General features: G+C 39.9%; 1 protein-coding gene across 1 annotated transcript; it reads left to right on the plus strand.

Moving 5' to 3' along the window:
* Nucleotides 1–1,141: 1,141 nt before the first annotated feature.
* Nucleotides 1,142–53,333, plus strand: LOC115785954 (leucine-rich repeat transmembrane neuronal protein 4). The gene is made up of 3 exons (XM_030737906.1): nt 1,142–1,355; nt 1,871–3,460; nt 52,299–53,333. The coding sequence occupies exons 1-2, from the start codon at nt 1,304–1,306 to the stop codon at nt 3,415–3,417; spliced, it is 1,599 nt and encodes a 532-aa protein (XP_030593766.1). The 5' UTR covers nt 1,142–1,303; the 3' UTR covers nt 3,418–3,460; nt 52,299–53,333.
* The last annotated feature ends 18,756 nt before the right edge of the window (nt 53,334–72,089 follow it).

Consider the following 72,089-nt stretch of genomic DNA (forward strand, 5'->3'; position numbering starts at 1 on the left):
TAGATCCTTCGATAGAGGCTCAGACAGAGTAAAACTCACTGCATAATTCCACTTAATTACCAGCCAGGGAAACAATCTGTGCGCGTACTTCACCAAAATAATTAAGTTTACTTTTGAGGTTCTTGTATTTTCCTCGAATATTTATCCCGGAACCTCTCCTGCTCCTCTCTGAGGGAAAAGACTGGAGCTTTTAATCATCTTCTTGTAAAACCACATGTGGTGAACCTCAAAATATGTGCATTCTTACAGACAAAACTAAGTAGCATAAAGGCACAAATTAACTACCTCCAGAAGCAAAAATGGTTCTTAAATAGTAATAATATTCAAGCAATAGATAATGGAATATTAAACAGGACTGTGCTGTATAATGACTGCCTCCGCTTGTGACTCTTAAGAATTCATATGTGCCAAAAAAAAAAAAAAAAAATCAGGGCATTAAAGTTACATAACATTTCTCAGCTCATTATAATCTTAAATTTGGGGGGATTTAACTCTAATGAGCGCCTCGCTTGAGCTGCATCTAAAGATGTCACATTTGTTTTCAGAGGCAGCACGCCTTCACAAATATCTACACGCAAAGCTAACAGGGTTCCACTTCCTCGGCTTTAATTGATATGCAGGCTGCGTTCGTGATAACAATGAAGTCTACTTTGGTTTTGGCTGCGGAGTGCCACTCAGCGACCAGAAGAGGGCATCTCAAGTCCTGAAACCGAGCAGTGAGCTCCGTATAATCTAACACCAACATCATTCCTGTTGCTGTACAATTGATTTATTTTTAATGCCACGGTTAACAGGTCTAATCCACAGCAGCCTGCGCCTTTTCTCTCCGCTGTCCACGCCTGAAGCAGGATCTAACCAACTTATCGGCTTTGGACCACAGTTTATCCCTCTCAGATTTCTTCACTTGGTCGCTTTCCAGTGTTTTTTTTTTTTTTTTTTTTCTGCTACTTAACCTAGATTCAACAATTGGCGACTCGGTGTTTAGACGGTGCTTTATAGCCTCCCACAACAGGAGCTAAACTGTCATTCCCATGAGGCTCCGAGCTTGAGCGCGTCCATCCGAGGGCTTTTAGAAATATGCGTTATCGAGCTGATGTTGTGCGGTAATGTGGCAAACTACAGACAGAGGCTGATGCACACCTTTTGGAGCCGCTCTCATCTCCGACAGGTGTGCGATTGCGAGCAGAGCGGATCCGGCTACGACGCACAGTGCCTGTTTTATCCGCGCAGACAGGCGTCCTGGTTAAGTGTCCAACTATTTGGGCAAAACGCCGAGTGCGTCTAACATGTGGACCGGAGACGCATGCCACAGGAAGCCCTGAATATGAGGAAGAGCAGACACCGCGCAAATATGGGTATGTATAGCCTACACTGTTCCGCATGGTACTTAAAGCATTCATTCCTGCGCAGTCTTTTGTCGTTTGCCTAACTACGATTCACTTAGAGCTGATGTTGCTGGTGTCTGTGCCCCCTGCGGTTTATGACTGATGACTGCAGGCAGGGGAATCCGAAAGGCGGCTTTTCTCTCAACAACTATTTGTCACATTATGCATCATGCATGTGGTTATCAATCACCTTTCCAAGAGCATGACTTTGGCTGGATAATAAGTGTGTGTGTGTGTGTGTGTGTGTTTGTGTGTGTGTGTAGGTGTGCCACGAACGCTCCACTGCAAATTAAGTAGGCAGCAAATTACCCCCTCAGTTAGTAAATGTCTCAGAACATAGTAGTAATATTTAGTTACTTGATGCAAAAAAAAAAAAAAATTGTGCTTTCCATTTTAATCCATGTGTTCCTCTCTACTCGTCTGTGGGCACATTGGTGATACATGTTTTGTCCTCTTAAATCTCTCACTTTCCTGTGTGTCTGCAGGAGTTTTTGTGCTTTTCAGATGGCTTGTGTTCACAGTGGTGGTACCCTCCTGGCTGCTTGCTGTTCCGAGCGGCATCCGTGAGCGTCCCTGCCCCCAGAGCTGTAGATGTGATGGGAAAATAATATACTGCGAGTCCAATGCCTTCCGTGACGTGCCAAACAATGTGTCTGTCGGCACACAGGGCCTGTCTCTGCGTTACAACAGCCTGGTGAGCCTTAGAGCCCATCAGTTTGCAGGCCTGAGTCAACTAGTTTGGCTCTATCTCGACCACAACTACATCAATGCTGTGGATGGCCAGGCTTTCCACGGGATAAGGAGGCTCAAAGAACTGATTCTCAGCTCCAATAAGATCACACAGCTAAAAAACAACACTTTCCATGATGTCCCAAATTTACGTAATCTTGACCTTTCCTACAACAAACTGCAGGTTCTCAAGCCTAATCAGTTCTGGGGTTTACGGAAACTACTCAGTTTACACTTGAGGTCAAACTCCCTAAAAACAGTCCCAATGCGTGTTTTCCTTGACTGTCGCAACCTGGAGTTTCTTGATATTGGCTACAACAGGTTGAGGAGCCTCACACGTAATGCCTTTGCAGGACTACTGAAGCTGATCGAGCTCCATTTGGAGCACAACCAGTTTTCTAAGATAAATTTCGCTCATTTCCCTCGCCTGACTAACCTGAGGGCTCTCTACCTGCAGTGGAACCGCATCAAAATCCTAACGCAGGGCTTGCCGTGGATGTGGACTTCCTTGCAAAAGTTGGACCTCTCAGGAAATGAGCTCCAAGTGTTGGACCCGAGCACATTTCAATGCCTGCCCAACCTTCAGACTCTTAACCTAGACTCCAACAAGCTCACCAATATCTCTCAGCAGACAGTGGAGGCTTGGATCTCCCTCACGACCATCAGTTTGGCCGGTAATTTGTGGTACTGTAACCCCAACATTTGCCCTTTGGTATCCTGGCTCAAAACCTTTAAGGGTAACAAGGAGTTTACAATGATATGTACCAGCCCTAAGGAGGCACAAGGAGAGAAAGTAACAGATGTGGTGGAGACTTATAACATCTGCACTGCAACGCCGACCCCTATCCCCTCAACGACATTGCCCCTCACAACTGCTTTTCAGCCTGAGCTGCAGCCTCTCCCCACGCAGTCTGCGGTGGATAAAAAGCTAACCTGGAACAGGACAGCCTCTCCAGCTCCTTCGGAGGCCTCCCCCACCATCCCATTGCCAGACACTGAATATGTCTCCTTCCACAAGATCATAGCTGGTAGCGTGGCCCTCTTCTTATCTGTGGCTATAATTCTGCTGGTTATCTATGTCTCGTGGAAGCGCTATCCCAGCAGCATCAAACAGCTTCAGCAGCGCTCAGCGGTTAAGAAGCGCCAGAAAAAGGCACGGGAGACTGAGCGCTCCTTTAATTCACCACTCCAAGAGTACTATGTGGACTACAAGCCTTCACACTCAGAGACTATGGATGTGCTGGTTAATGGGACAGGACCTTACACATACACCATCTCAGGCTCCAGGGAATGTGAGGTATGACCGTTGCCCTCCAAAAATCCATTTCCACTGCGAGGCATAAGAGGTAAATTTTCTAATGATCTGCAGGGTGAAAAAAAAAACATTTTTTTTTTCTCCTCTGCTTCTGTCTGTTGTGGGATAAGGAAGCAAAGGGCAGTGCATGGTGACTTGTTTTGCAATATGCTGGGTTTGTTCAGTTCCATTCGATTACCCAGCTGTTGTTTTGAGTCATGCAATATTATTGCTAAAATATGATACCCATTAGCTGAAAATGCAGTAGCAGCTCCTCTTCATGGGTAACTTACAGTAAGATGCATTACATGCAAAGTGGGTCCATCTTTCATTCCTGACATGAAGCATTTCATTGATGAATCTGTGTATTATCAGTCAGTCCTTTTATTTATCCAAAATGGCTTGCAGTCCTGAATGAAATGGTATAAATGAATTGGATCAAGTCACTGTGCAGATGGTCCTCTCCTATCCTGTGTGCTTGCTGCCACAGCTGTAGCAGCAAATACACAAATCATGTGTCTTGATGTTTGTTTGCAACTGTACAGTATGAAATATGTAAATATTTACAATCACTCCAGCTGATTGCATATCTCATTCTCTTTTCCTGCCGGTAGCAATTGTGTGCTTAGGTTTTTCCTCATTAGTTTAACTTACAAAGTTCAAACAGTCACCGCAGGCTGGGGAACACTATAAAGGCCTGCAGCCAAATAAAAGATAAATTATGCATTTGGGCTTCAATTTTTCCCTGGCTTTTGTGTAACACTGCAGGAGGGAACTGCATTATGCTACTTTTGTTTAATCTCAGCAATATAAAGTAACTGTTTGTTTACTCTAGTGAAACTTTTACTGATGGAATTCGCTTTAAAATTCTCATGCTAAAACCAGACCCTTCCCTGCATGGCAGTAAGGGCTTGAGACAGAAAGGCTAATCAATTTGCTCATGTTTAATTAGGCACTTTTTTTTTTTTGTCTGCATATTCTTGTTGTTGTTTTTTCCTCCTAATGTGCTGTCTCCTTTTGTCCAGCAGCTTTTTTTTGTTTTGTTTTTTTTTCATTTGGCACTGTGGTTAAGTGTGATTAACAGAACATGTTGTGCTGGGAAAGATGTAGTGTTGCTGGAATCTTTGCAGGCACCTTTTTGTCAGACTAAGCAGACATGCTGTGGAGTACAGGAGACATCTTTCTTCTCCGTTGTCTCTGTCAGCGCAGCTCAGAGACGAAGTTTTATCTCGCCGCCGCATAGCTCGTTTTCTACATTCCACATGCATTGCATAAAGCAGTTCATATGTTTTACGTCGGTGGACTGCAGCACCAGTTAGGTTCTTGCTGTGCCCTTTACTGAAGTCACTGTAAAGGCCTGCACAAATATGTGTCATTGTTTTCAGAAATGTCACTTGGTACAAGGTGCGCGGGTAGCTAAATCAGCTCTTTGTCAGATTATCTGTGGCAGAGCATTTCTCAAACGCAAGGGAAGCTGGAGGTGAGATGGTCGGCTTATCAATCTTGTAGCTTTCATGTGCGAATGTGGCGTGGGAGCATTAAATGGCAGACCTAATGGGGCTTCTGCTAGCTGGAATAACTAATAGCCCATCAGAGGTAAGGAGCCGAGACTTCCCTCAGCTTTGTTATTCCTTGCCCTCTACAGCTCAAGGGAGCGGCTTGAGTTGTTAAAAATGTAATGGGATTTTTTTCCCCCCGCACTCTGTGTGTGTTACTATACATTTCATGCCAAACACTGCTATGCAATATAAGAACACATGCTAGAGCCGGACATGTGTGAAACCACCTGCAGGTTTCTTGTGCTTGTTTAAGTTAGAGTGGTGCATTTACACAAATGAGCCCGCTAGAGCATCATGCGTGTTAGCTTTTTTTTTTTTTTTTTTTTAATAGAAAAAGCCCATGATGTTCATCAACAGTGTCTTGTGCTATTTGCATCACATTACAGGCAAAGTGTCTTCTGACAGATGAGAAGTTTTTTCACTTTGCACAGAGCGCAAAGTGTCAAACAGATGAAGGCAGGAGAGATGCTGTAAACGGCTGCCCAAGGGCTCAAACCTTCGCTCAGGAGCGTATTGTAAACCCCAGAATCCACTGCACTCCCCTGCACATTATTTTAGCTATTCCAGATACCAAGCACTTAAGCTATTAGCTGCATTTTCAATTAGGAGAAAGAGCTTTGTAATTGAAGCCTGTTATCTTCTGCACATGCCCAGACCAACAGACGTGGAGTTAATTTGTTTCTATAGATTTACTCCAGCACAGCTCAGCAGGTTGGCTTTGACGCTGTGACCTGAACTCGCAGACTGTGAATTCTGATGAACGCTTTGAACTGTGTGATTCCATGGTCTTTCTGTGGCACATTATTTAAAATAATAATAATAAAATAAAAATCCTCTCTTCCTTGTATGCCATCCACTTCTGTGCTCATAGAGCAGCTGCAGCGGTAGCTGTCCACCCACAGATAATCCCCTGCAAAGTTATTTCAGAAAATATTACGGTGAAAATCCCACCGTCTCAGCCAAAAGGCGATTCTTGTACTAGGGTGGAATCTGCAAGCATTAATAAGGTGAGGAGATCCTGTTCACAGATAATTAAGGTGGCCTGTGAAAAAAGCAAATGAAGTGAGGAGAAAGAAAGACGTGTCACTGCCTGTGCAACTGACTGACACAATTGTTTTCTAAGAGACGAGGCTAAATAATTACTTTTAAAAATCAACTAATTTTCCAGCTGGCAGGGTGTTGTCAACATTCTGACGTGTTCTAGGCCAGCACAAGCCTCATTCATGCATGAAGTTGTTCTTTTATTTTTTTCACATTTAGCAGTCAGCGTGTCCCCCTCCTGGTTATATTAAAAGCTAATGGCTCCTATGGACCTAATCAGTGTTTTCCTGGGACGAGCCCTGTATCTGGGGGCGCGTTTTGTTCAGCAAACATTTGTTTAATTTGCAGGCGCTATAATATGAGCCCAGCCTTCAAAATGTCAGAAATAAGAATCAAGCATGATGGATGATCAACATACACTGGCTCCACTTGCCAAGATGGCAGCTTGCACTTCATCTCTGCGTAAATGCACAGAAGGCAGGCTGTCGTCAAGTGAAGAGAGTTTTGACAGTTTTCTGTATTTGTTTCCAAATAAAGGCTAGACACATCAGTAAAATGGACCTGTAAAAAGGGATGTCATTTTTTTAACACATCACTTAGCAAATTACAGGTGCAAGAAATCGTTTGGATTCCTGCATTGATTAGTCATGAAATATGGTCCCGTCTTCATCCAAGTCACAGTTACAGACAAGAAAAATGTAACTGCTAAGCTAATGTGACTGCAACACTTTTCTTGTCTTTATTGAACACGCTGAAAAATCATCTCCAGTGCTGGCTGAAAAAAGTGACCTCACAGAAGTTGTTTTAGCAGCAGCAACCTCCACCAGACATTTGTGGTTGCTGCTTATGAGAAGGACTCGGTGTGATTCCACCTTCAAACCTGTTTCAGTTCATCAGTATTACTGTGACATCTTAATTATACGGCCCTATTCAAGTCATGCCTCTCAGCAGTTTTAAAGTGAGCACTGATATTCTTCTGATTTCATTGTTCCCTCAGTGATTGAGGGACCCCAAACCATGATGCTCCCTTCACCTTCCCGAGGTGTTGTGTAACCAATTAGATGTGCTACAACTTTTTTTTTGTTGTTGTTGTTGTTGTTGTTGTTGCATCTTTCATTCTTATTCAGTGTTTTTCCTATAGTGGACACATAAATAAAGACCTCGCCACTTGTAAACAATTCTGCAGAATCAGAATCAGAATCAGAATCAGAATCAGAAGGTTTTTATTGCCATATGGGTGAACAGGTTCACAGCATTAGGAAATTGCTGCGGTACTTCGTGCTTACAGAAAAAAAAAAACAAATAAGTATAAAAACTATAAGACAATATACAAGTATACAAATTGCAAATATACAGAGATATTAGAGCTTACAAAATATACAGTGCAGAGACTAATTAAAAGATAAAAGAATGTAAACTATATTCCACTAATATGTACATCAGTGCAATCAGACAGGTGCATAGACATAGGGTCATCAGCGTTTGTGGAGGGTGGTGGTAGCAGTCTTAGGGTAATTGTTCATGAGTCCAACAGCAGAGGGGAAGAAACTGTTCTTATGGCGGGAGGTTCTGGTCCGTATGGACCGTAGCCTCCTGCCTGAGGGGAGAGGGTCAAAAAGTCTGTGCCCAGGGTGAGAGTGGTCGGCTGTGATCCGACCTGCACGCCCCAGTGTCCTGGAGGTGTACAGGTCCTGGAGAGATGGGAGGTTACAGCCAATCACCTTCTCAGCAGAGTGCACAACGCGCTGTAGTCTCTGTTTGTCCCTAGTGGTGGCTCCAGCGTACCACACAGTGATGGAGGAGGTGAGGATGGACTCAATGATGGCAGTATAGAACTGCACCATGGTCCTTGCTGGCAAGTTGAATTTCTTCAACTGCTGCAGGAAGTACATCCTCTGCTGGGCCTTTTTGACGACAGAGGTGATGGTGGGCTCCCACTTGAGGTCCTGGGTGATGGTAGTTCCCAGGAAGCGAAAAGAGTCCACTGTGGTGATGGGGGTGTCAGTCAGGATGATGGAGGGTAGAGGGGCTGTGTGCTTCCTAAAGTCCACTATAATCTCCACTGTCTTCTGGGCGTTCAGTACCAGGTTGTTGTGGCTGCACCAGGACACCAGACGTTTGACCTCCATCCTGTAGGCCGACTCGTCCCCGTCTGAGATGAGTCCGATGAGAGTCATGTCGTCTGCAAACTTAATAAGCTTGACAGACTGGTGGTCAGAGGTGCAGCATTTGGTATACAGGGAGAAGAGCAGAGGAGAGAGGACCCTTAAGTGAGAGCCAAAAAATCCTGACTTTCCTCCATTATCTGGACAATTTGTCTGTCTGTGGATTGATGACCACCCAGGTCTTTAGAATTGCTTTTGTAACCACATGCATCTTTAAAATACTTCTTCTAAGCTCATGTGAAAGTTGTTGTGATCAAGGAATGGATCACACCAACCTGTCTTTCTCGAGAAGAGCAGATTTTGTCAGTAAGCAATCTGAATATGGGCTTTTTTTTTTTTTTAGAGTAAGCGCCTCCACAAACCACACTTCCAATCTCCTTAAATGGAACTGGAGAAGTCATTGACACAGAGGTCACTTAATGCTTCCAACCTATTATTCCCGAATGTGTTCCTTAAAGACTTTGATTTTGTGTCTTATTACTTTAGTCAGATTGTGTTTGTTTATAATTGTGACTTAGATGAAGATCAGACCACATTTAATGAGTAATCAATGCATACATAATAGTAATGCCAAAGGATCAAGAAACTTAATGCTGGGCACTCACTGAAGTCAACTCCCCACACAATAATTGCAATACAACACAACATGCTGCTGTGAAAAAAATAACACACATACAGTGCAACAAATAAAATGTCTTTTGTTTTTCGCTTTTCCCTAAAAAAAAAAAAAAAAAAAAAAAGGATATTTATGCCATTAATTCTTATTTTGCTCAGTTGTCTTCTTGTTTGGTAGAATTGAAAATTACTGTACCCGCAACACTGGGTGGCAATGATCCGTGGACACACAGAAGTACACTACTTCGCTTTTATCATACCTGATGATTTTGTGAAAAATGGGCTCCAGTCAACTCCATTAAAACTCAACTGCAGCAAACTGTGGGAAGAAACAGACTATTAAGTGAATTGGCTGTAAATGCTATTATACAACATCATTTTTCAGAGGCCGACGGTGACGTTAAAAAAAAGAAAGAAAAAGATTTTTGTGTATGATCAAGAATATTACGCAGATTTGAGGCATTTTTCATATTGTATAAATATACAGATTTATATGTTTACCCCCAGTGGGAATATAATTCTGAAAATGTTTATTTGCATTCAAATTTATATTTTCGCTGTTAACAATAAGCCAAATAAATTGCACTAAAGCACAGCAGAATTTAAATGTTTTGGCGTTTAAAGGATGGTTGATATGAGGGGACTTAAGAATATTGATGTTCCAGATGCACACACATTCAATTTTCCATTTCAGAGTTCAGATCTGAGTCACCTGTAGTTATGCTGTGCTTAAAGCAAAGGGTTAGTAAGCAGATGCAGACTTTCTCTGTCCTGGTTCTACCCTTTCAGGCATGCAGGCAGCCCTACTTTATTGTTGCAGGCTGTTGTGACAGTATGCATGAGCTCAGGATGAAAAAGGGTGCAGTGGCTTTTAATCTTTGTTTTGATTTACATTTAATATTCTCCTAAAAACATGCTGGAACTGAACACCTCTGTTGGGGTTGTTACCTGAAAAAAGTACTCGCATTGCTCATTACTTGTTACTTTTTTTCCTTTTAACTCTTTTTTTCCATTAAAAAGTGATGCATTACAAGTAATTTTTTACACTACTCATTACATTACTGTCGCATTACTGCATAACACAGCCTGAAATACGCTGCCACATAATCACCAGTTAACAATATAACCCTTAGGCTATAGTCCCACACACTGACACAAATCCCTATCCTAATGAAGACATACACACCACCTTTCTTTTACAGTCTCAGTATAAAAGCAAAGCCGGCAACGACAAAGCAAAGTTGAAAACCAGCTCAGAGAGATCACAACTACCATTCTGCTGTAGAAACATGTACAGGTGGGAATGGAGGCTTCAATGCTACTGCATTACAGAAAAACGTAATGCAATTACAGTACTTACATTACACTGCAGGACACCAGTAAAATACAAAAGCATGCGGTTCTTGAAAATTCCTATACAAGAATGAACCTTTACTAACAAAAACCCGTCCTACGGGTGGTTTTTGTCAGGCTTTTGGTGCTTTTTTAAATTCTTCATTACGTATTTAGTGGTGAGTGGAACAAAATTCTGCTGCGGATGCAAATTTTGGTTATTGTACATTGAGCGTGATACATGAAACAATCACAAATGGAGAACATCGCATTTGCAGGGGGATGATAAAATGAACATGACATATACAAAATCCATCCATATGGATGGATGGATGGATGTTAATAATAACGATGTTCGTGCAAATTTTTGTTCAGATTGGCCCACCCGTTAAGGAGGAGATGGGGTACACACAGATGTGTAAATACTCTGTGATCATTATAGTAAGGGCGAGAAGGTGCCAAATATTTTTAAATGAAGCAAACAAACAAAAAAGATTTCTAATTTTTCTTTCACTAAAATATACCAGACTATTTTATCTGAACTTTGGTTGCTTGACAAACTGGCAGTCCCAACAAATACTTCTCAGTGTTGACGCAAAACTAAGCCATCAACAAAACAAATATCTGCCTAAGATGTTAAAAGCATTGCTTAAATGAACCAGTTCTTGTTTCACTGTCAGCTGTAAACTTCCCTCATTCAGCATGTACTTAGCGACTTCATATCTCAAATATGCCTGTATAAAATTAAATCTGAAACACACATAGCTGAATAGATGCAGTGTAGCCCACCTCGTTCCAGCCAAGGTTGTGATTTCAAGCCGAGTTAAAACGTTGCAGTGGGATTCATTAGTAAAAATGCACATAATCAGACCTCAGACTTATCTTTAGTAAAGCACCTCTAAGGCTGCTGTGTGTGTGTGGGGGGTGAGCTCTCCAAATAAACATACTCTGCGATATGTATGATTCAGACTTTAGACAGATGTTCCTCTTGGAGGTGTGATGTCTGCTGGGGTGAGGAGGTGGAATACATTAAAAAAAAAAAAATAGAATACTTAGCAGCAAGCAGAGGCAACATGAGATCTGTGCAATAATAGCTTGTAATCTAACATGGACTGTTAAAATGAATATGACAGTTGTGTTGTTTCGTAATTAATCTTAGCATCTCGTCTTTCATCCAATTGATGTTTTTGCGATTTTATTACTCTCATTATGATGTGCTAATAGCACATGTCTCAGCCAGCTAATAGCTTAATCTGGCACAGGCGGAAAATATGATGTTCCTCCTCCACGCTCCAACACAGACAATATTGAATTTCACTCTGGGTTAGATGTACTTATTTACAGAACACATGCGATGAACTGCTGTTTGTGTCTCTGGCTAATCATTAAAGAGTCTCGCAAAAGCTCAAAGCCAGAGAAGTGGGAGATCACCGAGCCTGCACGGTGCTGGTGAGGAAAACCAAATGAAAGTCATTTTGTTGACCTTCACACCTTCATTTTTAATTGAGGTCAGCGCTGATTGGCAACATCATTAATTCTGATGCGCACTTGATATTACACGATAACCTAGTCCTTCATTTAACCTCAAGATCAAATGTCTGTTGTAAGCAAATCTGTTGATTCAGTACCACTTCGGCATGGCTGTGCTGTACGCTGCAATGAAACAGAGAATGGGAAGTTTGGAAATGGAATTAGAAGCCGCCTTTTTTTTTTTTTTCCCCAAAAAATAATTTGGAAGCAAATGAAAAGACCACAGAGATAAGTCAGACTAATTCATCTCTTCCCATCACACAATCTCCAGTGGTCCTCCCCTCCTGGAGCCACACACAAACCATGATGAATATGTAATGTGATATTAAACTTCTCTACTGCGTTTTTTTTTTTTTTTTTTTTGTTCAAGGCCATTTTCTTCATTCAGTGGTGATTAATTAGAAGCGTGTTTTGATCAGAGGAGGCTCGCCCGTGGAGGCAGAGAATCTCGCTCCTCCTCTGCTTTCGAGAAGGCAAAAGGGAGCCCAAAATATATACAAGAGTAATTGGTTGAAAAAAATATTACTAAATCTCAACATCATTTCTAATATATTTTCTCTCTTCTCTGGAAAGAAAAAAAAAAAGCATTATTGCAATTCTGATTAAAATTCTTCAACAGCAAAACCTGCAGGGCGGGCGAGAGGTGAAAGATCAGTCTGTGTGAAGTGTTGGTGGGTGGCGGAGGAGGAAGCAGGCTCCTGCTTATGCTCCCTAAGACCGTACCTTTTACGTCAATTTAATGTACTTTTCTTTTTAAATGCTCATGCTGTTATTAATTTTTGTTTATCCTCTGATAAATCAGAGGGAGCTGTGCAAAATTCCTGCTTACATAGTAGGTACTGCTTCACCCTTCCTTGGAGTGACAGGTTTTTATACACAGCCCACTGCGTCTGTGTGTGTGTGTGTTTTCCCTAGATACAGTATCTCGTAAGCCCTTGTGCTGCTACTTTACCGACCCAAAAAACAAATCCCTTAAATAAAATAACAAAGTGCATTACATGTAACTGTCTTCTGAGCTAAGTGTTTTCTGAACTCCAGTCCTGCTAACACAACAGCACAATTTGTCAGTTCCTTTGTTTTTTTGTACTTCGCTGTACCCCACGGATAAAGCCAGAGCTGTGTCCTTGTGTCACTGATTGCGATGTGGTGTTTTATTTTTTTTATGCTTCCTTGCTGGCTACAGCTGAGGCATTGGATGTGTGTCTCATCCGTCTGTCTCATTCTCTTGAACACCTTGAGGGTTTCTTTGAATTTGGAGCAAATGTTCTCTTGGACTGGAGGGTGAACTGTTTAGAATTGGGCGGTAAAAGGTCAGTTTGACCCAACAAAACATGTTTATGTCTGCAAGATTGTAAAAGCAATATCTAACCAGATAAAAAAAAAAAAAAAAAGATTTTGTATCCACAAGATCAAAGGTCACCTTTACTGTGCTATCATGATGCTGAATAAAATGGCACAACTCAGGATTAGACGGTACCAGGAAGGCTCCGTTTATCCACACTGTGCAGTTATTCTTTTATTCTAAGGAGCGCTAACTGGCTGGTGCCTGTTGATTCTTATTCGGTACAAGCATAGCAAATGCATCTTGTAAAGAAGGCGAATGAGTGCATTTCTCAAAAACATTTCCTCAGCTGAAGAATTAATTAACCAGGCACTCCAGTCGAGTCTTTTTGTTCTGGCACGGGCAATTTCACCTGAATTTTCAACACAATTCAGCTAGCTGGTTTTATTATGGAGTGTAACATTAACTGCTTCAGTCAATATTGATTGCTTAGTCAATTTGAGTCTATGTGTTGGAGTGTTTACTATGTTTACCATCTTAGTTTAGCATGTTAGCTGCCAGTTTTTATAAGCAAAACTAAATTACAGATAAAGCATTTCAGTAATTTAGCTAGCATTTAGTTTTTCCATTGTTATCAGGATTTGTCAGGATTTTTCTAAAAGGGTATGTCTGGAAACGATCCCATCCACTAGCTGCTGACATGCTTCACGACCCAGCAAACCTCTTTACATTCCTCTCTGTCACACCGTTAGCACGTTTGCTCTCACTGTAAACCACTCGTGATACCTGCGCCTGGTAACAGTTGTCATCGTTGTGTGAAGTTGATTTGGGGCCTCTGCTGGAGTTGTGTTCCTGTGTTTCATCAGAGGACAGTCATTTTTCCTGCAAGGCCAGTCTTATCTGAGCAATTAATACAAACGCCTTAAAGGAATTACTTCTTAAAGTAGATGTAATGCTCTGCTATTGAGGAATGTACTTTTCTTTTCTGGACTCATTTTGTTTGAACTCTTTGATGTGTTTCAACGTTTCCACATTGCTATAACTCCAGGGGGGTACATCTAGTTTTGTTGTCAGACACTGTGAAAGATTGGCCCACAATTTTACACAGGCATTCAACAATCTATCATAAAAGAGAAATGCATTTTAGAAGAAGCAGAGAAACCAATTTCTCCAGTTGACAGCAGCCTCAATAGACCACAATGCAATGCAGCCTCATGACATGTCAGGTCTTTTTTTTTTTTTTTTTTTTTTTTTTTTGTTATTATTATTTTTTTCCCTCTCCACCTACCCTCTGCAGCTGAATCAAGCAACCTGACCCTCAACTCCCTGGCGCTTGTCGAAAGGTATTTAGGGAAATGCAGGAAATCACTCGCTGAAGTCAAAGCAGATGTGGCGATTTAAGGGAAGTTCAGTACCCGAAAGACAATTTACATCAGATCTATGCTTCTGGTATCTACCATGCATCACAGATTGATGATACATAACAGTGTAAGTGTATCCAAGGGTGGATTTTTCCATTAAGTCCTCAGTCTGAGTCGGAGTCGGAGTCAGAGTTGAGGAACAAAAAAAAAAAAACCTACTTGAATTCCCAAGGAGTCCAGATCAATGTCTCTCGCAAAAGAAAAAAAAAAAGTATTTGCACATATCAGTAAACTTCTAATAACTTCTCAAAAATCTGAATCCCATATCGAGTGTCCTATTATCATGGCATATCTATCAATCAGCAATCACACGCCCTGGATTCCCTCAGTTTAAGCTTCTGCTCACTCAGTCAGCGACACTTCTGCTTTAATAGGATTTGACAGCTTATCTAGCACTTTATGAAAAGTCGGGCACCGCAGACAGAATGAATAATATAACATGAAAATATTAGACATAACATTTTATGCCGTTTTATGGTCACAGCAGCCACGTTAATTTTTCAGCTCAGCTTGAAGCAGTTACTGCGTGTTTAGCCCTTCATTTTATTATGATTCATTTAATTAGAGCTATTAAGACAGTTTGACGGAGACGCTGTGGTTCTGCCTACTGTGTCACTTTGATTCACTTGAAAAGAATTTGAAAGTGATATTTAAAAGAGAATGAAATGATGAAATGTTGACTCGGCACATTAGTGCTCGCCCTAGTAAGTTGGTGGAGTCCACGCTTCTCTGTAGAGTGACACTACAGTTTCTTTTATCACTTTCTGCTCAGAAGAATTTTGATGGAACATTCAGGTCCACCTCAGAAATATTATTTTCCCAGAAAGTAAAACCTCTGCATCATGTAGCTGCAACATCCCAAGTATGTTCTCACTCTGTCTGATGGGACAAAATGGTGTATCAGTCTGCACAAACTGAAAATGATGCAACACCTCTGCCATCTTCTTCACTTACACTGTAATATAAATATCAGAACACTGACAGTGAAGGCGCTGATGTCCAGCAGGTAGGTTTGCCATGTTTACCACCTTTGCTACTGATGTGCTTAATGCATGTATGTAAGCGGTTTTTAGCCTAAACTAGTCTGTGGAAAAAAAAAAAAAAAAACTCAGCCCAAGTGTCGCTAAAATTAATTAGCACAAAGCGAGGTTAAGGTCCGAAAACATGCTACCTGACAAGCAAGTCAAACTTTATTTACACAGCACATTTCATTCCAGGTGGGAGCACAATGTGCTGCACAAAGCAAGAGCTACCACAGAGATTGCAGCACACTCTATAGTAGGTAATGTAAAACTAAAACAATAGCTAGAAATGGTTAAAACAAAAAGATAATAAAAGCCATAAGTCCATAAAAGATCAAATAAGTAAGACAGTTATCAAAGCGAACAACAGATTTCTAAAAATGATAATTAAAAAAGAATAGTCTAGTGAAATTCAAAACCTACAAATTTAATCCATAAAACATATTTTGCAGGGAACTGGTCAGAAACTAAATAACTGTGAAAAGTGACTTCTAAAAGGTTAGGGGATCTGGAGTTAATATAAGTCATTATGAGGGGCATACCTGCATATTAATTCAGTTTAAATGCAACCCATCATAAAAAACAGAAACAAAACAAGGGGATCCCAAAGTCAGCAGGAACGATCTTTTGGAGAGCATTAATATCATTCAGTAGCTGCTGAGACGTTTACAGTCTGGACCAAAAAAGTGGACTGATAAACACATTTACACTGAAGGCACCCTCATTCATCCTGTATAAGACACGGCCATTGTGATGTCACCAGCTGGTTTGTGAAATCCTGTTCTGAAGCCTCAGCTTGAGCATTTTTAACCGTTTTGTTTGTCAAACCTGACATCACAAGTGTGTGTGTGTGTATGTGGGGGGGGGGGGGGGGGGGGGGCAAGACGTGTCAATCATGAGTTTTCCATGCGCTAAAGAATCATCTCATTTAACATCTGTTTTAATCCAAATGGAAGTCTGATTTACAAAACGAACATGATGTTAGATTCAGTAAGACTTCAATCCAACAACTGAGATCATAAACCCATTGAAAAAGTGTTTACTGAGGTCATGAATGAAGTCGGGCCATTTCCTCATAGACGGCAACCTCCTGCTGGCCGTGGGAAAGAATGCCAGGTTAAAGCAACTCTGCTGTGCTTCACTTTTCAGACCCACACATATAAATATATAAACACACAAACATATATCTCTTACATAAAGTGTATGTGCACACTGCTGGAGTGGGTGTAGTGTCTGCAGAGAGTAGGGGAGGAAGAACCAGCCTTATTAAGCAAATCTATCAAATTTTTGATCGTACTTGGATGAAATTTTGCCCGCATCCACAGCTGTTGCAGCACAGTGAGCAAACTGACTCAAGGAATGAAACGTTGCTAGTGTCACACTTCATTTCTGTGTAATATTGATGTTAAATGCTATTGAGATGTTTAAATATTTGCTGGCGTATAATCTGCTGTGACATGTATTGTGAACAGGTGGAGGGAGAGGAGGGATTCATCGCTCCGTTTTCACTCCGACTGCCAATGCTTCTTTTCAAATCAAACAAATGGGTCAGCCCTTTGTTCCGGCAGAATATTTTTACTTGCCTTATCTAAAAGGGATATAATACACTCTGATCAGTGGGCTGTTTCAGCGCTCCAAATTTAAAACGCTTTTTGGATTTGTGTAGGCAGCCAGGAGTCAAACATTAACCAAAAAAAAAAAAAAAGAAAAAAAAATCAGCCCATGCTGGGCAAAATTATAGCTAATTTTGGTCATTCACAGAAAAGAAAAACAATACTGTGTACACAATACAGGATGTGGAGCAGATCATCCTGTTGGGATTATGTGTGCTCTGAGTGAACAGAATTTAAACAGACCTCAGCTGATTTCAGGATCTTTTTCCCTTCAGTTTGCCATTCCCCAGGTACCTTACTCCATGTTTTAGTACCGTGTTTTCTCACCAACATCCTCTTCCAGCGATGTTTCCTCATACAGTGAAAAAATAAACAGGCCAACAAACTTAAAGTAGGTAGAGAACCTGACAAGAGGAATTCATACTTGTATAAAAAAATGTAGGCTGAAACTGCAGGGTATTACGCTGAAAATCAAAATAAGGGAAATAAACACTGAATTAAAGCAGAATTATCCGGTTTCCTTGGAAATGAACCAATTTTTCCATGCCAATATATTCAGCAATCAAATTAACTTGAGAATGACACATTGACATAAAAATTCAATTCTGTTATAATGCTGGTAGATGGGAGAGATTATGAGAGGAATATTGAGAGCCAGTGGAACTTAGTTCTAAAGTGAAGTCATCATTTATGCCATTCATCAAACGAACTGGAATGCAATTAATAGACCTAATTCAGTTTCGTCAAATGAGCCAATTTAAAGAAGGAGAGCCGAACAATGTTATCTCCTCGCGTACTTTCTGAAAATGCTGCTTTTCCTATAATGAAAATGGAGAGCTGATTCTGTACAGCCACTTTGTATCCATGCACAGATAACCTGTTTGCTTGAAGTCTGGGGTGACTGCTTAGTAGCACAGTTTTGGTGGGGATCAAACAAGGGACTGAGACTGTTTCAGAGGAGACTTTAGGTCAGCTGCCCACATGCAGCTTAAAATGTACCATTTTAAGGAAAAAATATTAGCTAGTTAGTCATGTTTACCACTGTGAAGCATCTTTAACAGCAGTCCATAAATGTCTGGGAACTGAGGAGAGCAGCTGCTGGACCTTTGGGAGAGGAATGTCCTGTTCTCGTCTGATATAAGATTCTAGCTGCTCAACAGTCCAGGGTCTTCTTTGTCATGTTTTTCAATTCATGATGCTTCAAATGTTTTCAGAAAGGTCTGGACTGCAGGCAGGCGCTCTTCTACTACAAAGTAATGCTGTTGTAATAGAGGCAGTATGCGGTTTAGCATTGTCTTGCTAAAATATGCAAGGTCATTCCTGAAAAAAAAAGAAAAAAATCTGGATGGGGCATATGGCATATATTGCTCTAAAACCTGTGTCTACCTTTCAGCATTGATGGCCCTTTTCCAGGTGTGCAAGCTGCCAATTCCATAGGCACTGATGTGCTCCCGTACCATCAGAGATGCAGGCTTTTGAACTGAATGCTGATAACAAGCTGGATGATTCCTCTCCCTTTTAATTCAGAGGATGCAGTGTCCATGATTCCCAAAAAGAATTTAAATTTCGATTCGTCTGACTCCAGAACAGTTTTCCACTTTGCTTCTGTCCATTTTTGGACCAGGAGATGGCAGAGACTTTCTGGACCATGTTCATATGTGGCTACTTTGCATGATAGAGCTTCAACCTGCATTTGTGGATGACGTGGTGAACTGTGCTCACAGATAATTAACACATTCAGAGTGATTTCCATGACAGAAAATTGCCCTATACTGATTTTTAACCTTGTTCTTTGTGCACAGAGATTTCTTCAGATTCTCAGAATCTTTTGACGATATGTACTCTAGATGATGAGATATTCAGTCTTCACACTTTCATATTAAGGAACATTTTGTAGCAATTTCGAGAGTTTTTTTTTTTTGCAGATTGGTGAAAATCTTTCCATCTGAGAAGCGCTGCCTCACTAAGATGCTCTTTTTATACCCAATCACTTTACTGACCTGTTGCTTATTGACCTAATTTGTGCAAAAAGTTTCCTCCAACTGTTTCTTTGTAGTGCCACTTACTTTTCCAGCCTTTTGATGCCCTTTCCCAACTTTATGAGACATGTCACTTCCATCAAAGTCAATTAGTTTATATTTTTCCTAAAATGGTACATATTCTCAGTTTAAATATTTGATATGTTTTCAGTGTTGTGTTGTGGATAAAACATGGGTTTATAAGACTTCCAAGTCATTGCACTCTGTTGGAAACTCTGTTGGAATGGAGTTTGTAGTTCTGTTGCCTCAACTTTGCAAAAGAATGAATCATAACGCAACTAAAAAGCAGCAGAAAACAAAACTGAATGGTCTACAGTAAATGGGTGAAGGTCCTATCCTACTGAGGTTTGTTTCTGATCTGATATCAAAGAGGCCATCAACACGATTTTATGACAGCAGCAATGTGGCATTACCATAAATTCAATAGCTGCACCCCTCTGCTGATTATAAACTGCTCAGGAAGTGTTCTTAACCCCTTCATAAGTGATACATATATTAATACAAATCATTGGGTAACCATGGTAACACATATGGCTGTCAGAATGTGAGCTCATAGATTCTCCCAGATAAACCAGACAGTCAAAGGCTGTTAAAGTGGTCGTGAGCGTGCATCCTACTCTGTACCGTGTGGCAGCCACATTGAAATACCCCTTTCTGTGTATTCACCTCATTTTCTTTTATTCATTCATTTGATCAGTTCTATTGTTGCTCATAATGAGTTGCTCATGAGCTCTTAGTGTCACCATGGAACACAAATTAGAGCCTTACAGTGCTGCATGATCTACTGACAAAGCATTAAAGCAGGTTTTATAGTGTTGTGATGGTTGTAATATGATTTTAAAATGTTTCTGAACAGAGTGCCTGGAAATATTTTACTGGCCTCTCTCCTTTACTGGAGTCACCTTTCTTTGTTCCCTGGAAAATGCCAGCGCTGGAAACCACTCTGATTTTGAGGCTATTGTACACGAGTAAACCACTGAGTGTGTTTATGGTTACATTTTGTTTGGATTTCCCATCCGGAAACAGCAGCTGGTAGGCATGTCTCGTGTCCAGCATTGCACATGTTCTCCAGTTTAGACAGAGATGATCGTTAACCCTAAGATGACAGAAGCCTCACTCTCAAGGTTAAAATGAGACCCGCCTAATCAAGTTAGGAAAAGATTCAGTTATGCTAACAAAGAGTAAATGTAAAGATGTCAGAACAAAGTGCAGGGCCGCGTGTTCTGCAGAGCATCCTTAGCACAGATAAATCCATGGCTGAGGGTAACCCAGGAGGAGCAATGTTTCACCAATTGGAGATCAGGACTTTGTATTGATCCTGCATGCCCATACATGCTTGACATTACTGAAGACTCCCTGTTTTTGGTGACTCTTAGACTCTTAGTCAATCCCTATTTCCATAAAGCACAGAGGTGTGAGCTCACTGATATGGCAGAACAGAGAGGTCATGTGCTTCTCTTGCTCCAGAAGTTTTTTTTTTTCCTCCTTTTCTTCCACCCACCTGTCAAACAGTTTTCTCCTTTGTAATAGTCTGACTGTATTGCACAAACACTGCCCTCAGTTGCAGTGGATTTCAAGCATTTTTCTTTGTTTTCGTTACCTTTTTTATCCAAACCCAATTTGGTGGTTCACCGCCAAATCTAATGAAACAAACCTGACCAAATTACCACGTTTAAATGACTGTAGCCCTCTATATTCAAGCAGCTTAATTCAGTCTCAAATGCCTTCTTAAGCATATCATGGAGTGATATCCAGCGTAGCATTTTTCCTTGCCCACAGTACATTTTAGTGGTAATGTTTTTTTTTCTCCCAGCTGAGTATGTAATGCAGCACATTACATTTGGTAAAATATCTCTTTATGTTCTAACTTGACATTTCAGTGCCACAACACGCTTGAAATAGTTGAGAAATAGACTCCATGAATTTAGATGTCTCAAGTGAGCTGAAAACAAGACAGCTGATATGAATTGTTATGAGCGGCAGCATTTAGTCCAATCTGCTTCACGTCGACCCACATGTCAGAGATGCACAATTCACACTCATATTGCCTTCCCCTCTCTCCAGAGCGCAGTCATACACACACACACACACACACACACATGCACACACACACACACGCACACGTGCACACACACAGTGACAATGTAGGACTCATCAAGAGTTGCGGAGATGACGGCAGTCACATCTGACTGCAAAGTCAAGAAATCAAAGTTTTTTTCCATCATTGTGGAAATTCTGAATAAACCCTTTATTATGTACTGTCTGTCAGCAGTTTCCGAGTCAGTTCTGAGTTTTTTCCTTTTGTTTTTATAAGAACAAAAACATTTAGTGCAAGCCCAGGGTCCTTAGAGCGGCCCCTGAAGCTTGTTTGTTGGCAGAAGGGCAGGATGACAACCCGTCAGGTTTCTGTTTACTAAATGGAAAGATTTTTCCAGAGCCTTGAATTTCCCTCTTGTTTTAAAGAGTATTTTCATAACTGGCTACACTCATGGAAAGGAGCCCTTTCCTCAGCCAGTTATGAATTCTCTGTTAAGATTACAGTACAGTACAAAGTCATGAGCAACCCCTCATTTCTTTACAGTTTGCTGTACTGTACAGTAATGTACATCTGCAGAAACGGCCGCTTTAAAACCCATGCATATTTTTTCCATACCAATTATCTTTCAGCCCGTCTGCTGTCTCTGGATTTGGCTTTAGTGTACATTTTGTGGTGATGGTACTCATATTGCATTAAAATAGACAACTTCATAGCATCCTGACTTTTCAAGCAATTATACAGTCAAGAGAACTCTGACTATAGTGGTTTGACTGAGAAACTGCAGAAAAGAAAATCCTAAAGTTGAACTTCCTGACATTTCAAAATTACTTCCATTAATCATAAAGCCAACAACCATGGGCTCTATTTACAAAAATCAATGGTGCAGTTTATAAGGTCTCTAAAAAAACCTCAGCTGGTCCACGCAACATGGTGGAGCAGCAGCAGAACACTGAGCTCTGCTCACACCACTGAACTTCTCACCCTATTATGCAAAGTAGGCACAGCCACTCTGCAAAGGAATGCCATTCGGCTACTTATGTTGGTAATGGTGAGGTTTAAGTCCCTGATAGCTGAGATTGAAGCTTGAGCTGCTCTGCAATTTCTATAAGTCAGTGGTGACTCATCAGTTTTTGACCACAGTCATTAACCTAACCAGCTGCTCCTAATTATGATAATATCACCAGACATTTAGTGGACTCTTTTAAAAGTTGTTATTACAAGAAGAACAAAAGTGTGAATTCTTTTTCCAGCTTTTTATACTTTTAGTAAATGAGCTCCAGTTCTTTGTGGATCAATAAGTTATTAGCAATAAATAGAAAGAAAGATATAAAAAAAGACAAGACACATTTTTCACTCTCATGCCTCGACCCTCCTCCATTCCCTCTGAAACACACAGAAACAAGCTTCAGCTGGTTCTGAATGTATTATTTCTCTTGTTAAAAAAAACAAAACAAAAAAAAAACAGAGTCGTTCTGCATGGCAACATGGAGGTCTTGCAGAGGTCAGCTGGGCTCACCCAGCTGGTTATACAATTACACATGTATAATTTGCTTAGGGCAGGAACCTGTTTGAATTTAATTTGCTGTTTTATAATACAACTTAGTCGTTATATGTAAGCATTTGCCTACTCACACATTTAGCAGAAATGAGGCTGCATGAGAATCCAATTAGAGCCTTCTTTTCCATCCATTTGTGGCTTTGCTTCAGTGTATAACATTAGAATTACTGAGCCTTCCAGGCACATTGTTGGATAGATTGGCTCGGTGAATGTTGTGAAAATACTGTGCATCTTTATGGTTCTGTTAAAGCTAAAACAACTTCTTTCGCCTACTTAGTCCCATCTGTTTAGGATGTTGTCACAGGTGACTTCAGTGAACACGGCCTTTCAGTGCCACAGAAGATGGATGGATGGATGGAGTCTAGTGCATTTTGTCTGTATTGTGACAAATTCAGAACACACTTACTACAGCTTTACACAGATTTTAATACCTTTTGTTCAATTCAAGGCAGCGACATATGTAATTAATCTGGACAGGCATGGATGTAAACTGAAACTTGACTAGGTGGCTAAGGCAACTTCACAACTGTGAGGTGGTAACTCTCATTGCAAATAACTGAATACACATTTTGGAAGCACTTTCTATTACAGCTCGGTAATAATGTGGTAATAGCAGTTATCGAATCAAACAAGGTAATAATATGGAAATAAGAAGTTATTACTACCTAATTATCAAAGTAATATCTAATAATATAAAAGCCAAGTAATGATCTTCTATCAACACTTGTTATAACTGAGTAATATTACATTGAAAGTTATGCCAAATGGAATAATAATGTGGAAACAAACATATGCCTATGAGGCAAAACCAATTACTAATAATATAGCAATATATTGGTAATAATATATTAATCTCCTGGCAATAAAATGGTCATGTCTTTGAATTTTCATATATACTGACTTGAGGTAGTAACCTCATCTTATTGTAATGGTATATAAACTTAGCACAAAAAGTAAGGAAATTTGTGTTTGGTTGATTATTTTTTTTGTTGTAACAATGCTTCTTGGCAATAAATCTCATACAGCTGGAAAACCTGTTTATTTCACTTTAAATGGTGCCACATTTGTCAGGCCATTAGTGACAAGTTCCCAGAGACCACAGAGGTGCCTTAAAATTACTTGAACCCAAAAAAGGCCTATGAATCAATTTTGCTTACAACAGTTCAGTTAGCAATTCTACAATAAATATATTCATACCATTGTTATTTGGTTGGTTTGATTTTTAAATTTGACAATTAATAACATAATTTGAGCAAAATCAGAGAATTTACCGCTTTACTCATCAACTCAACGTTAACAGGGTTTGTGTGGATATTATTCATCTGCACCTACATTTGACTGAGTGTCTGATCTTTAAAATAAGAGCAATTCACTGAATAAACAAGACATATACAGTACATTCACATTGCTAGCACTATTCTTTTTGCCTTTAACCTCTGACATCGAGCTGTTTAACAGTGCTACATATGGCATATCTTATTATGTAAATTGTTTCCACGATGACTAATAGTGCCTCTTGTTCTCAACAATAAACTTAGCGCACGTACACAAACATGTAAATGCTTAGCTGAAATTATACGCTTCCTACACTACACACACGAATGTCATCGCATACACATCTTCATCACACATACACAGAAGCCAGGCTAGACACATTGATGACTCTCACACTGTAGGTGTGAGTGAGCATGACTAAGTGTGTGTCTGCAGTGGGCTGGTGTTTGTCCACACTTTTTTTCAGCCTTCCGCCCAAAGCACACTGGGACAGGCTCCAGCCACTGGACACGGATGAGAGTTACAATGCAGCACAATGAAAACAGATGTTTACTGTCGCTGTGAAATGGTTGTGATGTTCACGCTAGGTGTAATTACACGTTGAGAAGTAAAACATGGACAGGGGAGACAGTGTGGCACAGATGTAAATTAATGTTGACAAATCACTGAATATAACCTCGATTGATGCATTTTGAAATGCAGCTACATAGCTAAACAGGTAATCAGGCAGATTCACTAAGTGCACTGCTCAAAAAAAACAAAAAAATTAAATGAACACTTTGAAAACACATCAGATCTCAGTGGGGAAAAAATTATGCCGATATCTATACTGATATCTGGGTAATATGTTAATGACAAAAGGATGCCACACCATTTGATAGAAATGAAAATGATCAACCTACAGAGGGCTGAATTCAAAGACACCCCGGAAATCAAAGTGAAACAATTATGCAGCAGGCTAGTCAGGCTAGTTGCCGAAGTTTCACTGCAGCAACTCAAAATGGTACTCAGTAGTTTGTATGGCCCCACATGCTTGTATGCATGCCTGACAATGTTGGTTCATGCTCCTAATGAGATGATGAATGGCATCCTGGGGGAGTTTCTGGACAGTCAGAAGTGCAACGTGGCATCATCTGATGGACCAAAACATAATGTCCTAGAGGTGTTCTATTGGATTTAATTCAGGGGGCCAGTCAGTGGTATCAGTTCCTTCATCTTTCAGGAACTGCCTGCATATTCTCACCACATGAGGCTGGGCATTGCCGTGCACCAGGAGGCACCCAGGACCCACTGCGCCAGTGTAGGGTATGACAGTATGTCCAAGGATTTCATCTCAATACCTAATGTCAGTCAGGGTGCTGTTGTTTAGCCCTCCGTGGATATGCCTCCCCACACCATCACTGACCCTTCACCAAACTGGTCATGTTGAATGATGTTACAGGCAGCATAAAGTACTCTATGGCTTCTCTAGACCCCTTTCTGTCATGGTCCTGGGCCGGTGGCCCAGTGTTTTTTGTTATCTTTTGTAATTGTCCTGAGTTTGTTATTTCTAGTTCCTTGTGTTTCCATGTGTCAGGTCTGCGTCCTTGTTTCCCCGTCTGACTTCCTGTTTTATTTTGATAGCCCCTTGGTCCCTTGTCATTAGATTAGTATATCCTGTTTCCCAGCTGTTCCCACTCCCCTCGTTATCCTCGTGTATTTAAGTCCTGTGTTTCCAGTGCCTGTTGTCGCGTCGTCGTCTTCTCGCTGTGTGCTCCCTGTTTGTTTCCCTGAGATCTTGTGAAGTGAATTTCTGTCCTACGCTTGTTGCCAGTAGCCCTGTCTAGTCCGGTCCTTTGTCTGCTCCTGTGAATAAAGTGCATTTTTATTCTAATCCCTGTCTGGCGTATCCTGCGTTGGGGTCCTCCTTCCTGCCTGCCACACAGACGTTACATGACACTTTCACCTCTGTCACATGTGCTCAGGGTGAACCTGTTCTCATCTGTGAAAAGCACAGGGCGCCAGTGGTGGACCTGCCAGTTCTGGTATTCTATGGCAGGTATCACCTGGACGGAGCACTGAGCTAATTAGTCCCGGTATTGCTTCATGCTACCAGTAGTGACACTGACCCTAGCCAAATGCAAAACTAGTGAAAAAACAGCCAGAAAAGATGGCGCACCTGTTGTTAATTTCATGAACACCAAAGCAGCTGAAACTGATTAACAACCCCCTCTGCTACTTCACTGACCAGATCAATATCCCAGAAGTTTAATTGACTTGATGCGATACTCTGATTAAAAAGAGCTCCTTAATTTTTTTGGAGCAGTACAGATGAAAGATGTTGAAAGAGATTTCAGTGTGCACCACTGTGTGTTATTCAGTCCTTTGTACATGAAATTGACTTTATAAGGTTGGTAGTGATCGATCTGAAGATGAATAGAAACAGAAATGGAAGCCAAATGTCTGCTCTATCTAAGAGAGCTAAGATGAAAACATTTGTGTACTGTGTCCATCATCTCCTGCTGTGCCCACACTCCTTCACACAGCTCAGTCATGAAAGTGAAACACGTCCAAGAGAAAAAACAAAACTCTGTACCTCTGTGTTAATGGGCTTTTTTTTTTTTTTTTTTTTTGGCTGAGCTAGTGGAGTTTACTTGTTTCAAGCAAGTGTGAGATCACGTCCTTGTCGATACGGTCTCTTCTAATGGTCGTCTGTGCAGAATAGGCTATCTGAGGATGTAGCCTCAAGTTCCATTTGAATAATATATAAGCAATATAAAAGGCTGATGACAATGTCAGGTGTAAATGAGGTACGTCTGTCTGCACGGCCGAGGAAAAAGAAATCTGTTGCCAACACCAAAACATTAATCAGAGATGCAACTGTTGGGGCTAAAGCCTTAGACTTGGCTTTTATGCAGTGGCACTTGAGAAAAGATGAGTCAGTTCACATCTTTTGTACTTTTCACCTTTGCTTAACATACTCAAGCTCATCAAGAGCCAAGAGCACTGGGCTAATTAGTCTTCCTGAAATGATTGATATCAAGGTTGTGGACACATGCCAAATGAGTAAGGCCTAGGATGACTCATGAGCTTGGGTTTTGCCTTGAAGTTTTTAGCGTTGTTGTGCAGTACAAAGATGTGACACACTCAGACAAAAGTTTTTGACTTCATAGAGCCCTCGATGGCATGCAGGGTTTGATTATGATGGCTCGTGTAGAGAGCAACAGAGTGTGGAAATATTTTCATGTACAGTGATTCTCCCTCAAGGGAATCTGAGGGGGTTTGTTAAATACAAACGTTGTTACATTTATCATATCGAGGGAAGTTAGCCCAGTAATAAATCCAGTTGCTTTCTGTTATTTGTCATATATGAATGAATAAAATCCATTTGCAGACCTGTACGCCTTCAACGAGAGGGCACTAACTACAAAATCGACCTTTGGCTTGAGAAATGAAAATGTCAGACTCTGACTGACTTTATGTACAGTGCTGTGCAAATATGTTGCTAGGAAAATGGGAAACTTTTTTTTTTTTTTTCGCAGCAATTTCATGAAACATTCAAACATACATAGAAATACAGTATATAAGGCAAAAGCAGAGTTTGTACAATTCTAATGAGCCTGAAAGTCGATATTTAGCATGACCACCTTTATTCTTCAACACAGCCTGAACTCTCTGAGGCAGCTTCCTTGTCATTCCCTTCAGTAGACTTCAGGAATATTTCTCCAGGCTTCTTGAAGGACATTTAAAGCTCTTCTTTAGATGTTTCTGCCTTTTGTTCCATTCTTTGTCAGGATGATCCCATGCTGCTTCAATAATGTGGAGGTCCTTGACTGCATTCACAATTCCATCAACACTACTGGCTGAAAAGCCAAACCATGACAGAGCTTCCAGTGCGTTTTCAGATGCTTTAGACACTCGTACTTCTCTCATGACCTCCTCTGTGCATGAAACCAAATTTCTGATTTGGATTATTCACTCCATAAGACCCTTTGCCTGATTTTTGGTGCAGTGCTTGTGTAATTTGGCATACCCCAGCCTTTTCTCCCTCTGTCCCTTCCTTAAGAACGGCTTCTTGAAAGCCACCCTTCCAATGAGACCATGTCTGGTGAAGCTTTGGTGCACAGAAATGGATCAACAGGCGGGTCAGATCCTGTTTCAGGTCTTTTGGTGGATTTTTTTCCACCTCTGTTTCTTAAGGACATGACTTTAAGATACTGTTTAGTAGATACTGTAGATAGCTTTTTTAGGCCTGTCACTTCTTTGTTCTCCCCTTGTCCAGCTTCCTCAAAGTTTTTAGGGACAAACTTCACACCATGCTGAGATACGCCAAGTCTTTGGTTAATGGCTCTTTGAAAATCACCTAATTGATGCAAAAATACTATTTTATGTCTGTCAAACTGTATTATCTTTTAATTTTTATAGATTAAACTAAAGAAATGTTATGTGTTTTTGGTACAGGCTGCTAGTAACAAAGTGCCTAAAGATACAAAAAAAATGAAATTGGTTCTTTGCTAAGTTGTCTCTTATGTGACAAAACACTGCTTCTTCCCTTGATTTAGGTGCCTTTTTATGTTTGAATGATTCATAGATCAAGTGGCGTAACAATGTCTAAAGAAAAACTTTTAAAGACCTTTAGAAATCCTGGAGAACTATTGCTCAAAAATTGCAACAAAGTCTGGCTCCTTGGAAGAAAAATGTAAACAAATGAGGGTGGCTTAAGACTTGTGCAGTAATGTACAGTATATAACATTTTTCTCTGCAGTATTTTATAAAGACTGATAGTAAAATAAAAACCAAAACAAACAAACAAGCAAAACATGCTTGAAAGGCTTAGACACAGTACTTTAACCAATCCAACAACCACTGGGTGTTGTTGGCTTTATGAGCTGATCGCTGGTAAAGTGTCTGCTGTAGACAGACACTTTGTGTGTGAATGGAGATGACGAAATTATTTTGGTAGATCTGTACCAGGCATTGTTTTCTCTGGTCAAGAGAAACTTAGTATAATGTCATGCAGTAACTTTAATAGGTGTAGTAGAGTGTATGGGATCAAAAACATCAGGGAGTCCACTCCTTAAAAGTGAAAACCTTCCTGATTTAAATTTTTCTAACATCCTCTCCTGTTTCTTCTCCTTGGGCAGCTGCACTGCTATAGACACTCTTGCTATTTGGAATTTCTGCTGTACCCCCCCCCCCCCCCCCCCCCCCCCCCCCAACACACTCACACACACACACACACACACACACACACTTACACACACACACACACACATACCCATACCCCCGGGACATACACATTTGCACTGGATCACTGGAACTCTCTAGTGTGTCAAAATGACAACCCTCCATCTCAATTTGTATTTTAAAGAAACAGGAAAAAGCCGCTAGGAGCCAAAGTTGTCAAGCGGGGTGTGTAGTGAGTGGCAGTGGTGCTCCTGACCCGATTCTTCACCTTCAGGCGAAGGCACTTGACTAACGCCTGCTGTTTGGTCTACTGTGGTCTGGCTCGAAGACCCAGCGTTCATCAGCAGTCGTCGTGGGCAACAAGGAAGATGGGTTGGTCTGATATAGAGTTTCATGTTTACTGTCTGCACTAGTTTAATGTCCATTTATGAAATCTTAAATGCACTCCTGCCGGCTATCAGGCATGCAGCTTTGCAGAAGAAGATAACCTTGAGTGGAGATGAGCCAAATATACATCTAGTAGGATTTTTTTTTTTTTTTTTGTCTCTGAAGCCCCAGACCTTCTCACAGCTTACATGTAGCCTAAAGCAACATTACACCTAACAGCAGTTTAGGTTATGACCTGGAGAAGCAGACTGTATTTATTTTTAATAAGGAAGCTTGGCACCATAGTGAACTAAAACTGAGCAATCCAAATGCAAAAGCAAAAGTTTGGCCAAGGTAGTTGGTGTGCTGTGCTGGGAATTCTCTGGAAGCAGATGTGTCTCCTTCAGCTGTCATTGTTCCGTTGCTATATTTATTCCAGCACTGACTCTGAAAGGAGCCAGTTATAGGGTTTGCCACCTCTGTGTGATTACTTAAACACAACATTCAGCTTAGTTCACTCTCCATTCTGCAGTTTTCCCTCAGTGCTGTAGAGCATTTTATCGTCTTTACGCTCTGCTTTTCTTGGGGGGGTTTGGGGGGGAATTTGAAGTTTGCAGCTAGCTTTAATGTTATGGTCCATGCTCTGTCCCTTGTATGAACCTGGTTTCTAGTTGCAACACTGTATATATACAGTACTCCCACAATTGCAGCTGCAAATATTTTAAAAGGAAAGTAGTTCCCCACACAAAATGAAATGCTCTGTCTCTCTCTTTCTTTCTTTTTTAACCATACTGCACAATAATATTTTAGTCCTAAATTTAAATGTAGGTTTTTCAGCTTTGAATACTAGTAATATGCACATGAAGGAGTTTTGTTTATCTTACGTGGCTTAGGCTAAGCACTTGTGCTCCTACTCCTGTAACATCTGGGCAGCTTGTTTCTCAAACCATTAATCTGTTCTTAGTGCTTTTTGGAGGTTTTTACATACACTCTGTGTTAATCATTGTCCAGATATAATTTGTTTACACAAGCATACATAAATGCAGACTACACTGAACTGGCTCGATGGCCCTACAAGTGTACTGTATGGTCAATATAACTTTCACAGTCAACACTGTGCAGAGGAGATGACGGGATAATTACAGGTATGAACAGTTTGCTGATAGCACAGTGGGAAAGGTCAGGGGGTCAGTAAATCAATAGATTTCTTTGTGTCAGCTGTGTGAATATTCATAACAAGGACCGAAGTGATCATTTGTACGCACTGAAAACAGGAAATCAGCAGATCAAAGATTCATCTTTAATTCATTGTTTCGTTATCTGATTCACAGTTCCCTTCATTTCCCCGTGGATGATGTTTGAGATAGACATGCAAATGATCCAGTTTGCAGCCATGTCATTTTTCATTTTTGGTCAACTACAGGACTTCCTAAAATCTTTTATTTCAATAAAACATTTAACCTTATCCCATGAGGCTTTTTTTTTTTTTTTTTAGCTATTTACTGTATACTTTCTGATTCCTTTTTATCTGGAGTCTGGTTAGCCTTTCTGAGGTGCACAACAAAACATTTCAGAGAGCCTTTTGTGCCCAGGGTACATACTAACAATCTCACTGCCCTATAAAATGAGATCTGTGCCCTTATTTGCACCATGGCCCTGCAGCACAATCTCTACCCAAGGAGGGAAAATGCCACAAGGCTGGCAGATCGCATCCACGGGCAAGAGGTTCAATTACTTCAGTTGTCATGGAGCAATAAATGACAAATTAAGTGGCTGGCACTGAACACTGCTTGAAGGAGGCTGTGTCAGAATTCTAATGTCAGCTGTGTCTGACAGTGGGTAAAGAGATAGACAGTAAAAAAAAAAAAAATTAAATCCCAAAGTTTGGCAAAGGAGAAAAACAGACGACTGTTTTTCAGAGGGATATATTCTCCTTGACCTTGATTCACAATTTTAGGCTTCTTGGCTCCTTTGTTGCTTGAAAGATGGCGTATGGATGTTTTAATTGCTTTTTAAAAGACCTTCATGTTATTTATAGGTACAATAAACAGCAGGGTGTATTGTTTAGCTGTATTCATTTAGACTAACATCTTTGCCTGATTATATCCTTTTCAGCTGTCTGTGATCTTTGCAACGACAGACTGGAACAGGCATTGTAATCCTGTAATTAATAGAGTCTGTATACAGAATTTAGACACCGGCCTAATGCAAGTTCTCTGTAGTGCCAGTTTTCATCACGCTACAAATCTCAATAACTCTAAAGCCACACTAGCAGCATTGTGAAGCTTTAATGAACATACACATCTGTGGATGTTAAATGGAGACACTGTGCTACTCTTCATGTGTTACTCCTGTGAGGCAACATATATGTAAAGACTGACCTAATGCTGGTGCTTCATGAAATGGTATTTAGTACAGATTATTAGATTTTAATGTAAAACAGAAGACATTGTCTTTGTACTGTGTGTCAGTAGATGACAGAGAGTAGATATGGAGCTGTCGGTGACCCACACCAGCTCACCTGCTTTACTGGTTCAGGAGAAGGAAAAGGAGGAACTCATAACGCAGGCAGGTCTGAAACACAGTCTAAGGGTTTTGCAAACTATGACGCAAGCAAACACCCCCTATTGTGCTATTCTACTGCTAGCTATGAACTACAAGCCAAGTGCAATTTAATGAGTTACCTGTCCAGGGTGTCGCCTGCCTCTTGCCCTATGGCAGCTGGTATAGGAAGTGAAGATTGGATGGCAACCTCCTTGCCACTAGGAAAAAAATTGGTGGTTGCCCGGTAATTGCATTAAATTTTTTTTTTTACATTTGGCAACTGATTGCAAGTAATTGTGGCCACCAACTAATTGAACGTTTGCAAATAATCGTGGTCTAGTTTATAAATGCAGACAGACTGCCAACATTGGAGTCAGTTTGCTCCAATGAATGCAACTTGTCTGCAACTTGTCTCTTTGTAATAAAGGAACTGACTCAACTGGTTGCCATCTTGTTGTATTCTGGTTATAATCCTATGTGAAACCAAGGCTGCAAAGCACCTGTGTCATTTTGCACCAACAAATAAGTTACTGTTTGTGGAGGAATTTCTGAATGTCTGCTTCAATTTCTGCTTTGGCCGGACTCTGAATGCCAGTAGTTAATGTGAATTTCCATTTAATCTGAATTTCTGTGGATGTAGATGGCAATGGATTTGCAACAGATGGCCAACAGATTTGCAATGTAACCGTGCGGGATCACCAACAGACTGCATGCAAACCAACTTGACCCCGTTCTTGTTGCCGTTTTATCACACCAAAGTCGCAGCTGAATGCAAGTGGTCGCAGTCCTGGGCTCCCTCTTTAAAGCAACCTTTTCAGAAGCAACAAAACTGCAAGTTCATTGTACACGATCACAGTAATTTTGTTTGTACTGTGGCCTCCAATCACTGTTCTCCCCAGTGTGACTGTAGCATTAGCTGCTAAATGCCTAGGATTTATCCATTGATGCCTTCCAAAGACTAATATTGGGTTAAATTTGGTTAGGATCGGTGTTTCAATGTCATTTCAAGCAACTTTACATTTAAATTAAAAATCATGATTGAAGCAAAAAATATAAATATTACAACAGGATTGTACACATGACCCAAATCAGGACGCTAATCAGATATTAGGAAATACACACACCACTGACTTATATTGATTATATTGGAAGGGGGGGATGATCATAAACTGCTGTCCAGATGCTTGTACAGATCTTTTGTGCTAAAATGTAGTTCACATTTAAATAAACATAAATGGGTAAATAGTATTTTGTATATTTAAAATATTGGCTGAAGGACACAACTGAAGTGGCTGTCCGATCACATCATTTAATAATATAATGAAATTAATGAAATAATTTAATAGATTGGTCCAAATCTGGGCCGTAGTTAGCAGAATCTTTCCCAAATGTTGCCAATGTCCAGTTGCAATTCAGATTATTTTAGGACAATATGAAGCTCACATGTGAATGTTATTTGTGTGAGGTATGTAATTAAAGTGCTCAATAGAGTTCAGTATTTCAGGGCTATGTGAGAGCTGATGCTCTCTGTATGCCATTAATCTGGTATGCTTTTGGTATGTTTTTACCTGAACAGGACTGCAGAATTAGATATTTTTTTGTGAGCTCAACGCTACTAGCAATTTGTTTTTCAGTTGACAGACTTGCTTGATTCACCTTTAATATCGGACACTGATCAAAGCAGCTTTAATACTTGGCCAAACCAAAAGATCTGCCAGGCCACTAGCTTGCCTAAAAATAAGTATTTTTAAACTAAACTAGGATCAGAAGGGGGGGGGGGGGGGGGGGGTTGGCCTTTGCAGCTTTATTTGATAGCATGCAGTGGAGAGAGAGATGGGGGAAGACATGCAGTGAATGGCCACAGGCCAGGGCGTGAACCCGGGCTGCCTACACTGCCATGTGGCATACATGGCTGCCTGCTCATCCGCTGAACCACCCCAGCACCCTGTATTGAAAATTTTTAAATTAATGTGATTGCTAAGCAGAGTGGATTAATGGTCGACCCTTAATCTGCTGATTTTTCATTCCCCATTTTGAGTAGAGGTAAATAATCAAATGACTGAGACCAAACTGAACCACTAGATCTTGTAATCAATTACATTTCCTGTCTTCAATCCAGCTGCGCACAAAGAAAAAAAAACAAAACAAAGCAAAATAAAGCCCATAAAATCATTTTATGACTGCAGTATACAGATGGACCTCACTGACATTCTTTGCACCTACCTTTCCTTCATCTTATCACTGAATTTAAATGTATGTTGTTCAGAAAACACTGAGGTTGCTGACCTCTACTCCCTCGCTCCCTTCATTCTCTCCCCTCGCTTTTCTCATGTGATTTATTACTGGCTGTTCTGCTGGGTACATTGCATCCTGTTCAGGAGATAGGCAATGTAACTGAGTCATGCTGCAGCAGTTTTGTCAGGGTAACAAAACATTTGCACTGGGACCGTGAACTTACATCCCCAAGGTGACCTCCGGGGAGACCCTGTTGGGCTACTCAAGGTGACAGCTAAGCACCTGAAGTACACTGAACAGAAAGGGAATGCTCTGCAGTAAAATGAAGGAGGGCATCACACGGATGAGATTCATTCATCTTAATAAAGAGGACCATCAAAGTGATGTGGCTGCAGAGCTGCTAGTTAGACACAGGAAGAAAGGCAGGGAGACAGAGAGAGGAGGGAAGAGAAGCAGACAGGGCTGTGGGAAAGGCTTTCCAGCTGTAAACACAATGTTCTTTCCCCAGTATCATTCCCCTGAATAGAACAGTACCTACCTGTTGGCAGCATACTGGCAGAAAAGCTCGTTTTGCTGAAGTGCTGCAAAGCACATTTTAATTTGACACCCCAAATGCTTGGTAGCACAATTATTCTTTTAAGTAAAAATCTGTCACACTTTCATAAAAATAAACATGTTTTGCTACTTCACATCAGTGGCTGACATACAGTTGCACAGCAGCGATTCAAAGAATAGTCACATCACAAAGGCTGTTACATTCCTATTTTAAAACACCCACGTCTGTGGGGTCTTTCCCATAAGATATCTTCTGGCATACAGGGAATGATGCACTTTACACTGCGAGCAGTGTGTCTGTAATAAATACTGGGTATTTATCTCAAGCAGTGAACAAACATGGAAAATTGCATCGCCTACAGATGCTACAGCTACACTCAAGTTCATCACAAAATAGAAAGGCAAAGACGTCACTTATTGATTGACAAGTAATCTCCTGTAAAAACAAAACCAGAGTGACAGCTTGAGTGGTTTTCCTTACAAGAGTGATAGCACGCAGAGAAAAGTGTACCGCATCACCTCCTACCTCTTCATGCTACCAGCTGCTTCCCCCTCCTGTAATATTTAAGATGGATCTGCTGACAAAAAAGCTCCAAATATCTATATTTTGAAGTGGACAGGTTTTTTTTGTCGACTTGTTTGTGTTTTGACAGTAATCAGGTCGTTTAGCCCTGCAGAGGATTATGCCTAATATTCCAAAAGCCGTCTTGTGTGTCTCAGTGACAAATTTAAGATCAAATTAATTTTTTTTTTTTTTTTTTGGCCTTTATTTGATGGGACAGTGTAGCGTAGACAGGAAAGGGGGGAGAAAGGGTGATTTACATTTGAGCCCAGACTGCTGCAGTAAGGACCACAGCATTTGCTTTTAGTTAATCTGATGTGCAGGGAAAAGAGTGCAAAGTAGGTTAAAAAAATAAAAATCACATCTTTCATTTTGAATGTGGCTTATTTGCAACGTAATTATAGCTCTTGAGTTTGGCTTGGAAGAGGCTGATCTATAAGCATTCATATTCTCTGTATTACTTGGATATATGTGTGGGGGGATGTGTGCATGCGTGTAATAAAATAATTGTGCATGGTGGTCAAGGTAAGTAAAGTCTTACACTGGGATTTTTCACACAGATTTTATTAAAGGTCACTAATGAGGTTACACAAGCTTCGCAAGAGAAGCCAACCTACTGTACAAACATTTTCAGAACCACTGTACACAATAAAAAGAAAAACATTTTCAAATGGAGGCAGCAAGATATTACATTTTCTATTCCACGCAGTCTTTGCGATAAAATCTTGTGCTTGTATAGTCATGGTAAAACAAAGTACACTCATTTTTTTTTTTTTATTGACACTTAAAAAGTATCTGAGCCTCACCAGGTCTAAAAATTAAATAAATACAACCTCAGATGAACAACAGTGCATGACACATTACACTGTGTTTTTATTTAACAAAAATGAAGCCAAAATGCAGAAATGGTGTGTGAAAAACTAGGTACACTCTGTGCTTTCAGCTTTCAGAACCACCTTTAGCAGCAATGACTTGAAGTAAACACTTTCTGTGGGACTTTATCAGTCTCTCACATTGTTGTGGTGGATTTTAGGCCCCCTCCTCTTTACAGTGTTGCTTCAGTTCTTTGAGGTTTTGCGGGCATTCATTTATGCACAGCTCTCTTAAGGAGCCGCAACAGCATTTTAGTCAGGTTGAGGTCTGGATTTTAATTGGGTCATTGCAGGTCATTAATTCTTTGTCTTTTTCAGCAATTCTGCTGTAGATTTGCTGCTGCGCTTGGGATCATTGTCCTGTTGCATGACCCAATTTGAGCAAAGGTTTAGCAGTCAGACAAATGGCCTCACACTTGACTCTAGAATACTTTGGGCATACTGTAGCTGCAAAACAAGCCCAAATTATCACCCATCCACTACCGTGCTTGACAGTTGGTGTGAAGTGTTTGTGCCAATATGGTGTGTTTGGTTTTCACAGCAAACTCAAAGTGGTGCTGTGCATTATGGCCAAACCTCCACTTTGGTCTCATCTGTTCAAAGATCATTGTTTTAGAAGTCTTGTGATTTTGTTCAGATGCAGCTTTTCATACCTAAGTTGTGCTGCCATGTCCATTTTAGAGAAAGAAGCCACACTTGTTCAGTCTTTTTCTAATTGTACTGTCATGAACTTTAACATTTAACGAGCTAACTGAGGTCTGCAGAGTCTGAGACGGAGCACTTGGGTTTTCTGTAGTTTCTCTGAGCATTGCAGTCTTGGGTTACTCTTTACATCTTGTACAAAGTGTCTTGTACAAAGTGACTTACATGGTGAATTGGTGCTATGTAAATACAACTGAATGTAACTGGATTTGAGCAATTTTTCGAGGTCCCGTCTCATATGCATAAACCCAGATGCATGCATACCTTAGTAAGCACATCAGGACATGGGAAAAAAAAAAACATAATGTTTTTGTAGCAAGCTGTCAGAGGTCAGAAAGGATAGAACAAAGGCCATTCCTTTTTCAATAGCAAGTTGCAGATCCAAATTCTAAAAGAGCTATAAAATAACATTACTCAAATGACACCCACATTCCAGATGTGCCAGCTTGTGTTGTGTACCATCCTGTATGATACATGCAGTTTGCCAACAAAAGAAATTCTGAAAAAGAGAGAAAAGATGGTTCAGGAGGTTGAAGTTATGTGAAGCAGCTTGCCTGATCATTTCATGAAACATTTATTTTTATAAAAAGAGACTCCAAACAAACAGAAACCTGTTTAGAAAAAAAAAAAATTAGTTTATATGGGTAATAAATGCCGCTCTATTACTGAAGATTGATCAGTTCAAAATCAAAAGCAGATAAAGTAAGCCCACAGGCTGGCTAAGATGAGGAGTGGGCTACAGAGGTCACACTTCTGCCTTACTCCACACTTACAGAGTTTTTATTTTTCTTTCTTTCTTTCTTTTTTTTTTTTTGATATTTTCAAACTCTTCAGTCTTCAGCCTTAAGTGACAACAATGGTCCCTTTGGAGCCACCGAGGGCTTTCTAAAGTTTTTATTTCCACATAATGCAGTGGTGCTTTCAAAGACCTGTGACCTGACTTTGATGTGTAAAATCAGTGGCTATCTTCTCTAAGCTTAAGGCACTTTCATCTGTCGTACCGAAATAGAAGAGATAAATAAAAAGTACAAACACCATGTGTCACTAGAGCTATAAAGACTAATGGTCATCACACCGAGTTTGGGCCTGATATTTATTATGGCATTTTATCTCTTCTCCAGTCCACAATCACACATGCTTAGCAGGTGAAGACAGTTTAATGAGAGTGCAGTTATCACTGCTATGTGCAGCTGCACGCATGGACAGTATCGGTAATACCCGAGACTTTTAGGGAAGTGGCATGAGCAGCAACAGCGACAGGGCATTAAAACAAAAACCAATCTTGGAGATCAGTGCCATGGAAAAGACAGTTTGAGACTTCTAAAAGTGGGGCAGCACAGTCTGTTTGTTTGACAGCAAGAAGAAAGATGCTGTAATGTGATTCCATGCAGCAGCTATTCTATCACAGCGTTGGCCTCATGCCTTTTTTGCTTCACTTGTATCCTTTAGCAATTTTCACTTCTCATCACTGCAGATGAATCTTTGCTGGGCCTTCAACCCGATCATCCTAGTGCAGATTGTTCCTCTGTGGAAATATCACAGGAGGCCAACAGCTGGCTGCGGTTCATTTTTTGTCGCCTCACTTTTTCAGCCACATCATTATTGAACAAGTCTGTTCAAGTTCAGAGGAGATTTCAGACTGTAGCACTTAAACAGATGGCAGTCCTCTAGGCCTTTTCTGAAGAAACAAAAGACTGACAGAGATAAACCCAAATGGAATATCTTTTTCCTGCAGTTGCCTTTGTGCAATCAGTTGTTTCCTTGTGCATAAGTTGGTTCCCCAACTGGAGGAGAGGGATCACAATTAGGACAGTGAAAATATGTTTTTGTGCATGCATGTCTCCTTCAGTCTGTTCTTCCTTAAAAATTTAATATTAGTGTGAAAACTAAAGGGGATACTCACATAATGACCCAGCACTATCATGGGTGGTGTACAGAGACCGACATGCAATGGCACATAATCTTCCACAGCATTAAGAGTTAGACATACAGCCTATCCTGTAGAGTTATCACCATGGAAACTGGACAGAAGTGAAAAGCCTCCACTACGGTGGATGGAGCAATGGCATGACAACATCCTAGGTCCTACTCCGTGACATATACAAGATGGAAAAACTTTATCTGTCAGCCTCTCAGACATGCAAATCTCTGGCCATTTTCTGGATTTAGCATTTTTTGTTGTGCTTTAACCTCAGCACTGCTGAATCAATGCACTTCAGCCTGAGTTCTCAGAAGGGGTCAGTAAGGTATTTTAAAAAGGTGACAGTGGTAAGAGTAATCAGATCTCACAAAAGATTCTTTAGAAATGCTGCTCAGTTCCATATATCAAAAGCTAATGGTTCTTTCCTTGTTCAGACTTTGAGCTCTTCTGGTTGAATGCTTCAGGAAGTCAGCTTTGTCAGTATATGCTTAAAATCATTGCAGCAACATTTTCTTAGCAACCACTGACTATAAAAAAAATTAAAAAAATCAATGTCTGATCAAGCCACCAGTCTATTTCGTGCTACTTTACTGGCTGCCCAAAATCTAAGAGCTCCTTTTGCTAATCCCTTCTGTATTTTTGTACACAAATGATATACTATATGAAAGCCAGTACAGTAAATACTTTTAGATTAATAATGGATGAAATAACTATGGAAGCCCATTGTTTTGGTTACAGCCTTCAACTTGACTTTGCCACCTTTTGTCACCTTCTTCGCTTTCACTGACACTGTGCAGTGTGTGTCTGTGTGTGCAGCAAACGTTTTGTCAAACATCCAAATAACACTTTAGGCTCTAAGTGAAGCTAAAGCATTTTGACAGTGTGCCACCAGTAATACAGTGAAATGTGCATAATTTAGAAACCTATGAGTAATAATGCTATGTTTACAAGAGCCCCAGTCACACAGGCCTAGAGACAGGTAGGAGACAGCCTGGCAACCATCAGTTGCTAGGGAAAAATTAGCATTCCCCAACTGGTTGTGAGAGGTTACTGGAAGTTGCTGTGAAATTAATTGCAAAAGCCCCACCCAGGGAGGTCTGGAGACTAATCAGTGACCCCCTGGCAACAACCAGTCGCAGGTGAAAAATGCATGTTCTTTTGAAGGCTAATGGTGTCCTCTTCTGGTTTGTATTGCACTTTTTCAAGTTGCACTACTGCTCAGTGGCTATTTGACGGGTTTTGGCAGACAAGTCCGTGTCTTCCGTGCAAACAGCAGATGAGCACAGCAATCTGCTAGCGATCAAAGCAATCACAAGGAGGTTTTTGGTGCGACACCCTCATGATTTCATGAGGTTATTTGTGACAGCCAACAACCTCCGACAGCCGTTTGCAAACCAGTCAGGGAATGCATATTTTTACCTAGCGACCGGAGGTTCGCAGGGGACCCCCAGCCATTCTCCAGGCTTGTGTGACTGACATCTAAGTCAAAGCATCCCAACCTGTAATATACTGGAATGTGGATAACTTAGAAACTTACCTTGCTAATACTAGCTAACATTAGAGAAAATTTTAATAGCTAAGAGTGATAATAATGTTTTTGTGTAAGAATATCAAAATTTTTATGCAGCTTGTGGAATCTTGTTCAAATTAAGGCCTCAGTTGCATGTTCTCATATGCTTGGCTGACTGATTTTCCATGCACTTGATCTGGTTTTCATAGCATTTTACTTGTGCTAGTTTCCACTGACCCCAGTGGCCAGAGAATGTAATTTATAATTGAATTAGGCAGCATGTTTTCTTGATTGACAGAAGCTCTTGTATCATGCTCAGCCATGGTGGTTGCTTAACTATATTTTTCCCAAATCCCGCAATAATTTTCCAAATTTTGGTAACCCAAAAACCTGCCTGAAAAAGGTTCCCCCGATCACAACATGAGTTCTGGCAAATGTAAAAAATGCCAGCAGTCATTTTTTTTTAAACAATCAGAATCTTCAAATGCAGAAATCCTAGCACAAGGCTCATTTTCTAAATATAGTCCAGGAGAAAAATGTAACAAGAACAGTTTGCTCAAGACTTAATTACCTGCCTTATGGTATTTGTCAGTATTTTCCATAATTAGCAGATAGCTTGTTAGCTCGTCTGCTTCATGTTGTCATGTCTCCCTGATGATTCTAACAGAGACTGGAAAGTAGAGTAAAGGAAAACAGAGCATCATTGCAGAGGAAAAAAAAAACCCACTGGGAGGATTTTAGCAGTGAGCTTTTCTGTGTGTTTGTGTGTGTGTTTTAGTTAGTCTGATGTAGGCCTCAAACCAAAGCTGAGTTTAGGTCTATACCAATCCTCATTTTTAATCCTTAACCCCACCCCCTCTCCTCTCCTCATGCGTTTAACTTTAATCCCCAAATTAACCTCAAGCCCAAACCTTGACTTATCCTTTTTACAGAAGTTATGGTTGAACTCTGTGGCTTGTGACTAAATACAATCACTTAATTGGACTATCGATGTAAGATGTGAGCAGATTAGCATGTCTCTTATGTCCTGCAGTACCTGCATATCAGCAGATTCCCACAGAGTTAAGATGTTTTAAATAAAGGGAAGGCAGAACTTAGCTATAGACTCTGTATCTGTACAATCTTTCAATCAAACCAGATTTTGCCCAGCTTCTGTAGCAGCTGTCCGCACAATCACTGAGCATTCAGTCTGAACCACTGCATTATTTCCACTGAACATACTAGTCTTTTATATCTTTTTTTTAACTTACTAAATTATCTTTACAACATTAGCTCTGCATTTCGCCTGGCCAAGACAAGGCTGATAAATCAGAGATCCATCGGACAGTAAAACATGGCCACGGAGCACTGAATCCTTTTTCTTTTTGAATTACTGACTGTGTGTATCATTTAACAAACTTCTTTTTCTTTTGTTGAGTCCAGGAAATACCTTATGCTATAGATCACTTTGTAATTTTAATTACCTCTCTTGCTTGCTTTGTTATTTCATTTCAGTTCCAAAATATCTTTTTATAAAAATGGACCTCTTACCTGCCTGTACAGTCAGTGTTAGGCTGTGCCAGGAAGTAGAATAAAGAAATTGCTTTTTTTTGTAGAGCCTAATTGGGTGAAACAGGTGGTAACACAAAACTGGCATCACATTTAAGTGGATATTTGCAAGTTATATTTCAGCATATTTACAATTTCATATGGTGTAACTTTACCATTAATTTAGAGTTCTTTCTGCCAAAAGCCTAATATTAACTTTCTTTTTGTCTCAGTTTTTGGTGTTAATCGTATGGATTGATAGAACGTCCATAATTCATATGAATGAGGGGGGCTGTAACCAGCTACTGCAAGCTGTGACGTGATAAATTTTTCTGTTTTCAGTTTGATGCTGGGATGGACTGGGATTTCTAAAAAAATAAATAAAAATAATTAAATAAAAAAGTAAAAGTAGACCAAATTACACATTCCCACTACCATGACCATCTAACCCATGCACCCATTCTCCAGAACAAACTGTAAATAATTAGTGAAAATAATCATAGAAGCGTCACATTCATTTAACTGACAGGAAATCCTGTTGCTTTTGCTTTGATTATCTGCAGATTGCATAAAATTTTAAGAGTCCTGTCTGCTGAATCAAGTCCAGATCCATTAAAAGAAATTTTGTATATTTTCCCACATAAACTCCAACTCGATCTTTGTATTTTCAGATGAAATAATACTGGGACTGACTTGTGGCAACTATACACACTTAAAACCGCAGCTGGAATTTCATGTTGCAAATGATGTCCATTACAGGGTCTGGCATGCTAATACCATGCTTTACTTTAGGCCTTTATTCAAATGGTCAGAAAACCCTATGCTGTGATTTTTTTTTCCCCCTTTGCACAGCAAAACAGTGCATGTTACAGAATAAAAGCAGAGTTTATCCTCACCGCATGTGTGACATTAGGTACATAAATTAACTATGAATCTTTAGGAATATTTCACTAGACTATCTGATGCATCACAGTTCCAAGTAAAAAGCTGTGACCTTAGAAGTGAAATTATTATTTTTTTTATTATTATAATTATTTTAAAACTGAAGGTTTTTAATGGCTGTTTTGACAAGCAGCATCAGTACATACTGAATGTGTGTGCCTGAGAGAGAGCGTGGTGTGAATGTGTGTGTGTGTGTGTGTGTGTCTGCGCGCGCGTGTGAATGTGCACTTAGGAAAGTGTGTGGGAGTGTAAAGAGAGAGAAAAACAGTCAACAGGGGAGAATGAACCGAACAGTGTAGCACACATCTCTGCCTGGTGCATGCCTCCTCGATGAATATGGATTCATCTATGCATCTACATTTTCTTGGCTTCTGCATTCAGGTTACTTATATCTTCATATATCAGAAAAGACTATGAAGTGACTCATAAATTGTCCCCCCAGTAAATAACAGTAAATCTCAGCAGGCATTGCCAACATTGATGAGCAGAAAATGGGATGAGCAGCATTAGGAGGAGATAAATCCCCACATCTGAAGGATTATGGTTATTTTGACAAATGCAAAACGCTTTGCAAATAGAAATGTAATTACATGGTCAATATTAAAGTCAGCAGAAGATGATCTTTCTGGAATTCTAGCACACAAAGTATCAAATTGTAAAACTATTAGCTGCCTTTCAGATGGAGGTCAGCTTCTGGTCTCCTCATTGCTACTAAAGCCCTATATGGAGGATGCTAACTGCCTGCTATCGTGTATAATATATTTTGTATGATTTATGAAATATAATGTTGTCCAAGGGCAAATGTATCCTCTGTCTCTTGTACGCACATTTCTGACCTTCATAATAATGCATTTCCTCTGCAGTACCATATGCCCCGCTTAATTAAGCTTACTGACTACTTGTTATCAGCTTCATGTCCGCATTACCCATCCTGAAATTATTTTTCAATTCATCCATGGTAAGCAACAATCAGGAAAGGGGGTCTTATGGCCATTAGGATGCCATTCAGCAGCCTTGGTTGTGTAGCCTAATAGACAGCAATGATAATAGAGGCTTGTCTGTGCTCTCTCACCGCAGCGTTGACCACTGAGTGAATTATCCAGCTGACAGAGAGCAGCAGCACAGCTCGGGCGGCGGATGTTGTTAATATGCCAATGAGAGCTCATGCCTCCCGTGCCAGTCTGAGGGATGCTGGCACGTTGCAGCTGCCTATCACGCAAATGGGAATTATTTAGCTGCAGCTTGACCTACATTCAGAGCAGTGCAAAAGGACCACCTATGTGAATGTTTTCATTAGCATCACAAAGCTAATCGCTCGGGAATTAGAATTAATTGCCGTGTACCATTTAGATCATTGGCCTCTTTAGCATCTGTAGTAAAATGTTTTCGAGTGGGTCAACAGAGCGCTCAGCTGGAGAACTGTGACATTTGTAATGCAACACCAAAATCAAGAGACGGTCTGAAGTAACACTGAAAGTTTATGATGTTAGGGCGCTGCTGGAAGTCAAGCTTCTTATTTGGCTGCGTAATCTGACATGTTGGGAAATACATGCCGATTTTTTGCCAACACTTTGATGACAACACTGTCTGCCTACAGACAGCTAGCTTAGTTGAGCATGAAGACTTACATAAGGGAGAAACTGGTAATGTTATGTGTTGTTTTGTCTATACAAACACCAAATGTTACACACTGTTTTCAGTCTCGGGACTAAACTGAATCAGAGATATATAAGACAGAATCTGAATCGTGTTCTGAATCATGTTAAATTCGATTTTGCTTTTACTATTTTTTATTGATTATTTTCACAAAGAAATGAATAATAAACACATATTTGTTCTTCTTTGCAAGCTACATATTAATTGTGTTAGACAAAGTAATCAATCACACGTACTATTAGCATCACTGTTTGATGAACACTTATTTACAGATATGTACAACACATTCCAGTTATCCTAAAGTGCCACTGCACTAAAAATTGTTCAGCAAAAAAGTTTATTTAAAAACAACAACATACACACAGTCTCACTGTTTGTTTTGTTTTGAGTGTGTAGTATACACAAGGGTGTATACTACACAATGTCTTTCTTATTATATAATCTATAACAATAACTCAGATATAATTCATACTTACAAGGTATTCACAACATAATATACTTTATGTTGGACCATGGCTACATAATGAACCCACACTGCATAATGTGCTGGTATTAATGCATTATGTATAACATCACTATAATCATAAGGGAACTATATTGTTTACATCTGAGCAATATTGCTGAGCAGTAGGTATGGCTTTAATATTGCTCAATCATGAGCCAATCCCACACGTGCAACACATGATTAGGCTAAGCCAATCAGGTACAAGAAAGATATTGCATATCATTAGCATATATTATTATAGCATAAGCAGCCTGAAACCCTCCATGCTGTTCACGCTCCACTTCAGATAAATACAGCCAAAGTGTACAAAGGGTATTAAACATCCAGAAATATGAATATGATAGTAAAGAACACATATGCCAAATTTCATGGCTCAGCTGTTTTATTTTATTTATATGTTTGAAAAATGAAATGTATTCTTATGCATAAAAATAATTAACATCCACTTTTGTCACTACCAAAACAAACAGGTAACAGCCATAACTTTACCATATGCCTATATTATGATAATGACTGCTTTAGTTGTGACAAGTAGCTAATTCTTAACATAACTCACAGTGACACCAGGCTAAAAAAATGAATAGCAATCACAGATTTGAAAAGATGTTCATGGATAAAACATAACCTATATCACTAAAACAAAAACATTTATTTAGTTTGCAAAATGATGTGTTCAGTAGTGACAGTCTTAAAAAAAAACATTCTGAATCTAAGATTTTGCAACACAATTACTCAAAAATGATAATACTTTCTTACTCACTGTGGAGTCATTAGAGAGAGGAAGTCTGTCTTTATTATTGGTAAAAATTTGACTATGGACCATAACTCTTCTTGTTTCTGTAGTGACATAAAAAACATGGGGCAGCTTTTTTATTTCTTGAATTCACAACAAAACCACAAAAATAATTTAAATCATACTTTCATTCATGGTAATTTAGATGTTAGAGTTTGGGACAGCCGCCTCCCAGTGGAAAGTCTCATAAAAAGGAGAATAATAGGTAGTTTATATAGTTTCATCCAGACTGATTAACACGTATAGGAGTTAGAACAGATACATATGCTACGATCATTATAGTAAGATTATTATTATTATTATATGTTGTGCTGTTCTGAGCTAAATAGAGAATATTTTGATCTTCAAAGTGATGCGATCCAGCATCACATTTGATCCTGCAACAGAAAGCCTCTTCTATCCAAATCTAAATATTAAAGCAAAAAGGGTTTTTAAAAAAAATAAATTGTATTCATAATATTTATTTTTTCATAAACCATATTCATGATGTTTCTTTAAAAAGTTATAGCTATTCTAAATATTTTGGCATCTGTGTAATCAGCTCTACGTGTCATTAGTCACAAAGCGCTAACTGTACAAAAAGCCCTTGGTGTCACACAGGCAATACCACACACACAGCACTCTTAGAAAATGGCCGCTGGACTTTGTAGTGAATAATTTTTCATATTGCCTGAGGTGAGGATTTTAATACTTATGTTTTGCTGGGGGCACACGCAAAGTGTATAATAACCACACCCTGCATCAGGCTTACTATAATTTATTTTTCCCAACTTTTTATTTCGCTAATTTCTCCCCGATGTTTTGTCAATTTTTTTTCTGGTTTCCGTTTCATTTAACAATTGCATTTTCTCTCTTATCTGAAGTGTTAACCGCTGCTCTTTTTTTGTGTCATCAACACTCAATACCCACTACACAACACTACAAAACTAAACTGAAAGAAAATAAAATAACCTAAGAAAAAAAAAAAGAAGGCATTATTGTTTATTCTAATAGCTGTCACCACTTCAAGCCCAGAGCAATTCCCACAACAGTTGAGAAGATAATTTCTTAACACTTTAAACTCTAGAGGTTTTCAGCGATAAACAATGATTCATAGCTAAGAGGAAGATGTGAAAAAAGGGAAAATAAATATGGGATGTAATAACCTGAGGTAAAAATGCACTGCCATACAATATAAACAGGAGAGAGAGTACCTGAATTAAAGGAGTAGTTTAGGTGACGGCCTCTGCAGAGGACACTCATCGTATTCTCTTCTCCTGAAATTCACTTCAGGGTAAATAGGTCAAGCTGCAGTTTAAACAGTTAACATAAAGTGAAGACAAGCTCAGGCTTATGCCAGATGTCCGCTCTATTACCTTGGCCAGTAGCCAGTGACTCACTGAATAACGGCACGCACACACACACACACACACACACACACACACACACACACACTTGTCAGGAGAAAACAGGGCTATTCTTAGATGGCTATTGTAATCAAGAGATTTGAAATAATTATATATTTATCTGCTATTGTAGCGCACAGCTAGATGGAATGGGACTTTAGGACCCATTAAAGTCGAGGAAAGGTGGCGATCATTCCTCAGGCAAAATCCAGCTATACGCAGCTTTCAGCTCTGCTGGCACATGTCCAAGCAGTGCTAGCCAGTGACTCACCTCTCTAAGAGCGCCAACTATAACAGCCAGCATTTCCCCAATATTCCTGATTAAAGCTGAATGCTAAGTCAGCTTAGACGGCCAAAAGGGGTTTTACTTTTTATTTTTTTTCCTCCGTGCAAAGACGTGAAACTGATCCTGTTTTAGTTTAGTGCTTCAGATATGCAGATATTAAATATCTCACCAGCGGAGAGCAGGGAGAAGGCTCTGCACTGTGGAAATGCAACCCGATGTTCCCTTGACCTCAGAAACGTATTGTTCAAACACAAAACAGCATTTTCCCAATTTAATGACTGTCAGCTGCAGCAGCTTCATCAGACCTACGAAGGAGATGACATTAAGTTAAGTGACTTTGTTTTGACATTTTGTATTTTAGTTATTATTCAGCGCTATTATCCACAGAGGCTGACAATGGGTGGAAAAAAAGCTGCTGTCTTTAACAAAAACAGTGGAAAAAAAAAAATCAGCTGGTTAATTTAAAGTAGCATTAGACGACGTCCCACGCACCCCCCCCCCCCCCCCCACATGCCGCTGTCATAAAGTGGCTAAAAACAGAGGCGGGTTTTGTTATTTTCTGATGTACTAGAAACTATGCCAACTGAATATCAAGTGCTATAGCTTCTGCCACTGAATGAATGCCTGCATGAGGTTTACATTTTCAGGTTTTACCGCTCCCCCTCTTTGCCTCCCTCTTTTTCCTTTGCCTGTTAGAGTTTCAGTAGCTGCTGCAGTTGGTCCAGTGGCCACCATTTCAGCAGCATGAAGAACGCTTTCGTCAGCTCCTGGGGAAAACAAAGTGCTGTCTCTTCTGGTTTGGCAATTAAGCCTTCTTTTTTTTCCTGGGAGACTCTGTACACAGCAGCAGACACAATTACACATTTAAAGTTCAGCTTAGCCCTCAGTCACACCAGCCTAGAGACTGGTCAGTGATCCCCTGGAAAGCTCCTATCGCTAGGGGAAAATTTATATTCCCCAAACCGGAAGCAAGTTGGAGGTTGCTGAGTGTTGCTGGGTGAAATCATTGGAAAGAGGATGTGATTCTTCTTGTGATTGCTTTGGTCGCTAGCAGATTGCCACTGTCACCCATAGTTTGCATAGAAGATGCTGACTTGACTGCAGACATTTGCTAACTAACCATCAAGCAGCAAGAAATTGAAAACAATGCAGCATAAACCAGAAAAGGAGAATTCAAAGTCAAAGTTGTGCCTTACTGATTGTGCTAGGGTGTCACTGACCGGTCTCTAGGCCTAAATGACTGGGGCTTTAGCAGTTGATTTCACAGTGACTGCCAGGAACCTCCAGCAGAGACCCCTGGTCTCTAGGCCTATGTGAGTGGGGCCTTCTGCTGCCTATTTAAACACAGATTGCACCATTACTCTGTAGCTAGTCACTGTGCAGTCATTTATTTCAATAACAACAAGTTAAAGCTAAAGTTGCCTGCTGCCCATTTGGACAGTACATCAGTACATTGTACACACTTAGTGACCTCTGAGAAAGGGGACAGCTGTTGTCATGGCTCACTGCATGGTTGGTCATTTCACCTATTTGGTTCAGACAGAAAGCTCTGGCCCAAGAAAATGACGACCAGCAAAAAAAGTTGAATCTAACTGCAGTCAGTTTTAATCCTGCAACACCCCAGAGAGGGCAACTGTGACATGCCCTCTCTGGGGTCACAGTTGCCCTCTCTGCATTAATATTACCTTTGTAATATTAATGCTGCATTTTTGCAGTTTAGTTCATGAACATGACCACAAAAGATTAGATATTTGTCACTTTGATCACTAACAACTGTTTCGGTGACTGATGCTTTGAGTCTCACAGATTTTATTCAAAGTGGACTTCCTACATCAATTTTCTTTTGTTTCCCTGCTGCCTGAGAGAATATACACCCTAGAGTTTTCTATTGTTTTAACACAGGGCACTTCATGGGTCCGTACACCCGCTTAGTCTTATTGAAGAGTTCATGTGAGAGGGTGCCAAAATATATGGTAGAGCGAAAGATATTCAGTAAAAATCATTAGAATGATTCATACTGTAAGTGCGAAATCCAAGCTTCCACTACTTGACGTGTCACATCTCACTACTTCACTCACTTTTCCAGTGAAAACTATTCTCAATGATGAGTGTTTAACAGTTACAAACGGTTCCGCTGAGCTTAACTCTGCAGTGTCTGTAAAACACCCACTATAACGAATTCATAGATGAACTGTATAGTACAGTACTGTGTGGGCTTAAATATATCTGTTTTATTTGTACTTTACAAATTTTAGAAGAGCAAAGCTGTAGCTATCCCTGATGGTCATTGAAAAAATATTGTGGAGGGCCTTAGTAATAAAAAAAAAAAAAGTAGCCCATGGAATGGAAATTATAGCTGGATTTCATGGCATTTCATTCTGTGGCTCCATGTGAATAGAAACTTAGTGAATGCACTTTATATAAGCTATAGTAGGTGACAGTGTGAGTGAAGTGCTGGAGAAGGCTGCAAATGATTAAAGTGTTTGAGGAGGTGGCAATAAACAACAGAGAGAGGCTGAAGTACAGTGTGGTTGTTTTTAAATTATATATGTTTATCGTAATATGTATGTGTTTTTTTTTAAGGGTGGCATATCATTTTCTATGTCTGATACAGTGTTCATGTGTGGTATTCAGTGCATTCACTGAGGCATTTTCACACATGTTGTACCGCACTGCACCTCCTGGTCAAGCAGAAAAATGAATTTGACCTTGGCACCATGTGAATGATTGGTAAATATATCCATACGTGCACAAAGTTGCAGCTTTTTTACTCCTTTGCATCCATATATAAAGATCGACTTCTAGACGCGTACACAAAATTAGACTGCATGCAATTAATATAAAATATGATATATAGATAAGCTTCTTGTGTCTAACAAAAGAGGAGTCTCTCTTTCAACGCTTAGGACTGCATTTTTCTTTTTTTTTACTATTTATGTTTCCCATTGAATGACACAAATCCTTCACAAACCCCAATCTGTTTAAGCTTTCGGGGTGGCTGTGGCGCCTCGAGGGAGATAGAGCAAGCCCTCCACTAATTGGAAGATCCCAAGGTCCTCGGTGTGCATGTTGAAGTGTCATTGGGCAAGATACTCAGCAGCCCTCAGTGTCTCATAGGTGTCGGTGAGTGAGCAGTGTATGAATGTGTGTGTGAATGGTTGAATGTGGCTTGTAGTGTAAAGCACTTTGAGGACGACTAGAGAAGCATTATATATAAGTGCAGCCCATTTACCGTTGCTCTTTCACGTCTTTTTGTGCTGTCTGAACTACTGATACTGTTAGCAATGAGAGTTATATAATTATAGCGCTATTCCTTTCTAAAGGTGTATTTATTTTGTAATTACAGAAACAGGTCCCTGGTGGTTAGTCATGGAGGCCAAAAAAAGCCTTTTATTGTCTCTGCAACTGCAGCCCAGTTTGTTTTATGGTACCTTTGGCTTTCAGCTGGGATTAACTGGCAAAGTTAAACAGAGGAGGCAAGAAAGTGTTGTAGAGGCAAAGGTTGTGGGTGCTCTGCCAATTACTGCTATACAAAGAGAAGGGGCTATTGGTTCAACCATTTAACCAAGCAAATTCACTACCTCTCCACTGCTTATACGTTTGACTTTTACTATTGTAATAATCAGAGAAACAGGTTCAGAATGGAGCCTTTCCCCTTGACAGTCTGTACAGAGAACTCGCAGATCCGGATTCCACCCCCCCTCACCCCCTTACCTCATTTTGCATTCAGAGCATTGTTGTTCATGAATTTTTTATCAAGTCCTCCAAAGTAGTGTGCAAAGTTCAGCTGTTGAATTAGACAATGGAGTGTTTTCAACTAATCTTCCCATTAAAGTGGAGAACAAACCGAGTCATATCATTTCCGAAAAGGAAAACATAACCTTTAGAAAACTGTTATTTGAAATTTAAGGGTCTGAATGGTGACAGCACTCTGAATCTTGACCCAACAAGATAAAAGAGAAGCCTATCTAAAAGCCATTCCTGCATCAAATCAGCTTTAAGCAAATCCTTTTGTGATCCAATAAAATAATCCAAGACAGCATATTTTACAATAGACGTGCTGCCCGCAACTAAGATTACAGAGAATTGCGATTTTTCTCACAAGCACTTTGAGTATATTGTTCATTCTTTATCTTACACACGAGGAAAGATTACATTGTGATGATTGATAGTGGGAAAAATTTCTTCCTGAGGATATTGTGGAAGTAAATGAAAAAAAAATGTTAAGTATGTTTACATGACTTAGGTTTAGAGGCAGTATTAAAGCTGAAAAGTTGTCATGCATGTGTTCTTTTTGGGTCATTATGTGAATGTTTCTATAGACTGTACAATCTTGCTTTGTGAATTTTGTGAATTTTATAATATATATATATATATATATATATATATATATATATATATATATATATATATATATATATATATATGATATCAATATCAATATTACACAGGCTGTGATGCAGCTTTATCTCGTTTAATTGACAGAATTCAGACTGCAGTAGCATGTAAAACGAAGAGGGGTCTTTGAATCAGCAAAGTGCTTGTAATATAATAAGCACTCTCTTCTAAATGGAGCCTTGACTCCATTTAAAAGAGGGCAAAAAATATGTGTGCACTCTTGCTTAAGGCTTTCATCTTGCATATAAATCACTCCTGAAAGTGGGTGTTTGAGCGCCACAGATTTCAGGTCTTGGGGCGCATGCTATATTACCGGCCAAGGCTGCATTAATGACGGAGCTGTGCCATTGCAGCATGAAGTAAATTAAGCCAATTCCAAATATTCTAAGGGTTCTTTTTTCTTGCTGTTTTAAAAGCCTTACCCTTACATGTGGTTCTTCTTTTCCTCTCCTTTCTACTTTCTCTTCCTGTCTAGGTACCGCGGCAGCTGAGTGCTCTGACATTGTACAGGTGTGAGCAGTCGGTTCTGGATTACTGCCATACCCACCTGTCGCTGCACCTCAATGTGGGCATGGAGCCCTCCACTCAGGCACTGGGAGGTCCAGGGCCAGCATTGTACCAACCCAGCCTAATGGCTGCCCTCCCCTCAAAGCCTGTGCTGCCTTTCCCCCAGACCCACTCCCACCACCACTGAGCTGTGTACACCACGAGGCTCTGTCTCCAAACTACTGTATGTCAGTTGCACATAATCAGAGAACTGCTCATACGAAATAAAAGGCTGTGTGGGAGGAAGCTGGGACTGGTAAAGAAGCAAAGGAGACAATTAATTTACTGCAGAGCATCCTGGAACCAGGGTAATGAAAATGAAAATATTTCTCAGTGGAAATAAAGGGGTGCAGCAGTTTTGATTTGTGAGCTTCTGACCTACCTGAGCCTCAGTGTCCTCAATTAGCAAAGGAGGCTGAACTTCAGCATGACTTTCCACATTCTGCTTTGCCTCTTGAGGAGTATTAAAGATAATAATTTCATGATTTGTTAATCTTATTAAACATATTTCCTTGACTTCTCATAATGTGGACACCCCTCTGCTGTGCAGGTAAAGTTATCAAATGCAAAATGCTGTAAACAGAGCAGGGGAAACAGCATGGTAAGCAACTGAGTAGCTGAACAAACGAAAGCTCGGCCAAGCTGAAAGGGTTTCTTCTGTTTTGTTTTTCGCTCTCTCTGATCACGCTGCAGGCCAGAGGTCTCTCTCAAAATCAAGTCCCTGTAGCGTTTTTCATTTCGAGAAATGAGCCTCTCCAATGAAATTACCCAAGACAAGAGAAACAAGTCAGAAAATAACGGACAGTAATTGTTTTATAAAATGTACAGCCCACACATCTTGCTGGCAGTCAGTATAATTTACATGGTGACTTTTGAATTGCTTAATGATTTGTGATGTTGATCACGTTCTTATTCATTTGAGAAATAAACAGACGAAAAATAAACACCAAGTACGGAGCTTGGTGCACTGGGACGTTCAGATGTTTACTTTTCATCCTTCATTTAAATCACTTATGTGGTTAATGGTTTTGGGTTTTATAATGTGTTATTCAGCCAATTATCTGATTGTACACTCGCATATCTACACGTGTGCTTTTTACAAAATGCTACAATATAATATATGGCAAATAAACTGTGGTAAATGACCAGAAACAGTGTCATTCATCAAGTTCAGTGGTATCAACCCAAACAACTGTCTGCTGTACTTAGCCAGCTGTGTAGGTGGTTTAAAGTGAAGAGCACAGTGCGCCGCACAGGCAGGACTGTTTAATAATGATATGTGTTTGGTTTTTTTTGCCTTATTGATCAAGACCCTGATGGTATCTTCACTTGCTTTTCTTCTTCTGTGACTGTGTGTTATCTGATGTGATACAGTAAACTCGACTCTCTGAACTCATGGACTTCTAGGTTATATTGCTTTCAGGAAAGGAAAACATGTACAGATCACCCAATTATATCCTGACTATTGTTTTTTTGTTTTCTTTTTTTAAAGGTAAACAGCAATTCTATGTTCTTAACACACATATAGATTACCATGAAAATGGTAAGAGGTTATTTTGATATATATATATATATATATATATATATATATATATATATATATATATATATATATATATATATATATATATATATATATATATATATATATAGATATATATATGGTTTTTCAGCTGGGAATTGACCATTAGCTAAACCTGTCCAATAAACAGTAATTGTCAAATCATAGTTGTAACTATGTGCAGCAGACTGGCCAAACTTTGGATTTCTCCACATGTTGAAATGTTAAACTGTAAAATCAACACTCAATATGTATAGAGAGGAGATGTGTGGCTTTTTAATTTATCCTTTAAATGCATGCACACAGCAAAGTCTGAATTGGATTAAACTGTCTTTATTAAGTGTATGATGAAAACGTTAGCATGTCCCGCTTACAGCAGTAAGCAGTCATAATACAATTGTAATAGGTAAGGGTAGCACAGTATTATTTGTGAGGCCAATGAAAATTAATTATCTAAACTGTTTGGGGTTTAGCATCCCCATGGCTAACAAGCTCATTACCTATGTCCCCAGAAGGTGGTCCTGAAAACTGATCCATCCTGTTGTAGGGTAATGTTAGCAGCTCAGTTCTGCTTCTCTTCTAATGATGGATTTAATTAAATCTACATATACATACATGTCTAGCTATGCCAACAGCCAAAAGGTACAAGGATTTAAATAAACACAGCTAGGGCCTCTTAATCACATGCACACTAAATGGACAAAATAATTGGGCTACACCTCTTAATCTATGAATTTGGGTGTTTTCAGTCACAGGTGTATAAAATCAAACACCTAGCCAGGTGGTTTGCCTTTACAAAGGTATGTGAAAGAATGGATCGCTACAATACCACCACTACAACAAGTGAGTTTGTCAAATTTCAAGTAAGTGGTATTATTGCAAAGTGGGGTCACCATGCGCTGAGGTGCATAGTGTGTAAAAGTCGCCAACGCTCTGTTGTCTCAGTAACTACAGAGTTCCAAACCTCCTCTGTCATTAACATCAGCACAAAAACTGTGCACTGGGAGCTTCAAGGAATGGCTTTACATGGCCAAGCAGCTCCTGTAGTTGTGATGTGCAGGTGGCCCTGTGCTTTTGTCCATGTAGTGTACATTTAAATTTAGCACTCCTTTGTTTTGTTTTGTGTTGTTAATGTTGAACTGCATCTAATTTGTGTTTTAACAAACTCAACAAATGAATGTACAGCTATCAAATTTTCTCAGTTAATGTAGTTAGCTAGCTATAGCTATGAAGGTCTACTCATTTCAGCTAGCTAAATCATTGCTTGCAGAGGCGTCTGGTGTGCATCCGTGTGAAATGAAGAACCCAGTGATTCAAAAATAATTCAGATGATTTAATGGTAGATTAGCCCCTAAACTGTAACACAATGTTAACTGATGGGAGTAGGGCTTAGCAAGCGGTCAATTGTTGAGAGGCTTTTTGCAATATTGTTTTTTAAAAAATGCTTTTGAACATGTGACATAACAGATTAAATTGTACTGAGAAAATTATATATTTATTATACATTTTGTTTTTTATGTGTTTGAATAGAAATGTCCAGGGATGTACAATATTCTGTCTATCAATACTGTATCCATCGCCAGTCATGCATAAGCTGTACTATTTTAACGCTGACTGTATAAAACCAATCTTCTGGCATCATGATGAACAAGTGAATGACGCATTGATTGTGAACAACGGCACACGTGTTTGTCAGATTTTTAAAATTCCTCAATAACAGACATTTTGAACACGCTCCGCCTGGTGTTCCTCTATAAAAATAAAAATAAAAAATGGGCAGTGCAGAAGATATATCTGCTTATGACAACATGTTCTGACACACGACAGATTCATGCTGCTCGAGGATTTACTGCACTGTAGCTGCACACACGGAACAGTTTAATGACACTGATAGACTGCATAGACCGCACTCGCTTCAAGTGTTCAGAAGAGCATTGAGAGAATCAAGAGTGAGGAGCAGTAGATGCAACACAATAGCAGCAGACCTAAGCATTTGCATGGATTTACACTAACAGGCTGGTGACTCACCATACTTCAACTGGCGACCACCTCTGGAGCGGTTCTGTCTCTACAACTTTACCCACAAAACTAGAAAGATAATTACCACACACATCACGTCTTAAATCAACTGTGTGACTCACAGAAACGGAAGAGCACTGTGCGATATTTTAAAGTTTGGGGTGTGTGTGAACTAGGAGAGCTGGTAGATGATTTTGCAGGTCACAAGAAGATTTGGGCATGTGGAGAAAAAACAACCCAAAACGTTCTAATCCAGAAATATTGTCATCTGAAGCCTTGAAATGATTGAACCTATAATAAATGAAATAGGCTGAAAATGCTCAACTGTTCCCATTGCAGACTGAAAGCCAGAAAGCCACTAGAGAATCTTTTTTTTTCCTTAAAAGGACAATTCCATTAATTAATTGCCAGGCTTAATTTTTCAGAAATGAAAAGTTCCAAAGTAATGGCAACATTTGTGTATTTACTTCATATTTAATATTTTTGGACAACACATGCGTCCTTCTGACAATCTGTCAATGCTTTTTTAAAAAGCAGGCACATGCTATTTTCTCACCCCTTCTGAGCTGTCAAAGTAAGGTAGACAGTGTAACACTTTATAGTATGTGGGCTTAAAATCCCTTCATCCTTCATCCTGTTCCATTGATTTCATCCAGTGATCTCATTTCTGGGGGATTCAGGATGTCATCGAGAGAGTTTTCCACATTTACAATACTCATAAAAGCACAATAAAGTAAAGGGTAGCGAAAGTATAAAAAGTTATGACGGCTTCTTCATTCAATCCATGTTTTATACTGGTTTTAAAATTGCCCCAAATAACTCTGTCGACTTGTTTACTCAGATGTTCTGAAATCCAGTAAAATTGGGCCAGATGTTTTTGCTTTTGGCATATTCTAACCTATATTTCTCTCATGGATTCAGAGCGGTTGCTGTAACAACAGATTAGAGAAGAATTTACTTTTTAAAATTGTAACAGTTGTACGGATGATCTCAAAGCAGCACGGTAAAAGGTACACATGCTTTTTTCTTTGGCTGCTCTCCAGGTGTGTTTTTCTTGACGCACAGCTCTGTCTCGACCACTAGTTTAGGGGGTATTTGAAGTATTGACGGATCTGAGGTCAAACTGAAGTTTCTGTCTGTCTTCGGCCACTTGCACGTTGCCCTGTCATTTTAGAATTGTGTTGCAACTGCTGGCGGGCAATGCAGCTGTGAAAGCTCTTGATTTCCCCAGAGAGTTACATTGCTGCTACGCTCACACTCTCAGATTACCTTTACCATCTCAAAAGCCCAATATGGCACTGGTCTTTTTTTTTTTTTTCAACAAAATGCCAAATCACAAGGCAATTGACTACTTTCATGATATTTTTTAAGGTCACAAAGTGTAGCCACTAATGCTTCTAAGAACACAACATTGTGTGTCACATTTTAAGTTGCCTTAATACTTAATAGGAAGTCTGAGTTGGACATGATTTTACCTCACGAAGGTGGCTGCCAACCTTTTCCCTTAGCTACTCTTTAACTAATTTTTCATGTATGCCATAAATATAAGTGGGATACTGTTAAACTATGGCAGCATATTTATTTTAAGTTTTAACCACTGAAATTTCTGGATTCTAATTGGTTGGAAGGTTTTTATTAGCTTTTAGCATCTGGGCAATTTAATTGGACACCTGTGACCTAAGTATTTATTTGTTGTTCTAAATAATTGCACCAGTGTTAAATGGTAATTGAAGACAGCAGCAGCTGAGCCTCAGCTAAAGAGCTTGGAGGTATAAGGTAAACTGTATAAACAACAATAGCCAAAAGATGAGATGTGCATCATATTTGAGTGAATAGGAAAAGAGTACCTAAATAGAATAGCTAAATAATGATAGCTATGTTAATGCTGGTGGTCTGAGTGTGAGGGATAGGTGCAAGGAAAGGAGAAAAAACCCACAAGAAAACGCAAGTAAAGCTGCCCAGAATGTAAACTGCAGAAGTGAGTGAAAGATATCCAGGAATGAAGAGAGAGGCAGTTTGTTGGCATATGAAAGAGATGTGTCCTTACACACAGTTTTAATAATTTCATACAGTAGACTGTATTGCTATTCTCTAGTCTTGGTAGCAACCAGTAATAGTTCCCTTTCTCAGGGTCTTAAAAGTCCTGATCCAGTCTTCTATGGCACTGCATGTTAGCTAAATGTAATGTAACAATACAAGGTTACATAATTCTGAAGTTCAGGAACCAAATATTATGATGTTTAAAGTAGGAAAATTATATAAAAACTAGATGTGCAAATTAAGATCTTTTAATTTACATACATATGAGTGGCCATGGTATGAACCACACTTACATATTTAAGAGAACTTCTAATGAACTTGTATTCTACAACATATAGACAAAAGCCATTCTTTGAAGCTCCTGGTGCACAGTTCTTGTGCTGATGTTAATGCCAGAGGAGGTTTGGAACTTACTGAGTCAGCAGAGCTTTGGAGACGTTTACGCACGACACCTCAGCACTCAGTGACCCCAGTCTGTGACTTTACGTGGTCTGGCACTTAATGGCTGACTTGCTGTGGTTCCTAAATGCTTCAATACCACTTCCAGCTGACTGTGGAATATTTAGGAGGGAAGAAATTTCATGTACTGACTTGTTGCAATGGCGGCATCCTATTACAGTACCATGCTTGAATTCAGTGAGCTCGTTAAAATGACCCATTTTTCCATAAATGTTTGTAAAGGCAGACTGCATGGCTAGGTGCTTGATTTTATTACACTTGTGGCAATGGGACCGAAAACACCTGAATTCAAAAATTAAGAGTTGTGACCCACTTTTGTTTATATAGTATTCTTCTAAAAAACAATTCCTTTGTCAGATATCTTGTGAGTGACAGTTATCTTGTAACTGTTACTAAATTTTACAGCGACAGGGGTAGCCTCTAGTATGCACTCACTAAACAACCTTTCAACCTTCTGCTACTTTCAAAGAAACTTAAAACTACAACTCCTTCCCCTGTTTCTACCCAACCCAAATCAGCCACCCACTCAAATCTTTTCTGTATTGTTCCTTACTCACTGTGTCCTTGTTATGCAGAAAGAAGACACAAATCCTAATAAAAAATGCATTTTCATCACTTGAAATAATACTACGCAATTCACATGAGGATGTCGGCATTATTGGTTGAAGCTTTAATATCTAAATCCAATATGCAACATAGGCTTTTTCTTGATTCAACAGATTTCCTGCACAGAACAGGGCTTCAGCCAAAGCCCAAGTGGGAAAAAGACTCGCTGATGCACTAAGATGGGGTTAATGCAGGAGGATGCTTAAGTGAAAGCACATTTGGTGACAGTGGTGATTGAAATGTATGACTTCCTTAAAAAAATATGTCAGTAAACAATGAAATAAAATTTAAAAATCTCAAGCTGTAGCCACAGCTGTTCCAGTCACTGAAAGCCAGGATAATACATAGTCAATTGCTCCTATTTAAATAGTTTCAGAATCAGTCTCCCTCAATGCCACATTCAGCAGTGAAAATACAAATCAATTATGGTAAATAGAGCCACAGTTAAGCCGGTATTGTGCTGTGTGCTTTGTATTAAAGGCTGACTGCCACTCACTTTACCAGACACATGCTGTCCTTAGGATTATACTTGCAGTATGCCAATGTAAGAAATCTCCATCAAGTTCATAAATGTAGGTAATCTAGTTTCACATTCAGCTGCAGTTCAGATGAAAGGCAATTAGACCATCTCCTTCCTTTAAATTTTTCTGCTCTATACGTTCCATACTAGTGACATCTGTGCTCGCTCAAAATAACCGGTTCAAAGCAGGTGAGCGACTTTCGTGAGTCAGTTATATCCTTATTCTTAAACTCCCACTCATCCCTTTTGCTGAGCAGGGTTTTTTTTTTTTTTGGAGAATTGGCAGTGTGCTACAAGCATGCCCCATTTTGCTAGAGAAGTACTAAATAACGTGGGAACACAGCCTGCCATAGCTTAAAAAGGGTAATGTCATCATATACAGCTGCTTTGAGGACTGAAGAAGTGGTACTGTGTAAGACTGTCCAAATGAGACATAAACCAAGTTTTTAAGCTGCAAACAACTTAAACTTAACCTTGAACTACAGCTATATGAGGCAGCTTCTTTGTAATCAGCATATGCTTTAGTAAACTACTACATTACCTTTATGTGTGCCAAATTGTGTTCTCACAAAATAATACAATTCTATTCATGTAAAATATTCTTCTCCACTTCCTGTTAGGAAAACAGTGTTACATGAGGATATGGATTGCTTGTTCAGTCACAACCAGGCAGTAGCCAGTCTCACTGTCTCCATCACTCATTCATTCCCCGACTCTCATTCACTCTGTCTGTGGCGTGTCTCAACTCCCAGTCCAACTGCAGGCTCAGCAATCACACTGTTGGACACAGAGAGACTAACAAACTAATCTTTGCAGGGAGCAGAGTGAACATGACTGAACTGTTCGTGTAAGGGAACAAAACATTCATACCGCTTTTTAAGGAAGACGTCAACTTGGTGGAAGGAATTTCCAGAGGCACTGGGTTTGAGGCCAGGTATTCATTTAGTATTTAGCGTAATGGAAATAAACCATAATGAAGCATTTTGTATTAAATTAGCTAGAGCTTTAATGGTGTATTTCTGTGACCATATTGTGTCTTAATACGTTACATTTCTGGTTAGTCTCCCTTGCATAATAATTACACTGGTCACCATGCTCTGCTTGGTGCACAGATTGGTATTTGTACAGAGGAAAAAGGTTGCTAGGCAATCCACTGAGATCTAAGAAAAGGTCTGTATGAGATGTGGCGAAGACAGAGAGCTGGCAGTTGCTGGGTAAATTGCAAGTAGACAATCAAAGTCATATCACACTGAGCTCAGGAGCAGAATGAGAGGAGCAAGCCACTGAATGAAGCTGTTTACCTCCTGTCCTCGCACACAGCAGCAACTGGTTGATATAATCAGGTGACATGAACAATTAAGTACACTCCATAAAACTGTCAGTGACTGATTTCTTTATTTGGAAAACTAGAGAAAAGCTTAACACTCATAACACCCCTTTCAGGATATTATATGATTACTTCCATGACTGACATAGTTAGAAAAGGCTTAGGATGTGGCTTTGAGCAAACAGCTTTGATTTTTGAGTGAGACAAGAGAAGGAAGTGGCATAATTGGGTTCACACTCTGTGGAGACTGGCTGATTCCCAGCACCCCACCCCACCCCACCCCACCCCGTCTCCCAAGCATCTGAAAAACACCCAGAGTAAATAATGGGCTGTTGATGAAACAGTGCAAAAGTCTTACACCTGACCAAATTCACCCACTGACTTGGCACAAAATGGGCCAGATTGAATTCAGCTGTCTTTCAACTTAATACACAGGTGTAGCCGTGTGCCCTGCGGAGCACGGGGGGGATTTATGGCTGGGAAGACTGTAGCTGTCATGTCCCTGCAGCAGCAGCAGCAGCAGCATCACCAGCACCACCACTGCTCAGCATCTCTGCCAAGGCGCAGTTTACTCTGCCAGCACTAGCCTTGCATCCCAATGAGCTGCATGCAGGAAATGGCTAATGTTACAGCCTCTCATCATGTATCCTGGGATATGAGCTCAATTAACTCAACATAAGCACTGTCAATGGGGATCAAAACAGATACAGGCCTCGTATTCAGCTGTGTCCGTAATTACAGTTTATGTAACAAACTGGGTGCCAAAAAAAGCAGCACAGGACCTGCGTGATTGATAGCTTTGATGTTGAATTTCTTTGTTTCACACCTCTCCTTTTTGCCTGTAATCCATCTTTAAGTGACTATACGTACGGGCTAGGTCATTCAGGGTGAGCCGGGAATAAAACCAGAGGATGCTCCATCAATTTTAGCTTGCTACACTGATTTACATCTCGCTGGCAGAAGGCAGTTCATGAGTTGTGGAAAATCCAGTGTTTTTCCTCCTATTTTTCCACATGACTGCGAAACTATGACTGCAGATCTAATCAGGAACTTCAAGAAAGGTTATGGAAGGATCTCTTCTGATCATGTTTGATCAGGGAGCTGGTATATTTAATCACAATTAGAAAGAAAATGAATAACTAAAAGGGAATATCTGTTGCTGTAAAACCTGTAGCCATGATTTAAGGTCATGGGAGCTTTGGGACTGAAAGGTCTTTGTAACCTGGCAGGATTTCTCTCTTACACCTGGCAGGAGGGAAATCCATTAGAAAGTGTTTGCGATCAGCATCATTTTACGCTGTTCTGTATTTAAGCTTTTGTCCCTTTCAAACCAGATCCATTTCTTTGTGTGTTCAACAGGCTAATAACGACAGACTGGGAGCCAAATAATAACATATTAGCATAATAACATATTTTCCAACTCATTTAGAAATGAATAATCAATTTTTAACAATTGAATATGTACGTCCTTCTAGTTTAATGTGGCTTTATTGCTACATGCTAACATTATCTGACTGGCTCTGTAACACAGTTCAGAATAAAAGCATCTGGAAGAAAGAAGTTGCAGATGTATGGAGCAAATAAAAGGCAACACATTTCCAATATTGCTCTTGGAGTGCAAAGAGTACTGACGCAGCTACTCAGAACTATTGTTCTTTTATAAATGTGTTATTAGACTGGAATGAATGTGTGACACACTTTATTTGCAGCCAGAATACCAGGCTAAATCATTTATTTATTTCAGGACACGAGGCTGTTCCCCACCATTCTCCCGCTCTTATTACATTTACTCATTAAATTAATCTACAGCTTATCTCCTGTTTATTATGTCGAAGAGAGCCGCACAATTAATCTAGAACCGCCTAGATATATAAAAAAAAAAAGGACTGCCAACAAGCCAGTGCGGCTGGAAATTATTCTTTTAATTGCTGTTAAGTCCAGCCGTTACAGCCATTGGTTGTCTTCAGCACCATCCCAGGAACGCAAATGTTGTGCATTGTGGAGTAGAAATTAGCTTCCCTTAAAGAGCCTGTTTAAATGTTGTTTTCTCATCTGTCTTTAGATGCTGGAGCATGTTGTTTGCTTGTAAAGCCCAGGGGCATTGTGTGTACTGCAATGAACTGATTTATTAAATTGTTTGCCTCAGAGCAGCCACAAATATCTCCCATATTACAGGGGAGCTGGAGACTGTTGACTGGTGCATCGGTGCCACAAAATGATAAATTGCATCAAGAGCAGCCAAGAAAGATCCCTCACACATACACACTCCCCCGACACAGGAACCCAGACACTTTGATTCTGCATGACCGTACGTACGTATGGGGCTTAAAGAGTTTCTTGTCAGTTGAAAGAGAAATGAGATTAAGGGGGAAAAAAAAACATGAAGGGACAGAAGTGTCATGTGAATGATTTGGGGTTTTTTTAACCGTCTTCGGTGTCACATGTGCTTGTTGTACATTATATAGAGGTTTTACACACACACACACACACAATGTACTGTACCAAATTTCTGGGAAAACCACACATTTTCATAATGACAGTCTATTAAATCTCACATTTCACCTGTTTTCTGTTTTTAATTTTTGATGTTGCATAGTTTTTTCTTTATGCTGCCATAGCATACCTGAGAGCGTCCTGTGGTGTCTGGTACTGAGTGGTCTTTTGCAGAGTAGTGGGCTGCATTGTCCTGCCAGCAGACACAACTACCTAGGGAGAGTACTGTTGCCACGTGGGAGAGGAGGGGAAAGGAGCCGAGGCGGTGTCGGTGTGCATCAATCTTTAGGTAGGTGGTACATGTCAAAGCAACATCCACATGAATGTCAGAACATACTGTAGGGTGTTACAGCAGGACAAGGACACTCCATTGTAATGAGATGATCATTATTATTGATTTTACCTGTTTGTTAATGTTGGGATCAGGCATGTGTAAGTAAAAACTGAGGCTTTTTTTCTATTCCACCACAATGCAGAGGGAAATGTTGCATTTGTGCACTCCACTACTCATTTGCACCATTATACACTGCTCAGCATAACATGTACAAACAGTTCAAACGAATGACCCACTGCAGTGTGACAAACACAAAATGCCACTTATAGAATATGTGCACACAGGCAGATTCTTGTGTAATTAGCCTTTTTAATTATTAAGTGCATTTTACTAATAACACACTTTTACTTGGGCAATATTTTTTAATGCAGGACATGAAACAATGTTTCTGTTTCTGTAGTAGCTGCTGTTACATTACAAAAGGATGTCACTGCATCCCCAGACACATTTTTAATTGCAAGATATTGATTTGCTTAACAAGAGCAAATTAATTGATCCATTTTTAATAAAGCAGCCTCAGTCTTTTAATAAAGAGGTGCTTCATAATAATGTGGGGAGAAGAATCATGGTGGAGCCATATGTTGGTCTTCCCTAGTGAGAAAGAAAGAGAGAAGATCTCCGTTTTACTTGATAGGTTTCCGTGCAGCTGTGTGGAAAATGTAGAAAATATGGATGCAGTCAGTGTGTCCTGTTTCTGTAGTGCACTGTATTTGTGTACAGTACTGCACAGCTATCATACTCAGGCTAGTAGACTGTTTTTGTAGTTGATGCACAAAAAATATCAACATACTAATTTCACATGAATAGAAAATGCGGCATTACATTCACTGATGTCGAACTATAACTTTAGAATGCCACAACAGATTTCTAGGATGTTTGTGATTTTTTCTTTTCTTCACCATTATTTATCATTATTTCTGCAATTTTTTTTCAAAGGTGGGTGACGCCTTGAGTTTGGCATTTTGGCTGTCACCATGGTGTTTCCTTGGAGCCAGAAGTGATCATCTTGGAGGAGGGGGTGGATTAGCTAAGTTATGAGTTAGCTTTGTGAGTAAGATGTATTCACAGTTGACACATACCTGCTAATTAATGTCTCTTCTTGTTTTTTTCAGCTGCTCCCTTTAGGGGTCATCACAGTGGATCATCTGCCTCCATCTCATCCTATCCCTAGCATCCTCCTCTGTCACACCAACCCTCTGCATGTCCTTATTCACTACATCCAAAAAAAACCTTCTATGTGGTTTTCCTCTTTTCCGCCTGTCTGGCAGCTCCATATTCAACATCCTTTGTCCAGTATATCCACCATCACTCCTCTGCACAGTCTTCTCTCTCTAAAGCTCAACATGAGCTGTCTCTCTGATGTTCTCATTTCTAATCCTGTCCTTTTTGGTCACTCAAAGTGAAAAGCTCAGCATCTTCAATTCTGCTTCCTGTGTTTTTGTCACCGTCTCCCATCCATACATCATTACAGGTCTCACTACCATCTTGTAAACCTTCCCTTTCACTCTTGCTGCTCTCCTTCTGTCACAAATCACCCCAAACACCTGTTTCCACTCAGGTGTGACTCCACCCTGCCTGCACTCTCTTCTTCACCTCTCTTGTGCACTGGCCATTGTTTTGGATGGTTGACCCCAGTATTTAAACTCATCTACCTTCAATATCGCTACTCCTTCCATGTTCATCTCCTGCTCATTCACTCAAAGTGGCCACACCCTTAATGATTCATAACTTTAGGCCAGTTTAAAGAGATGAGTCTCCTTATTCACCAGGCAGTAAACATGTTTATATCTGCTCGGAAGTTGGGCATTTGCATGTTGGGCTCTATAGGAAATTTCTCACTGTTAGATGCAACCTCCAGTGGTCATTCAAGGAAGTGCACTTTATCTGTTTATATGTATTTCAGGACAATGCCCAAAATTCTGGAGCTTCTACCTTTATTTATTTTCTACCCTGACCAATTTATGAATGTAAAGTTGTCACTTCTCTACTGTGAACAAGCTATTCAAAGCCTGTTTGGTCTTGGTGCATTGACTGGATCTGAACATAAGTCATTACTGGGTTTTGGATTCAGCATCACCTCACTTGGGACCAATTAATGGTAATGGAGAATTAAGTCAACATTAATGCTGAAACTGGGATTAGGCTGTTAACATGCTTTTCAGTAAACATTCACAGGTGATAAACAGTTACAGTCTATCCAATGTTTTATCACACACACAAAAACACACACACACACTCTATAGATAGAGAAAGAGAGATTCATAATCATTTGATAAATGCCTAATCATAAACTGAATAGCTACTTTGTTTATGCATATATTGTTAGCATGGGCCTTTGTAGAAAGAAGAATAAAGAATCCGTGGATGTGCAGTTAATAAACACCATGCAAATCAGTATCAGAGATGCGCAAGGATTATGAGTGTGTGTCTATAACAAAGCCGGTAACTGTGAAAATGCTGTGATGATTGCTCAGGTGGCTTTTAAAGCCGCGTGTTCCCCTCACACTGGTTGTTTTTCTCTGCAAGTGTATAGTTTAAAAACAAAAAAAAAAGAAAGGTCGCCCGGTTAAAACTTAACATATTTTCTTTTTTAAATATGAAATCAAGTCTTAAAGTACTTCTATTTCTAGAGTGTCTACAATGAAAACTTACATTCTTAGATATCAGAGGAAGAAAATCAAGGCTGTCAGTCCTTCTCAAATCCTGTTACATTGTATCACCTATTAAAATGTTCCTACACACCACAGAACCTCTCACACCTGTCAGCTCCAGAGATCACCCACACAATCTCTGCGCTTGTCGGGCTGCCCTGAGTAACAGCTCATCAGCTACCTGGCTACGTGGACAACTACTACTCCTCAAACACACACAGATTCACTGTCTCCACCCCCACTGCCACCCAGACCTATGCGCATCCATCATAATTATGCACAGCAGGAATTCAAATAGCTTGCCTTACTTCAGAGCAGAGGAACACTGGACCAATTTCCCTCCACTTTATGCAACATAAACAAGACATGGAAATCTATTTTGGTTATTTTTGTTTATTGGAAATGCTTTAGTTAATTTAACAAATATGAACGAAAATGTATTTTTGCTTCCTGTGGCTCCCTTACCCATTTTTTTCCAAGCATCACAGAAGAAATTGAAATTTGAATTACTTGGAATCTATATTGACATGCCATGCAAAACCCATCTCCGCTATGTTTCTGTCATAACCTGTGTGGGATAAGTCACCTTTTCTGTGACATTTTTCACTCATCTAAAGAACGGCTTCAAGCTGTGCTTCCCTGCCAGCATCATATCCACTTTCTCAATTGCATCGAGACTGAGTTGACCTATGGGCAATATACATTAATCTCCACTGGTGCCACGCAGGCTTGTGTAGCCTCTCCCTGGGTGTGTGTTATAGGGGTTAGAAGTAAGGAAAAAGGGAAGCCGGATAAAGAAAGACAGATGCAGAGGAAAGGAGGAATCAGCATTGCTGTGCAGAAAATAGGCCATGCTCTCTGCTCAGGTCTCTGTTTGCTGAACAGTTTCATTTCTTTTAAAATCCATTTACTTAATTACAGCCCATTTGGACTGAAAATGAACAAATGATTTGATTTACAGGCTTCACAGACCACCATCTTCAGCTGGTTAAAAGGACAATATGTCTGCCAGTTAGGCTGGGTGTGTTTCATGTGTTTTGGACATAGCCTCAAATATACAGCGCTGTTTTAGTGCAGGGGATAACAGGATCAGCCTAGTGTAGACTAAATGCAGCTCTGTAAAATTAAATCCGTTTGGACTGTGCAGTTTATGTGTTTGGCTACTGTGACTACAGTTCTGCTTTCAAGCCTTAGGGTGACATATTTGGCCACAGTGCATCACACAGAACACCCAGTAATGGAAAAAAAAAAAAAAAGAGATTATATTCCTTCAAGATGGGATTATTCTCAATCTAATTTACTGCTAATCCATGTTGATGACGTGATACACGAGATGCAAATTTCAATAAATGTGAATGCCCCCCCCTCTCATTTAGAAGGTCATGCACTTCTGCGCCATTGTAAGAATATATAAAATAAAGAAAAATGCACACTTGATGTCACCTTAGGGACACGGAGGGAACAGAGAAGGAAGGGAATCGTAAACGCGAATCACAAATCATAAAGTTTTAACTCCTTGAAAGTGGAAGGTTGGATGAAACTCGGGGGAGATTAAGTGAGATTAAAAATGCTTAATACCTGGCAGCTCATCATCGGGCAGCTTTCCATGAAGCTGTGACATGAAAGGTGACATTGACATGAAGAGTGGAGCTGTGGATGACACTGTCATGTAGGAGCGGGGCTGTTTTACTTACAAAAGTGTCCAATAAAAGGGCAAATATGTTAATTACTGGACTGTTTTTTTTTTCCAAAAACCCCCAAAAAACAAAAAAACACGCTGCTAAATCTTCGCCGATATATTTGGTTTATGCAAACAGCTGTGGACACTGCACGGCCAGTGCATCCTGTTGCACTTTTGCAGTTTTCTCACTTAAAACTCTGTTTAGTTGTTTTATGAATGTTCAGTGAAACCTGTAATACCAACTATACTTCAAAGGTGTCACTGATCTCAGTGGGTTGCACAGTACCTTCGCACACTGTAAATGCAGCCTCTATATCTAACGGTTTCACTGAATTGGCCCCAGCAGGTCCATGTTCAATTTCCTCTCACAGTAATGTTCCCTTGAATTAAATGGGTTTGTGAAATTGCGAATATAGGAAACCATTTTGGCGAGATAAAATTATTTTGGTACAGTGAGAGCAAAGTGAGTATCCTCTTCTAAGTGATTTCAGGGGTGCAAAAATCAATAGCTCTCTAGTTGCATTTCTGCCAAGTTGATGGAGGTGGTTGAGTACAGGTGCAAAGATAGATCAAGTTGGAAATCAATCAAATCCGAAACATTCCATTTGAAAGGTGAGAAATGTAGGGCACTGAAGTGAGCAGGAGTCAGTTTTTGAAACTCTAAAGGTTGAGTCATGTTGGAAAAAGCATGTGCCGCCTTGTCTAGCAGGGTAAGGAGGTCACATTTTAAGTCACAGGTTAAATTACGTATCAATCAATGTTATCCGGGAGATTTATTTAACAAAAAGAAAGAAATATATATATATATATACATATATATTTGTTTTCTAACATGACAACAAAGCATTTTAAGATAATAATGTATTTTGGGGGGTAGGCGTTAAAGTGCTTAAAGAGTATGTAATCAACCAGCCAGTAAACTGTCTCACATAGAAATGTAATATTTTTCCCCCCTGAAAGAGCAAATCAGATTACTTTTTTCCTCATCTTTTTTTTTTTTGTTTGTTTTGATGTATTTCATCCAAGAATATTGCCTTACACTGTGCTGATTTCCTTTATCACTAGAAGTGACCTTTCAGTGGGTTGAGAAAAACACCAGCACTTACCTGTGAAATGTCACAGTGCTATCCTGGGTGTCTTTGTAATTGTATTTTGGGCAGGAAAAACAAACAAAAAAAGTAAAAGTATGGCAAGCTCAGAAGTGAAGCTGTAACTTGCAGAGTAGCAGGAAGTTATGTGTCAGGGTCCTCTGTCCTCCTGGCCGGCCTGCCCTTTCTTGGTCTGCATTACTCTCTCTCTCTCTCTCTCTCTCTCTCTCTCTCTCTCTCTCTCTCTCTCTCTCTCTCTCTCTCTCTCTCTCTCTCGTCTGTCTGTGTGAGTGTGTGCTTTGTGTTCCAGAGGCGGGGTACATGAAAGGTCTCCGCCCCTTCAATCAAGCACCTGCGGTTTTGCACCTAATTACACACCTGTTTGCTGTTGTGCTGATGCGATCCTGACTATAAGAGACTGGAGCTTCGCCCAGGTTTATGCCAGATTGTTGCACTGCAAGTGGTAACGCAAGCTTGGCTCGGCTAAACTTCCTCAATGCTTGGATTATTGTGCTTCTTGTCTACTTACCTGTTCTCTCCCTTCTTCAGCATGCTGGCAGCAGACAAAGTGTGAGACCGGAAAGTCACCTGCTGAAGAGCAAGAGAGAAGAGAGAGACGCGTGGAGATTATTGCCTCAGCCGCAAAACAAATCCAGCCTTAAAGACTGTTGTGGTTTACAATAAAGACTTGTGTAAACTTACTACTTTGCTCTGTGCGTGTGTTCAGGTTTTCGTGGCGATTAACGTTATGTTATGTGTGTTCACATGTATCTTATCTGTTTGCATTTTTTAAAGTGACCTTGAACAATAGTTCTCCAGGATTTGAGGATCTTTTAAGGTTTTCTTTTGGACATTGGCTACTTTTTCAGTCCTTGTACCTGATCATATTCAGAGGATTTTTTTTTTTCTTTAAGCCACTTACCACTGACCTATGAATCATTCAAGCACAAAAAGGCTCCAAACTCAAGGGATGAACCAATGTTGTTTACACATGACAGACAGCTTAGCAAAGAGCCAATTTTAAATTGTATCTTAAGGCATTTTGCTACTAGCAGCCTGTCACAAAAAAAAACATGATTTGTTCCCATTTCTTTAGCTGAATCTATGAAAAATGCCAAAGATAACACAGTTTGACAGACACAAAATAGTATTTTTGTACCAACAAAGTGGTCCCCAAAGAGCCATTAGCTGAAAACCTGGCAAATCTCAGCATGGTGCGCAGCATGTCCTTAAAAAAAAAAAAATTAAGGAATCTGCAGAAGTGGAGAACAAAAGAAAAAGGAAAAGAATATCTACAGCAGATGAACAGTGTCTGCAATCTGTTTCCTTAAGAAATAGGGGGAGAAAAAAATCCAGCAAAGACCTGGACCTGAGATGCATCTGGCCCTTCAGTTGATCCATCTGCTGTTTGCCAAAGCCTCATCAGAAAGGGTCTCATTGGAAAGGGGACTGAGGGAAAACAGGGAGAAAAGGCTGAGGTATGCCAAGTTACACAAAAACTGGACTGAATCAGTGAAAACAGGACTTACAGAGTGATTAATCCAAATTTGAAATCTTTGGCTCAAATCGTTGTCAGTATGTAAGGAGCAGGTCTGGTGCAGTGTGGGAAAAACAGTTTCTTAGAAATAAGTCACATAATCACCTGTTTTGTGAGCTCCAGTCGATTTTTCTTTGTGTACAGGCTGTGATCAGCTGACCTGTGCTGCTACTCTGATACCCACTGCTTTGTGAATTTAGCCAATTAAATTCAGCAAGATCTAAACAAATGTACTGTATGCTATATGGCTAATTTCCAACCCCTAGACACTATAAAGCTAGTATAGAATAAAAGGTAGAATTCAGTGAATGAATGTAATCAGCTAAATCACCTTAAATATAAACTAATGTCTGCTACCCATGATGTAACCTAACATTGGCCATGACCACTGCAGATAGTGCATCACTGTAAACATCACCACAGTACTACAAACTAGCCAGTTTAGCCTGTACTAGTATTTTTATGCTTTGACCGCTGCTTCATTTACATCTGCACCATGAACACACGATGAGAAGAGAAAAGGGATGAAGCTGTGGGATGTCATTATTTTCTCATTACCTAGCATGTATCTCCATGCTGTCACTGGAAGTAAGACCAGGATGCAGTAAACAAAAAATGTACTCATTTGAAAATAACCTGCCTATCAGATTTAAACGCTCAATAGTTGAAGGTGCTGGAATGGCTTTTCACATTGTGCTGGCCCACTTTAACCTTTGGTTGCAGACATTTTTCATGCCCGTGTGGGCTACACCAAAACCCATTTACATAAATCAATAGAAAAATGTGGTGAGAAGAAAATTCAAATCTATATTTTCTTCTGCTTGTCAAATCTGAAGGCATCATGTTTTATAAGATAGTTCAATCCTTTAAAAACCAGTAAAATACACTTTCAGTTCTCTGATGGTTTGTTTAAATCCCAGCAGTTTGTGAAATACTCAGACCAGACCATCTGGAACCATTAACTACGCCACATTCAAAGTGACTTAAATCACCTTTCTTCCCCATTTTGATGCTCTGTTCAGCAGGTCATCTTCCATGCCTAAAGGCATTGAGTTGCTGCCATGTGATTGGCTGTTTAGATATTTGTGTTATTGGAAACTGAACAGGTGTATCGAATAAAGTTGCTAGTGGGGTATATATAAGACTCACTGATGAGATTCTGAGACACTGAGCAGAAGGAAATTCACATTGATGGAACACACAGACACACACACACACACACACACACACACACACACACACTTAAATTAATGGATTTTTGTAATGTCACAAACTGACTTATTAGAATGTTCTGAAATGGAAAAATACAGGGATTGCAGGGGTGTGAATTTGCTTGTAACATTTAAAAAGATCAGCCAGCCCAGTTAAGTGAAACAGTAAAGAGAGCAAGACATTACATGTCTA

Source organism: Archocentrus centrarchus, chromosome 9, assembly GCF_007364275.1.
Source record: "Archocentrus centrarchus isolate MPI-CPG fArcCen1 chromosome 9, fArcCen1, whole genome shotgun sequence".
Lineage (NCBI taxonomy): Eukaryota > Metazoa > Chordata > Actinopteri > Cichliformes > Cichlidae > Archocentrus > Archocentrus centrarchus.

Coding starts and splice junctions, on each gene's coding strand:
- LOC115785954 (XM_030737906.1), top strand. CDS start 1,304: ATGCCACAGGAAGCCCTGAATATGAGGAAGAGCAGACACCGCGCAAAT. Junction 1,356..1,870: donor CAGACACCGCGCAAATATGG/GTATGTATAGCC, acceptor GTGTGTCTGCAG/GAGTTTTTGTGCTTTTCAGA.